This window comes from Vicia villosa, unplaced genomic scaffold, assembly GCF_029867415.1.
Source record: "Vicia villosa cultivar HV-30 ecotype Madison, WI unplaced genomic scaffold, Vvil1.0 ctg.000141F_1_1_3, whole genome shotgun sequence".
NCBI classification, from domain to species: domain Eukaryota; kingdom Viridiplantae; phylum Streptophyta; class Magnoliopsida; order Fabales; family Fabaceae; genus Vicia; species Vicia villosa.
The window spans coordinates 1-72089 of record NW_026705034.1 but is presented as its reverse complement, the minus strand read 5'-3'; the positions used below and the strand labels follow the sequence as shown (position 1 = coordinate 72089).

At 34.8% G+C, this 72089-nt stretch overlaps 1 pseudogene; it reads left to right on the top strand.

Annotated features, from left to right (window-relative positions):
- The first annotated feature begins 31683 nt into the window (after positions 1 to 31683).
- Positions 31684 to 53883, top strand: LOC131624596 (ABC transporter B family member 14-like; annotated as a pseudogene).
- The last annotated feature ends 18206 nt before the right edge of the window (positions 53884 to 72089 follow it).

Sequence of the window (72089 nt, the reverse complement as noted above, 5' to 3'; positions counted from 1 at the left end):
GCATAACGACAATCACTAATCCCTCACATCGAAGCACCATAACTCAAAAATTCATCAAACATATCACTTAATTCAAATATTGTGCAATGCCACAAATAATGAAATGCAACTTAATAAGACTCATGCATGTTGTAGCAAAACATCATTGATGACTTAATCATCGTCATCTCAAATGATCCCCACCAATAGGATCGATTCCTGCTTAGAACCGGAGCACATCATAATTTTTGCACTTAATCCAAACTATGGGATTAAGGCCATCACTGGACCAAATTTCATAAAAAACTTCATTTGATTCATCTTCCTGCAAAACTTTACTAGACTACTTGTCCTACAAATGCTAGGAATGCATGATGCGTAACAACATATAATAACACGGCCACTTCTAGTCAAAATGCATCATCATTCATCATATTAATTATACCTCATAATATGCTTCATAATGCGCACATTATAATCATCAAGATCATCATAAAACACACATCAATTCACAACAAAGCATAGTTAACTCAATTCACGATAGAAACCATACTTTTAGTGTATAATCACCAAGTATCATCATCTCATCACCATATAACTCCTAGAAATCCAAGTCCTATGGTTCATTTTATTTTACAAAGTTATAAATTATTACTCTAGCTTCGCAATGCTTCGAACTACACATTAATCGAAATTCTAAAACTCAAGTTATGAATTTTACTAATTTTTCTGATTTAGACAACATTCGCCTGACGGGGGATATATTCGCCCGGTGACTGAAGCCAGTAGCCTCTGCCTTCACTCACCTCCTCTTTCTCTCGACGCGTCTTGGGCGAGCTCATTTCGCCCGACGAATCTGTGCGAACAAGGTTTCCCTGTTGCGATTTCTTGTGATTCTAACATATTATAGGTCCTAAAACATCTTTTAAACACCAGATTTCATCATCGAATAACATCCCTATGTATTCTACATTATGGTTACTATTCTATCGCAATTCAACACTTCTAATTCATCACTATTCATCTATTCCTCATAAACCAAAACCTCAAAAACAATCCTACAATTATCCAACACTTAAGCCAATTATAGTAATCTAGACAGACTCCCCTTACCTTAAAATTATTGCTCGCTGTTGATTCTTCTTTGGATTCTCTTTCTCTTCCTGTGTGCCCTAGCCTTGTTCTTCTCCCAGCCTCTTCTCCAAATGCGATTTCATACAATGAACCGTTCTAAGTCCCAACTTATCCTTTTATCAATTTTAACCCTTGGTCCCTAATATGGCTTTCCTCTTTTTCCCCTCACTTAGCCCCTTGAATCAACCATTTTTCCCTCCCTAACACTCATATTACTTTATTTTACTAATTGAAGTAATCCCAACTAATTATTCTAATTTTTCTAAAATACTCTTAATCCTCAACAATTCTCATAACACACACGAACATCGCATAAATCACCAAAACTTCACATATCATCATCAAAACATCAAATACTCACTAACATATTCACGCTAAAGTAATTTAAATAACTAATTATATAATTACTCTATATTTTCGAGGTATTACAACTTTCACTTGTATCTACAATGGTAGGTTCAGAGTTAAATTGTGAACTCCAATCATTATTTCAGACCCTTCAACAAAATGCTACACTAATTCTTTTCCCTTTCAGTGACAATCTTCCTCAACATGATCCATATGCATTAACAACAAATTCTCAACACAAGGTGATAACTCAATAACCGTTGATCACAACAGGAATCACTAACTATTATCTATCGCTTTAAGAGAACCCTCATTCTCCATGACATGTTCCATTTCCTCCACCACACCCTTAGGTTCCTCCATCGTATATTTTGCTTCCTCTATCAATGCACTTCTTTTAACACTATAAAGCCTCTTGTTTTGTTCTCCAAGAATGAGAGATCCTTGATGAATGTTGAATAGGTGGGTGGTAGACATCTTTCTAGGCCTGCTCTGTAACATCCCAAAATTTATTATTTAATTAATTTAATTAAGTTTTAAATTAATTAATTTGAATTAGCATTTTATTGGAATTATGTGGGAAGAAATAATAAAATGTAGTGTTGGGCCATTGGTGGAGTCAGTAATGTGGGGGTGTTAGTGTGAAGAAGCCCATTACTAAATTATGTTATGTTTTGATAAAACAAGAAAATAAGAGAAAATTGAGAAAGAGAGGAGAAAGACCTAAGAGGGAGAGAAGAAGAACTCATATACAAAAGCCATTTTCGTATTCATGGTGCAGCCTTCACAAAATGGGTCATAACTCTCGGCTCGTAACTCCAAATCAGGTAATTCTCGAAGATTCGGATTCTACACGAAATTTCCTTCGATTTGATATATTAATTCGTGTCAGGGAGGTTCTCGATGAGGGATATAAGCGAGTTTGAAGATGGGAGATTCTTGCTGAATTTGAGGGAAAAGGGCTTACGGGTTTGATGAAGAAGAAGGGAAAAAGTCCAGATTCTTGGCTAAGGTAAGGGGGGACTCTTCCGATTAACATCTATTATCGGGTTATGGATAATAGGACTGATATAGATATATTATTTCATGTCAATTGAGTCGTATGATAGAGTTGGGATTTTGGGGATGTTTGTTGATAATTATCTATTTTGATGAATTCCATGAATTTGGTGTTGTATGATTGTTTGATGATGCATAATATATGTTATATGTGTGTATGATATATGTTGTGTGGCTGTTTTGTGGTGTTTGATCAACTTGAATCGATTTGGTCGAGGTTGAGGAATTTGGGATTCAGGTTCGTATACTGTCAATTGCGATTGAGATCTCTGATTTTTGCCAGTTCGCGCCGCGAAGGTAGGTTGGCGCCGCGAAGGCGTAGTTCTTTTCTCGTTTCGCGCCGCGTGCAAATGTTTGCGCCGCGAAGGCGTCGTTTCCTGGCAGCGCGTCGCGAACACTGTGTGGCGCCGCGTGCTGCTAGTAATTTTTGAAAAATTTAAAGATGCATAACTTTCGAACCGTTGGCCTGTTTTAAGTGCCGTTTCGACCAGGATGAAGCTTATGAAATATTCTTTGTGTTATAATAATAAAATGAGCAGCATATTGAATTTATTTTATCAACATTTGCTTGTTTTGATGTATGATGTGTTGTGGATATATATGATAAGATGTAACGATACAAGCTGTGTTTAAAACATGATTCATGTGATGATTTGTTTGTTGGTATGATGAATCTTATGAGATAGTTTTGTAATGATGTGAGTATGATGTGAATAGCTTGTTTGTTGGATGGATGACGTATTGTTGACATATATGATGAAATGTGACAATATAAGATGTTGTTTTGAAAAACATTATGATGTGATGATTGGTTGAGAATTATATGATGATGATTGCTTTGTTTTAGAATGATGTGGATACATGTATGTTCTTTAATGATAATGATGATGATTGATTGTATGTGAATGATGCTAATGTATATAAACATACTTTGATGATGATGATGATGATGTTGATGATGAAATGAGTATTTGATGATGTTACTCATTAGACTTGACGATGGTATAAGTATGTTCATGTATGTTTGCATTCATTCATGTTCATTGATGATACTGTATCCATAAGGGTGTGTTGGATCAGTGAAGGGCATGATTCCCATTGTGTGGAATCTGTGCTGGCAGGGCCGTATCTTGATGATGTTGGATCGGTCATGGGTTATTCCCATTTGATGATGTTGGTACCACATGCATAGTGTCAGTTGCATTCATATGCATGACTTTTATAACATGATTGGATGTATTCCAGTGTTATAAATATTGATGATGTGTTGGTTGATTGTTTTATTGATGATGAAACTTGTCTGGATGTCTGTTTATGAAACAATTGGGTGAATGATGTAACTATGATGTGTTATTATTTATGATTCAATAACATTTGTTAATTTGAATAAGACTCACCCTTACTGTTGACATTTTCAGATTGACGAATAGCGGCTTGTGGCTTTGGTGAGGATAGCTCATAGGCCAGTTTGTTTAAGTATAGCGTCGGTGTCATGCTCTGATATTGTAACACTGGGGGAAACGTTGTTTTTGAGTTTATGATAATAACTCATTTTTGTCTAATTTATTTGAGGATTAATAAATCGATTATGTGATGTAATTTGATGATGTTATTCCGCTGTGTCAACATGATATATTATGAATTATGAGTTATAATGAAATGTCTCTTGGTGAATGCATGACATATGACCGATGTTGTTTATTTTATTTATGAATTGTGACGCCCTTGTGCATGTTACTCTGATTTAATTATTAATTTCCGTGGGGGTTTAGAAGGGTGTTACATGCTCGCCATAAACTGATGAACCAATTTCTTTAATAAGTCTTAATAGCTGGTAACTAAGAGTCGTAATAGGCTCATGTACCACATTTGTATTACATCCTTGAAGGGGCCAAAGAGAAGTTTGCATTTTAGGAAATAGAAGGCCCCAATAATTGTTATATATGTTTTGATAGAGGCGACATGTTCTTGGAGGTCGCTACGTCCATCAAACTTAGCCAATGACGACGACTTGAAGTTTTCTGGAATTGGCGCCCCAATATCTCATTAGAGAGAGGTTGGGTGTCTAGAATTTCAGTTTACTTATGAGGGCCAATCTCATACAGACACTGCTTGATGTGAAGGACATTGTCCTTCAAAGACTAATTCTAGAGACGTAAGTCTTCCATGGCAACGTGCATTCTGTAAACTCGGTTTTTGCGAACTAACTCCTTGCTCTTTTTTCTTTTTTGATTTTTTTTATTTTATCCAACATTTAGGAAAGGCATAAAAGAACAGGAAAGACCTTTTGACAGATTTTGGGTTCGGGGGGTTGGTTATACAAAGGGAAGGTTTTAAGCACCCTTTGTATCCATGGTTATCCATGGGCTCTTAATTGCATAACTCACTTTTTTAAATGCTTTATTGATTTGAAAATAGAAGAAGTGAAGATGGACAATATGTCACATAGGTCTCTGAAGAGTTTCACCGGGAATAATGCCCTTCAAATACCAGATGAAAGTTTTGAAAATAGATGAGAAGTTTTGAAAATACGTTGTTTGAAAATGAAAGCGTTTGAGAGAGCAATTAGGAGTTATCTACTCTCAATTTATAAGACCTTTCCTATGCATTTAATACTTTTCTTAAATGATGGTATGATTAAAAAAAAGTAATAAGAGGGAGAACCATAGAGGTGCAAGTGTGCAAAGTGCTTTTTTTTTTTAAGTTTTATCTTGATTATTAATGTTTTAGCTTAAAGGTAAAAATATGGTCCAAGTGGACAAAAGGAAGATGACGGAAACATAAACAATGTGTCCAAATGGACAAAGAAAAAATAACGGAAGCATAAATAATATGTCCAAATGGACAAAGAAAAATAGCGGAAACATAAATAATATGTCCAATTGGACAAAGAGAAAATAGCGGAAACATAAATAATATGTCCAGATGGACAAAGAAAAAATAGCGGAAACATAAATAATATGTCCAAATGGACAAAGAAAAAATAGCGGAAACATAAATAATATGTCCAAATGGACAAAGAAAAAATAGCGGAAACATAAATAATATGTCCAAATGGACAAAGAAAAAATAGCGGAAACATAAATAATATGTCCAAATGGACAAAGGAAAAATAGCAGAAATATAAATAATATGTCCAAATGGACAAAGAAAAAATAGCAGAAATATAAATAATATGTCCAAATGGACAAAGGAAAAATAGCAGAAATATAAATAATATGTCCAAATGGACAAAGAAAAAATAGCAGAAATATAAATAATATGTCCAAATGGACAAAGAAAAAATGACAGAAATATAAATAATATGTCCAAATGGACAAAGAAAAAATGACAGAAACATAAATAATATGTCCAAATGGACAAAGAAAAAATAACAGAAACATAAATAATATGAGTGATAAAATAAAGTATAAAGCAAGAAATATAAAGAACAATATAATAAAATGCGGAATTTAAAGTTAATTGTTAGTATGTTAGCACGCGAATCATCTTGAAGCTAGTCAAGTATATCCACGATGTTAGTAAAGATCGATGGTGAGTGAATGATGATCTCAGATTTAAAGTTAATGAAAATTTATCAGAAGCTTGATAGAATCATAGCGACTACACGATAAATTTCCAAAAGTCTTAAATCAACTGCATACAATCCCTGCCATATTTGATCTTTTATTCCAATTCGGGACAAAGAAAAAGATAAGAAATAATATCAAATAATATACAAAAATAAATATAAAACAAATTAAACTTAATTCATTCTTTTTGTGATTTTCTGGAATTGATTTTAAGTTAATTAACAAGCTAATTAAACAAATAATTATACAAATAATTAAACTTAACAAGAAAAATATTATTTTATATGTCAAAAATTAGATTATAAAAAATATAAACCTAAATCTAAAAGGAAAATATTTTTGGAGTTTTTTGATTGGTTGAAAATAATTAAAAAAAACAATATTTACATAATTACTAATTAATTAAGCAAAATAAATTAATTATGAAAATAAATAAAATATTTTTATGTTAAAAATTAAATAAACATTTTATCAACTTAAAACTAAAATTAAAACATTTTTTGAGAAATTGAAAATATGCATAAATATGGAGTTTTTAATTCATGAACTCCTAACACTACTACATATTAAAAATTACATTGTACTTACTCTATGATGTCCCAAGAGTGGAATAGAGTGATTGAAATTGATTGAAAGTGGCTATTTGAATGAGCCTTGATTTTTACAAGTTTCTTGAAACTTTTGCAAATATATAAACTTAAGCTATGACTTTGTGGTGATTGTTGTTGTTCTTTGTGTTCCTCCCCCTTTTTTTCCTCTCCTTGAATGAAGAAATTGAAGTTCTATTTATAGGCAAATGATTTGATATGGAAGCCTTGCAAGTTGGAATTGTCATGATTAATTTTGTGGAAAAAGAATGGAATATTCTTTCAATGAGTGCATTTCTTTAACCATGGTTAAAACACTCAAGTGTTATTCTCTTCAATCTTGAAATAATATCTTTAAGCATCTTGAATTGGTCTTGATTGGCAACCATAAGCATCTTTGATAATATCTTTGAATTATCTCACTTTAATTAAACTTTAAATGAATAAAATTTAATTAAAATGAAATAAAAATTTCATGAATCATGGATAGGTCGTGGATGCCCTTTAGACATATGGGAATCAAGATTGAATCACAAAAGAATTGGCCTTTTTGAAAAAAAATCAAATTTTGGTCATTACTTGTTTTATGCATTTTCCCAAAAAAGGTCAACTTCATCAAGGCATATATCCCTCAATTTTGATCCTATGAAAGTGTTCTTGTACTTTTTGGAAAGCCCAAGATGTCCTCTACAAGCCACTTTTGAAGTGTTTTTGCATTTGGAGAAGTTAACTTGATGATATGGGCTTTGACAAAAAACTGCTTTTTGTTGACTTTGAAAATGACCTGTAATGTTTTGGCTTATATCTCTTAGGCGGAAGCATTTCTTGACCTTGGTCCCAACATCAAAGTTGTAGAGAATTGAATTTCCTTGAGAATGAGCTTTGGTTGGAATTTTTCTGATAAATTATGAGAGAGTTATGGTCGGTCAAAGTTCAGTTGACTTTTAGGTAAAAAACTCTAATTTTGCAATTTTGAGTTTTGTCGATTTCTGAACTTTTCTTGATGAATTATGATCAACCATTGATCACATGATGAATCTTTTGACAAAATATGGATGTTGACAAAAAATTGCATTTTTGACTGTCTGTTGACTTTTTGGTCAAACTGGTCGTCTATTGACTGTTTGAGCTGTTGACTGTGCGTCCGAGCGAATCGAAGTTTGAAAATTTGTCTGGTGGTACTTTGAGACATATGTAGATCCATGAAATCCATTTGAGGTCTCAAAAACTCGTTCTCCTGAAAAAAACAAAAAACCTAGTTAGGGACTGTTTGTGTAGGAGACAGTTAGGCGTACCTGATTTTTGTGCAGTGTTGAGTCTCTGTTGATCACATGATTATCAGAAGACTTCTAGAACAAAATCTTGGAAATTTGAAGTGCGAAAAATTGATTTGACTGATGGTACAAACACGGAGAATTGCGCTGATAGCGGGTTTGACTGGTAACTAGCTGTCTGGGTATTAACGTAACAGTTAAAGTGAAAACTTAACAGTTAAAGTTAATTTTTTCTTTTTGTTTTTTTGTTGTGTTAATGGTGAGAAATTATTTACATGATTTGTTAGAAAAACACAAATATAATAAATAACTAAAATACACTGTACGCGAACAAAATTACCGTCAATAATAAGATTGAAAGGGATTTAATGCATAGAAAAATAAATATTTAACTAGCAATAAACACACATAATATTATCTTACTAGTTAAACGACGGTATAATAGATAGTGTAATACTTAATACTGACAGTACAAATATTACCTAAACAAAACGTAGCGAATAGTACGATAAACATAAAGAATGGTACATTCTAAAAAACAGAAGATACGACAAACTTTACATATGACGATTAATAATCCATGCTATGAACAACAGAAAATAGATGATCCGAAGTGTAAGCATCGCAGGTCCGCATTTTTCAGGACTATGCAGACAGAAGAAGGGCATGATCACCGTAAAAATAGTGATGACTATAAGAAAAAATGTATCCATCCACTTTGCCATTTTTGCCGGGGAAGAAGAGAAAATAATTATGAGATAGAAGTTTGAGAAATTTGGGAGATGAGTTAAATTTGATGTGAGAATTTATGGAAAAAATGAGGAGTATTTATAGAGTGAAAAGAGAGAGATAGAGACGTTGGGAATAGAGTGGTACCGTTTGAATAGTAGTAGGATTTGAAAAAAAGTATGGTAGGTTTTTGAAAAGAAAAGGGGTATAGAATAAAGCTAGGATTTGATTTGAAAGAAAGAGATTTGAAAAGAAAGGAAGATATTTGAAAAGAAAGAAAGAGATTTTGAAAAAAATAATATAGTATAAAAATAAAAATTAGTGGGAAATAAAACCAATAATAATTTAATTGTTCCCAGTATAATCTGAAACCCGGACTCCGTGCCAGCAAATTTTAATTCTGCACAAACTGCGTTAGCATTATTTATCTGAAAATAAATCTCAAGTAAATAGTGTATGAAGTCATAAACAGTATTTGGTGTTTATGTGAGAATAAATTTAACAGCGAACCAAAATACTATATAAAAAATTTTAAAAATTGAGTATTTATTATAAAATCATGATATTTATGAAATAAAAATCCAAGATTGTATAAAACTCCAAATTTTTAGACAGAAGTCTGTTGACTTCTCTTTGAAAAAAAAAAGAACGCGGGCAAATTTTGGGGTATAACAATAATGATCATAACACTTAGAAAATGATGGGATCTTAGAGGTCAAAAATTGGGGTGCAACAGATGCCCCTATTTAAGTTTCTTCTATCCGGAGATGTGAAGATTGGAAATCTTCGTTTCGACGTGATCGAAGAGACTTAAATATATATAAAAACACAATTTTTGAACCTGAGATGCAATGTAATGCTTATGATTATGAATGCATATGATTTCCACGAGATGGAAACAGAACACCACAGGAGAGAAGTAAACAGACTCCGTTGGGGAAAAGGTATAAGTCATCCAGGAATAAAATCGGACTTCACAAAAGAAAGAAACAGTCGACAGAAGCTTTCAGGAATAAAACGTGAAAGGAACTCTGGACAGGAAGGAAATCAATAGAGACGTTCAGAAAGAAAAATCTTTGGAACCCACATCAGAAATAATTCAAGAGTAAAACATGAATGAATTTAGAAAGGAGTATAAATTAACAGAGGCATTCAAGAGTAAAACATGATTGAACATCATCATAGGCAATCAAGACTAAAACATGATTGAATAGTATCAAAAGCAATCAAGAGTAAACCATGATTGGATAACATCATAGGCAATCAAGACTAAAACATGATTGAATAGTATCAAAAGCAATCAAGAGTAAACCATGATTGGATAACATCATAGGCAATCAAGACTAAAACATGATTGAACATCATCAAAGACAATCAAGAGTAAAACATGATTGGACAATATCAAAGGCCATCAAGAGTAAAACATGATTGAGACACCAACCGAGAGTAAAGCACGGTCAAACAATATCAAGAGTAAAACATGATTGAATATAAATAAAGATCAATCATGAGTAAAGCGTGATTGAATAATATTAAAGGTCAATGCCAAGTAAGTTGGACTTTGATCTCAAGGTAAGATGTTGATAACAACAAGACTTGGAAAAATATAAATGAGCATGAATTTGTTTTTATGCATGATGTTAAATTTTTCTATGCATGATGAATGCTCAATGAAATGTAGTTATTTATGACAACTGAGATTGACTCTTTTGTGAGGCAAGATTGGAGCTTTGATTCCTCAACACGGAAATTCTACCAACTCTGCTTCGGAAGATGCTTGAATAAACTTCTTGTCACACTGATAACTGTTTTAAACAAATGATCCTTTGAGAAGAACTGATAAACTATGCTTGAGGATTGCTGAAGAAGATTGCCCCTGATTGAATAATTGTTGCAAGTTAACTGATCATGACTTCAATTGAACTATGTTAGGGATGAACTAATCACATATTCAATTCTTGAAATGAATGTTGGGAAGACTTGCCATAGTATACATCTTGAAGAGGATATTCTGATCAACAAATCTTGATTAAACATATGAACAACAGGATCTTAAAGTAACGTGCCCCTGATAGGATCACTGACCAAGTTTCTCGACTGTTTGAACTTCCTAGAAGATGAGTGCTTACTTGCAAATAAAATGTTCATTCAAGAATGGTAATTTTAATGCAATGCTCAAAATATATTTTTGAAATCAAAGTCACTTTGTAAAGAAAATGGAATCACTGTTCAAAACATAAAGGTTAAAACAATCAACGTGAAAGATAAAGCAAAGATATGGTATCAACATAAATGATTGGTAAATCTCTTGGGAGTCAGCTTACGCAACCTTGTTGTAGTATGCTTTCAAAATAAACCTTGCTTCAATTAGGGCTTTTGAAGGTTGTAACGTGGTCAGGTTCACGGTTTAAAAAATAAAAGGTATAAGGCTCAAAATTTTTGTAACCCACCCCATCTTCGTGATGATCTTCAGTCCTAAACCCAGTTAATTCAAAATATGCATTCAGGTTCCAAGAGACTTCTGGAATTTTTTACCTGTTGTAATGATGAAAGTTCACAAGCCAAGAAAACTTAGAGATGACAGTCACTTTTTCCTTATGATAGTCACAACATTTTGTGGTTCAAGAATTTATTGACTTATCTCTTCTTTTTTCCTTCTTTTGATATCCCTAACTTTTGCCTGAACTGTTTATTTTGAACTTACAGTCAGCGGGATGCCTTAATTTTTGCCTAAGTCATTTTTTGATGTTGACTTAGCAGGCTTTTCTTTTATTTTATTTTTTTGATACCTTTTTTTTGAAAGATAGTGACTACCTTGCTTAATGATTATAACGAACCATCATCGAATTTTGCTTGGCGTTTCCAACATTTCTTTGATGTATGCGGAGGAAAGCTTGTGATTAAAACACTTGTTGAAAGGTGTATTGAATGATTCTCTTAAAATAGAATGCACAACCAAATTAACTGGGAACTACCCTGCCCCGGGTTAAAATGTGGGTTATTTCGTATAGAAAGAAACACCAACTTCTAGGCTCAAAGGGGTTGACGAGGGATTAACTTCCTTATTTCTCCAGTGTTTGGGAATTGAAACAATGCCTGTACATCGTCAGCAAAGTTTTATTTGAAAGCATACAGTTCAACAACCTGGGTACTTCGTTGTCATCATCCTCCCTCCAATCTTTGCATAAAACACAAGTTTGATAGAGAAAGCAAAATAGAATTTTTTTTTTTGTAAAAGAAGCATAAACATAGACATAGTAGATGAAAATGAATTCAAACATACGATGCTCATTTCATTAAAACTAACATTCAGGAATAAACAAAGTTTAAAAGCAAACAAATACCACTGAGGAAATGCAAACAGTAAGGAAACATGGCCTAGTGACTAATCAATGACGAGGATGAGCTGTCCTGCCTTGATACACTGGCTTTAGGGAGGTAATTGTCTCTGACCCATTTTCAGCCACTGTGATTCGGCAAAGGATTAGTGACAACATTGGGACCAACATTCTTAAAAGATAACAACTTTGATCTAACCAACTCTTGAACTCTGGCCTTCAAAGGGAAACATCTTTCTAAATCATGACCCGCTGCCCCTTGATGGAAAGAATAATGAAGATCAGATCTGAAACCATCAGGGAGAGGGTTTCGAGGAGGAAGAATCATCTTGACGGTAGACAGATAACTTTGAAGATGGAGACAAACAAGGATAAGTTTCATGGATAACCTGGATGTATGTATGCAAATGATGCAATTGTTGTTTATATTATTTTTTTTGAGTTTCAAAGAACTTAAGATATTAATTTGCAAACATTCAAGCATTGGATTAAAGCATTGATCAAGTTATCGTCAAAATCAATCATCCATTTTGGTGGATTAGAGTTTTCACCCCATCAACACCCAAGATCCATTGAGTTTGATGAAACTTACGATGTTTACAAAAAAGACCTCTGAGTTCATTGGAAATCAAAGGAAAAGATTTTTATGAATGTATGAATGCATGAATGCCACATATACAGAAATGGTAACACAAACATGGTGCACATAAGGTAGGTTCCAAATTTCAACGTCACGAGCATGAGGTCAAAGAACCAAACATGGGATAGTACTAAGGGTTAATCACCTGCAAACCATGTTCTATTGATACGTCAGAGTCCACATTCTTCTTTCGGATATTACCGGCTTGCACAACTGAACTTGTGAGCCAATAATATTCTCAAGAAAAACTCGTCTGAGTGTGGCTCTCCGCATGACAACTAATCCAAGTCTTCACCTGAATAGTTTCTGCGCCACAACCTAATAAGGCCAGGATGGGTAATGGGTTCTACAGCCAACTCAGCTTCTACAGTTCAATGAAAGCAATAATGTCTTCGCAACTGAACTTGCTAAACATATACTACCAACAAGGAACCTCCACTGAGCGGAAGGATTCTCATGCCAGCTTTTTAAGGACTGATTTCCTTGTATGCCATACATGACTATACCCTCCACCTAATTCTTATGTGTACTTAATCCGGGTTAGGGTTTGTCCATAATGTATATCAAGTGACGGAACCACACATATAGCATGAAATAACAAGTATGTACAAAATAACCAAGTATAAGCAAATATTAAAGTGATCAAAAACTCTAAGGTAACCCCTCTTTTAAAAAGAAATTTTCAAATTCCCAGCAGAGTCGCCAGTTCTGTAAACTCGGTTTTTTGAGGCGAACTGACTCCTTGCTCTTTTTTCTTTTTTGATTTTTTTTTATTTTATGCAAGAGTCGCCACCGACTTTTATTTTATCCAACATTTAGGAAAGGCATAAAAGAACAGGAAAGACCTTTTGACAGATTTTGGGTTCGGGGGGTTGGTTATACAAAGGGAAGGTTTTAAGCACCCTTTGTATCCATGGTTATCCATGGGCTCTTAATTGCATAGCTCACTTTTTTAAATGCTTTATTGATTTGAAAATAGAAGAAGTGAAGATGGACAATATGTCACATAGGTCTCTGAAGAGTTTCACCGGGAATAATGCCCTTCAAATACCAGATGAAAGTTTTGAAAATAGATGAGAAGTTTTGAAAATACGTTGTTTGAAAATGAAAGCGTTTGAGCAAGCAATTAGGAGTTATCTACTCTCAATTTATAAGACCTTTCCTATGCATTTAATACTTTTCTTAAATGATGGTATGATTAAAAAAAGTAATAAGAGGGAGAACCATAGAGGTGCAAGTGTGCAAAGTGCTTTTTTTTTAAGTTTTATCTTGATTATTAATGTTTTAGCTTAAAGTTAAAAATATGGTCCAAGTGGACAAAAGGAAGATGACGGAAACATAAACAATGCGTCCAAATGGACAAAGAAAAAATAACGGAAGCATAAATAATATGTCCAAATGGACAAAGAAAAATAGCGGAAACATAAATAATATGTCCAATTGGACAAAGAGAAAATAGCGGAAACATAAATAATATGTCCAAATGGACAAAAAAAAATAGCGGAAACATAAATAATATGTCCAAATGGACAAAGAAAAAATAGCGGAAACATAAATAATATGTCCAAATGGACAAAGAAAAAATAGCGGAAACATAAATAATATGTCCAAATGGACAAAGTAAAAATAGCGGAAACATAAATAATATGTCCAAATGGACAAAGAAAAAATAGCAGAAATATAAATAATATGTCCAAATGAACAAAGAAAAAATAGCGGAAACATAAATAATATGTCCAAATGGACAAAGGAAAAATAGCAGAAATATAAATAATATGTCCAAATGGACAAAGAAAAAATAGCAGAAATATAAATAATATGTCCAAATGGACAAAGAAAAAATGACAGAAATATAAATAATATGTCCAAATGGACAAAGAAAAAATGACAGAAACATAAATAATATGTCCAAATGGACAAAGAAAAAATAACAGAAACATAAATAATATGTCCAAATGGACAAAGAAAAAATAACAGAAACATAAATAATATGTCCAAATGGACAAAGAAAAAATAACAGAAACATAAATAATATGAATGATAAAATAAAGTATAAAGCAAGAAATATAAAGAACAATATAATAAAATGCGGAATTTAAAGTTAATCGTTAGTATGTTAGCACGCGAATCATCTTGAAGCTAGTCAAGTATATCCACGATGTTAGTAAAGATCGATGGTGAGTGAATGATGATCTCAGATTTAAAGTTAATGAAAATTTATCAGAAGCTTGATAGAATCATAGCGACTACACGATAAATTTCCAAAAGTCTTAAATCAACTGCATACAATCCCTGCCATATTTGATCTTTTATTCCAATTCGGGACAAAGAAAAAGATAAGAAATAATATCAAATAATATACAAAAATAAATATAAAACAAATTAAACTTAATTCATTCTTTTTGTGATTTTCTGGAATTGATTTTAAGTTAATTAACAAGCTAATTAAACAAATAATTAAACTTAACAAGAAAAATATTATTTTATATGTCAAAAATTAGATTATAAAAAATATAAACCTAAATCTAAAGGGAAAATATTTTTGGAGTTTTTTGATTGGTTGAAAATAATTAAAAAAAACAATATTTACATAATTACTAATTAATTAAGCAAAATAAATAAATTATGAAAATAAATAAAATATTTTTATGTTAAAAATTAAATAAACATTTTATCAACTTAAAACTAAAATTAAAACATTTTTTGAGAAATTGAAAATATGCATAAATATGGAGTTTTTAATTCATGAACTCCTAACACTACTACATATTAAAAATTACATTGTACTTACTCTATGATGTCCCAAGAGTGGAATAGAGTGATTGAAATTGATTGAAAGTGGCTATTTGAATGAGCCTTGATTTTTACAAGTTTCTTGAAACTTTTGCAAATATATAAACTTAAGCTATGACTTTGTGGTGATTGTTGTTGTTCTTTGTGTTCCTCCCCCTTTTTTTCCTCTCCTTGAATGAAGAAAATGAAGTTCTATTTATAGGCAAATGATTTGATATGGAAGCCTTGCAAGTTGGAATTGTCATGATTAATTTTGTGGAAAATGAATGGAATATTCTTTCAATGAGTGCATTTCTTTAACCATGGTTAAAACACTCAAGTGTTATTCTCTTCAATCTTGCAATAATATCTTTAAGCATCTTGAATTGGTCTTGATTGGCAACCATAAGCATCTTTGATAATATCTTTGAATTATCTCACTTTAATTAAACTTTAAATGAATAAAATTTAATTAAAATGAAATAAAAATTTCATGAATCATGGATAGGTCGTGGATGCCCTTTAGACATATGGGAATCAAGATTGAATCACAAAAGAATTGGCCTTTTTGAAAAAAAATCAAATTTTGGTCATTACTTGTTTTATGCATTTTCCCAAAAAAGGTCAACTTCATCAAGGCATATATCCCTCAATTTTGATCCTATGAAAGTGTTCTTGTACTTTTTGGAAAGCCCAAGATGTCCTCTACAAGCCACTTTTGAAGTGTTTTTGCATTTGGAGAAGTTAACTTGATGATATGGGCTTTGACAAAAAACTGCTTTTTGTTGACTTTGAAAATGACCTGTAATGTTTTGGCTTATATCTCTTAGGCGGAAGCATTTCTTGACCTTGGTCCCAACATCAAAGTTGTAGAGAATTGAATTTCCTTGAGAATGAGCTTTGGATGGAATTTTTCTGATAAATTATGAGAGAGTTATGGTCGGTCAAAGTTCAGTTGACTTTTAGGTAAAAAACTCTAATTTTGCAATTTTGAGTTTTGTCGATTTCTGAACTTTTCTTGATGAATTATGATCAACCATTGATCACATGATGAATCTTTTGACAAAATATGGATGTTGACAAAAAATTGCATTTTTGACTGTCTGTTGACTTTTTGGTCAAACTGGTCGTCTATTGACTGTTTGAGCTGTTGACTGTGCGTCCGAGCGAATCGAAGTTTGAAAATTTGTCTGGTGGTACTTTGAGACATATGTAGATCCATGAAATCCATTTGAGGTCTCAAAAACTCGTTCTCCTGAAAAAAAACAAAAAACCTAGTTAGGGACTGTTTGTGTAGGAGACAGTTAGGCGTACCTGATTTTTGTGCAGTGTTGAGTCTCTGTTGATCACATGATTATCAGAAGACTTCTAGAACAAAATCTTGGAAATTTGAAGTGCGAAAAATTGATTTGACTGATGGTACAAACACGGAGAATTGCGCTGATAGCGGGTTTGACTGGTAACTAGCTGTCTGGGTATTAACGTAACAGTTAAAGTGAAAACTTAACAGTTAAAGTTAATTTTTTCTTTTTGTTTTTTTGTTGTGTTAATGGTGAGAAATTATTTACATGATTTGTTAGAAAAACACAAATATAATAAATAACTAAAATACACTGTACGCGAACAAAATTACCGTCAATAATAAGATTGAAAGGGATTTAATGCATAGAAAAATAAATATTTAACTAGCAATAAACACACATAATATTATCTTACTAGTTAAACGACGGTATAATAGATAGTGTAATACTTAATACTGACAGTACAAATATTACCTAAACAAAACGTAGCGAACAGTACGGTAAACATAAAGAATGGTACATTCTAAAAAACAGAAGATACGACAAACTTTACATATGACGATTAATAATCCATGCTATGAACAACAGAAAATAGATGATCGGAAGTGTAACCATCGCAGGTCCGCATTTTTCAGGACTATGCAGACAGAAGAAGGACATGATCACCGTAAAAATAGTGATGACTATAAGAAAAAATGTATCCATCCACTTTGCCATTTTTGCCAGGGAAGAAGAGAAAATAATTATGAGATAGAAGTTTGAGAAATTTGGGAGATGAGTGAAATTTGATGTGAGAATTTATGGAAAAAATGAGGAGTATTTATAGAGTGAAAAGTGAGAGATAGAGACGTTGGGAATGGAGTGGTACCGTTTGAATAGTAGTAGGATTTGAAAAAAAGTATGGTAGGTTTTTGAAAAGAAAAGGGGTATAGAATAAAGCTAGGATTTGATTTGAAAGAAATAGATTTGAAAAGAAAGGAAGATATTTGAAAAGAAAGAAAGAGATTTTGAAAAAAATAATATAGTATAAAAATAAAAATTAGTGGGAAATAAAACCAATAATAATTTAATTGTTACCAGTATAATCTGAAACCCGGACTCCGTGCCTGCAAATTTTAATTCTGCACAAACTGCGTTAGCATTATTTATCTGAAAATAAATCTCAAATAAACAGTGTATGAAGTGATAAACAGTATTTGGCGTTTATGTGAGAATAAATTTAACAGCGAACCAAAATACTATATAAAAAATTCTAAAAATTGAGTATTTATAAAATCAGGATATTTATGAAATAAAAATCCAAGATTGTATAAAACTCCAAATTTTTAGACAGAAGTCTGTTGACTTCTCTTTGAAAAAAAAAGAACGCGGGCAAATTTTGGGGTATAACAATAATGATCATAACACTTAGAAAATGATGGGATCTTAGAGGTCAAAAATTGGGGTGCAACACATTCCTGCCCTGGCATCCTGATTGCTACCAATATCACTATTGGTCGGAATTGCTACTTTCTTGCTCACCATGTTAGATAGAGGAGTAGGAGATGTGGGTAGCAATCTAGCTGTCCAATGTGATGGTGGCTTAGGTCAGTTTTACTAGGGCCCCATGGTAGGCGATAGTTGTACTTGCTAAAAGTATAATGAGTGACAACCCCTAAGTGTGTAGGGATGTCTGAGAGTTTTAGGGCAATCGCAATGTTAGAGCAAGCTCACACAGAGATTGCGATAAGCTCTGTATATTGGCAATTGCTTGAGTAAATTGAATATCTCATCAACTCGAGGATTAAGGTATTTATAGAAATTCATTAGGCATAGATCTCAAGACCCCAGAAAGCAGTCACATTATTCTTCTCCCATGAGCGTGGGAAATAGAGTCGTTATTCCCCATTTTTTATGAGTGGCGAATGTATCTTTTTATGAGTGGCGAGTGTATCATACAATGTGTACGTACTATGTTAAATGGGCGCACATTGATACAAAAAGGCGATGAATATTATCTTTTTACCCCTGATGCATCTTGCATTGCCTCCGTCGAAACTTTCACAAACATACTCTTACGTATATACCTACATCAATATAATATCAGCTTAATTTGATTACTAGTTCAAAACAACAAGATAAATGTAATATAAAAGAAAACAAAAAAACAAAAGAAAATATAAATAATATTCTTATAAAAGAGCTAACAAATATATTTTCTTAATAATTTTAATTAAAGGATAATTATATAATTAATTATGTTATCAGTAAAATATTATTATAACCAGTGTTTTAAAAACCGGACCGGTCATCGAACCGGTGAGGGTACTGGGTCACTGGTTTATCGGTCGAACCACTGGGTCACTGGTCGAACCGCACAACTAAACCGGATTAAACCGGATAACTCGGTTGAATAGACCTGTCATTATATAGGTATAAAACCGGTTGAACCGGATGATTCAGTCTCTAAAAAAATATAACTAGCTTTTAAATTTTTTAAAAATATCATATCATAAATTCACAATTTCATAACTTAAATTCAAATTTTAAAGAAAGGTATCACACATAACAAAATAGTAAAAAATTACAAAGTCTAATTGCAAACAAAGTCTAATTACAATATAATCTAAACAAAGTCTAATTACAACATAATCTAATTGAATAGTTTATAACAAAATAACTCCAATATGTACCAAATTTAATTCAAAATAGGATCCTCCTAAAAAGAAAATCAAATAAAATTCAATATGTTTATGCTATTTAAGAAAATTTATTAGCAAAGTTAACAAATAGACAATAAAGTTTTTAATTTGTCACTAACAAAAAAAATTATGTGAGAATGCTATTTAAGTAATACACTACTAAATATATTAAAAAAAATTAAAAAAAAGTTTAAAAGAAATGTTAAAAAAAAATTTAAAAAAAGAGTTTAAAATAAAGTTTAAAAAAAAAAAAACAAAAAAAATAAGCAATTAAACCGCCGGTTTTCCGGTTTTCCCGGTTTTCCCGGTTTTTCCGGTTTTTACCGGTTTTCACCGGTTCCCACCGGTTTGATGGCATATCCGATCTGACTATTGAACCAGACCGGTTACCTGGCCGGTTCCCGGTTCGACCGGTCCGGTCCGGTTTTTAAAACACTGATTATAACAAATAATTTCTCAAGGAAAATAAAAAGTATGAATGTATATTTCTTTTATGCAGGGGCGACGCTAGGGCCCGACCAGGGTGGGCACTTGCCCAGGCTCGGGCCCAATAGTTTTTTGAGGCCCACCTGTTAAAAAAACAAAAAACAAAAAAGAAAAGGGTTACGGTAGAAAGAAAAACGAAGGAGCAGTGAAAAACACCCACACCATTGAAACCAAAAACGGCGCGACACTTACTCCCTCCGACTTTGTCTCTTACTCTCTCCATTTCATACCTCCACGAAGTCCGCCAACCACCATCACAATCGTCCGAACAGACGACACCACCACCACCACCACGAGTCTTCTGTCTTCGATTCCGGTATTCCCGATTAACTGTTGTTGCTTCTTCTTTTTGTGATTTATGCTTCTAATTTGAATTTACTTCTTATTTTCCCTAAATTTGAATAGATTTGAATAGTAGATTGAGAAGTTCAATTGAAAAGTTGAGATGTTGAATTAAAAAGTTGAATGAGTTGTTAATGTTAATTTTGAGAATGAGAAATTGAGAAGTTCAATTCAAATCAATTTGTTAATGTTGAGAAGTCCAAATTGGTTGAGACAGAGGGAAATAAATCAAATCATTGGTTGAAAAATCAATTAGTTTTGTTACTGTCATCAAAAAAAAGGAAAATAAAATGTTACTGTTAATTGAGTTATTATGGTTGGTGAGTTTGAATTGGTTATAAATTAGTGGTTTATGTTTTAGAATTGGTTATAAATTAGTGGTTTATGTTTTAGAATTGATTATAAATGTTATTGATATTATGGATGAAGCTATCACAAAGAGCCAATTTATTCTTCAGAAACTTTGACATCAAGAGTCCTACTGATAAGCTTCTAATATACTTGACTTTTTACATTAATGTTGCTCTCAAGAGACTTGAAGGTTGTAGAACTTTGGCTGAAGGAACCAAAGCGGTTATTAACTTGGGTCTTGAAAATGTTCCTATACCTGGAGAGTCTGGTTTTCATTTTCAAGGTCTTTTTGTGATTCCTCTGTCAAATAAAGAAGCAGGTTAATATTTCTTTACCTTGCTACTTTCATGGTTAGATATACATATCCATATGCTTACTTTATTTAATCATCTAATGTTGTGATGATGTTATGCTATATTGGATTATCCATAGTTTACTAAGGATACGAGGCATAGCAACTGAGAATGAAGTTAGATAGGCATTTCATAAGCTTGAGATAAAAGGCATGAAATGGTGTTAATACAAAATGTTGTTGGGTTGGCATTAATGGTCATGAGACACCTAAATAAGTATTCAAGTTTGGAAACTTTTCTTCCGAAAGAGAGAGGCTCTTCTTAAATAATTTTCAACTTCTAATTGGGCTACACAATCAGGATGTTGTAAATTTTGCATGTTTATACAATGGTGTTTGTGTTTGTGGATTTGGTTTGTATTTGAATAATGGTTAGAAAAAAATGGTTATTTTGTATATGTGAATTGAAAAGTTGAATTGGTTTTGTTGTGTTTGTTAATGAGAAAGTATTAAGTTATGGTAGTAATGACTTTTTGTTAATGATTTTATTGTAATGATATATCGGTATTTAAATTTTTTCCCCAGGCTGTATAAATTTTCTGGCTTCGCCACTGCTTTTATGTAATAAAAACAAAGGATATTTCATTAATTATTATAAGGAGTATTTATTTACTTTAATTTATTACAGTAGGTGAGTGTTTGTTATAGCACCGCCTTATTCAATCCGCGCGAATCATGAAGTAACCGTTGCGCCCTAATCCGCCAAACATTATAAATACAACAAATAAACAACGTTGTTTCAATCTCTCAATATTTGTCTTTCTCAATCTTTCTATGTTCTCTTCTGGTTTCTCAATCTTTTTGTGTTATTCTCAATCAATCTTTCTGTGTTCTCTTCTTCTCTGATGGATTCAGCAGGTTCTCAGAATTCATTTACCTCACCCCCTCTGCCACCAAAACCTAATAAGAAACGAAAGATACCATTTTTGGATGAAATTCCTCAAATGATCTCGTTATCACCTCATCATACTCCCTCACCAATCAGAAGACGCTTACAGTTAATCGATGAAATTATTGAGCTTGGTGAGATGCGATTAGAACTGTTTCGTCTCATTAACAACACCCAAGAAGCCATGGATGCTGAGAGGAAGAGGAAAGTCGCAATCTTGATGTCATTTAGATAACTTGATTATGCATTTCTGTATTCTTGATCATCTGTTAGGTAAGGTTAGGTATGTTCTTTTTATTTTGAATCCATCTGTTAGGTACCACACCCTTGCTATCCGTCTTCAGGTAATCATATATTTGTGTTTACCCATTATTTTGAAACGATAACTTACTTGTTCGTCGGAGTCTTTGCAAGTACCACACCTATTATTATAGCATGTATGGTTTACATGTAATGTAACACTTGACTTGTTTTTGTACGAGTTTGTTTGCGTGTTAGTATTAACTAGTGCAAGAAGCATCTAGAGTGATTATGAAAGGATTGACTTATTTTTTTTGTTTCACTGTTTCTTTTGGTCATATTAGATATGTTGAAGTTGCAAATGAAGCTGTTGACGCTGTAGGGCATGCCGTTGGTACATCTTTCTGAGGCTGTGTTCAAACTTGGGAAGGCTCTCAACCCCAAGAGTATGATAAACCCCAACATCACTGGTTAAAGCTTCTACCCAAGCAAGTTCAGCTCAATTGAAGGCTAAGAGATAAGTAGTCACACTAACAAGACAATACACATCTCTTTACATACATTAGTTGTATTAGTTTATCGGATAATGGAGGAGGGATAATACTCACATTATATAATTGTTTGAAACTGTCGTATTAATCATGAATGATGTGAATCTAAACTCTAAAGTAACAGTCTGATTTAGTTCAATCTTCTAATTTCTGTTTAAGTCGCTAATAAAAATCAATTAACTATGCTTGTTTGCATTTTCCAGGAGTAACTAGAAATAGAATAAGACTCACCACATGTCATCTACTTGTTTGAATTTTCACTGTTTTTGACTATTGCTAGCATTTTGCAGGGATAGGTTGTTTTTGACTTACCCTTTGTTTTCTTCATTGCAATGATTATACCAACTTGTTCTTCGTATAATTTCAATATATCTTCCATATTAAATTTGGTTGCCTTACTTTAAAGTAACTTGTGATCAGCTCCATGACATTTACAATATGATGCATGGGCACTTTTGATTTGGGTGGCTAGTCATGCTCAACAACCTGCTAAATTGTTCAAGACCGAAAATTCCCCTTAGTCTACCCTATTAGAAGCACAATCTGGTCTTCAACTCCAACAGTGAGTGGATGAGTGTCATTGACATAGGGGCCTGCTGGAACATTAGAAATGGGCAGAGGGTGGAAAACTTCGGGTCAAGCTAAGTTTGAAGTGGGGAGTCATGCATCAAATTTAAGTTATACATAACAAACAAACAAATATTGTGTATTGTCCAAGTATATGGGAACTTTTAAGGAATTTTATGTATAAATTGTGTTTGAGCATTCTCATTTTATAAATTAATTTTTGGGATGCCATTCAAACTCTTTTTTTTATTTAAAGATGAGCACTAACTGTAATTCATAACTAAAAAAGAAAAGTCAAGAATATTTTCTTACCAAGATATCCAGCTTACCAAATTGATTTTGTAATGAATTCTACAAAGGATCCAATACTTGTAGCTGAAGACCACTTTTCTCATCTCTTGCTGCCAACACAACTTATCTTTACACTTATAAAAATAAATTTTAGAGAATAGTATTAAGTATTAAGTTTTCAGAGATTATTTGAAAAACTCTAATACAACTTAAATATGATTATGCACACTGTAAGAAAAAGTTACATAGTTTACCCATAATAATTAACTTTCAGGTATGATTTTAAGACAAAGCAATAAAATGAAATTTTAATAATGAATTGTTAAAAACAGTTAATAAAAAATATATGAGCCCGTTTGTTTCAGTTTTTTTAAATATAATTATTTTAATAATATATATTTTTGTTTAAAAAAAATTTATCTTTTTTTTTTATAAAATCTTTATTAAAAAAAAAATTTAGTTCGAATAATTGTTCTCAAAAAGTTATTTTAAGTATTTTATCATTTTATTAAAAAAATTTAATTTTAAAATTTTAAAAAATTATTTAATTTTGAAGTTATTTCAAATAATTTTTTATAAAAACCAGTTTAAAGATACAGAGACCTTGCTTGTGAAGTAAATCATCGCACCTACGGTGCATCCAATTAGGAGATTTGCAATCTCAAAAACTTGTATCTCTAAAATAATTTTAATGGACATGTAGGTTCCCATTATCTCGTTTGTTGCATGTTGTTTTTGTAGATTAATTGTTCTCATTTTTGAAGATTCGTCTTCACTACCTTAACAAAGACCATACTTTGGCTATGGTACATATTGTTTGTGCAGATATGGAAAAAATTATACAAGAAGCACAAAGCTATGATAGAAACTTCATCCACCTTGTACTTCTTCTTCATAGCTTCACAAACAAGATGTTTTTCTTATTCTGCTGACAAATAAGTTTGCGTTTTCACATGTTGGTAACTTTCATGGTTAATGAAGAAACAACATCGGCAACAAACTTCATCTAGTTTGAGATACAATGAGAAGAAATTTAAGAAGTATGAAGCTGATGTGTAAGCTTCTTCCTCCTTATATTTCTTTTTCATTGCCTCACAAACTAGATGAACTTTAGAATTGATTCTTGTTCCATGATTAGTTTCAATAAAAGGTGCGTCCTGGAGATTTATATTTTTCATTGCTCACTAATTTATAATATCTGGTTTTGTAGATTGTTTGAGTTTATTATATTCTATGTAGATTGCTTGTTTCTATAAAACGTGTGTCCTAAAAGGTATGTTGTTGCATGTATTTGTTGCATTGTTGTATGTTATTGTTGTTGACAAATGTTCTGATCAAAACAAGAATAAGACATTGCTAAGTCACAAGAAAGAGGCTTCTTGTGACTTACAAATGTTTTGTTCTTTATACAGGTTGGCAGTAGATGAAGTATAGTTTATTATATGTTATGTAGATTGTTTGTTGCACTAACATTTCACTGAAAATACATTCATTTAAATTGTCATAAAAACTAATAATCTGAGAAATTAAGTTATATTTGAAAACCAACTTATATAAATCAATGTTTTCGAATTGTTTGCATCTCATCATTTATTTCACGTTCTTTAGCATTTAGAATGTGGTTCAATGACACGATTCCTTCAATACATCGCTATCTTCTCTTATAATTTAATTTGAATAAAATCTAATTATTGAATGGGTATACCTCATTGTCTTCGCTTATCATCGTGATTGTTATGATGATAAGTAATCATAACAATCACGATGGTAAGCAACGATAATGAGGTAGACCCAGTCCATAAACGAATGTTGTTCAAATTAAAGGAATCAATGCAATGAATGAATCATACTACTCAACCACATTTTATATGTTGAAGATCAAGAAATGAATGGTGAGAGGCATGCAATTCGAAAAATAATTGTTTGTTTAAGCTAGTTTTCAAGAATAGTTTAATTTTTAAATTATATACTTCTTCTTCTTCCGTGTTTGTGATTGTATGTTTGTGGCTTAAGGGTTTATCTTAACCCTTCTGATTTGAATTGTTCAATACTATTGTATTGTTATGTCTTGAATCCTTATTGATGCATTGTTACTGTTTGATAATCTGCGATTGTGCTATTTAGGATTTTTTTTAATAATAGAGTTATGATATAATTATTTGTGGTTGATATGTGTTTTTGAGCTATATCTGAAAAAGCCACGAAAAATATCAAATGTTGTGGAGGAATTTGAACATGTTGTGGAGGAATTTGAGTGTTGGCTTATATAATTGAGTTATAATTGTATAATATGTTAATTTGAGTAATTCAGAGAGGAATTTTCAGTGTTGGCTTATATTGACAAAATTTTGGGTTTGAAGAGGAACCTTGTTGAGTATGAGATAAAATCAATGTTATTGTTTGTTTGAGTATGAGTTGTGAATATTATTTCTATGATTCATGAATTCATGTATATCAGAGATAGGTAGATGAGGTCACGGTTCAAAGAGGAACCAATGACGGTCTCAGGTTCAAAGAGGAACCATGTTTAAAGAGGAACTTGAGACACGGATAATTCATTAACATAACTCTGACATCCAAAAACTTGGTACCACTTGGATTTGGAGGAGAAACTACATAGCATTTCACATTTGTATGGTAATTATTTGTGAATGTGAATTATTATGTGTGATTGATGTTAATGTTATGTTAAAACCATCCTTGTTGTTTAATATAGTTATAACATATGTGAAGTTATTCTCACCCCTGTTTGTTTTCTTTGTCGTGTTTTGTACTCATTTGGAGTACAAATAATTAGGTAGATGAGTAGCTGCTCTTGAGTTGGAGGATGAAGTTAAGGCTTCTTCATATATTTATTGCTTTTTTGCGTTATTTAATTTTCGTTGATGCTTTAATTTGTAACACTGGGATTAGGGAAGTTATATCGTTGGTTTGAGTTGATGTTTGGATAATTTTAATTAAACAAGTACTTTATTATATTGAGATAATTTTAAAGTATGTTTTGAAGTTGAGTTCCGATGCAGTTTTATGTTTTAACTTGAAAGATTATTGCTTGTCGAGCATGTGTAACACCTAATTTGGAGAAATAATAATTTATTTCCTTTAAAAATATTTTCGGGATTTTAGGGTGTTACATAGTTGGTATCAGAGCAGGTCTGTCCATTCGGCCTAGGTTGTAAACGAGATTTTCCCCTTGTATGCGACATGTTTAAGGGTCTGGAAATGAGGAGAAGCTTGAATGTTGCAGGACTACAATGATAGAAGTTTGAATCAATGGATGAGAGAAGCTTGAATGTTGTAGAGCTCAAATAATTTATTTTAAGAAATTTTTAGAAAATGAAGAAGGTGGAAGAGGAAAGGTGTGGCGTGGGATATGAAACAAAAGCGTCCGGGATGTATCTCCGAACCACCCAATAAATTTTGAACTAATGGTGTTTACGGAAATGCATTTTGGGTACATTTTACGTATACGGGGACACATATCTGGATTAAATTCTAGCATAATAGGGGCACCTCTTCAATTTAGTTTGAGAAATTATTTTAAATGGTGTTTCAGGAGATGCATCTCCGGACTCTAGGGGCATTTTTTTTAATTTTCACGGTTGTGGAGGATCACACATAAGGGTGGAAAGAGAAATCCACTTTTTGTTTTAGTTTTGAGTTGAGCCACTACCTACAAGATTGATTCAATATACACATTTTCAAAATTTTACCTCAATATCTTACTAACTTAAGCATCAAATTGCTATACTTTTCTATAGATACCATCTCTTTTCATCTAAGAATCGTACCAATTGCATAGGAAACATTATCTACATCAGTTTAATGTCGATTTAGTTTTGATTACTAATTCAAAATAAGAAATTTAAATACAATAAAAAAAAAGTAAGTAAGAAATTTAATGTCGATTTAGTTTTGATTAGTAATTCAAAATAAGAAATTTAAATACAATAAAAAAAAGAGAAAGTTTTCAATAATAATAATAATAATAAGAATAAATGGGAAAAAGTAAGTAGTAGCAATATTATAAAAAGTATTTAAATTGACTTTAATATTAAATTAGCGTTTATTTAGCACCGCCTTAAATGTTAATGAATCAGCGCGAAGCATTAAGTACCCTAATCCGCGAAACCAAATAAATAGAACAAAGAAACAACGTTGTTTGTTTCACAATCTCTGAATCTTTCTCTTCCGGTTTCTGAATCTCAATCTTTCTCTTCCGGTTTCTGAATCTTAATCTTTGTCTGTGTTATCATTTGGTTTCCGGTTTGTGAATCTTAATCTTTGTCTGTGTTATCATTTGGTTTCTCAATCTTGTGATGGGTTCGGCAGATTTTACCTCACCCCCACCTGCACCGAAACCAAATAAGAAAAGGAACATACAGTTTTTAGATGATGACACGATCACACACTCACCTCCTATCGAGCTTGTTGAGAGACGCTTGCAATTCACTGATGATGATCATACTATCGAGAGACGCTTGCAATTCACTGATGATGATCATACTCCCTCGCCAATCAGAAGACGCTTACAGTTAATCGATGAAATTATTGAGCTTGGTGAGATGCGATTAGAACTGTTTCGTCTCATTAACAACACCCAAGAAGCCATGGATGCTGAGAGAAAGAGGAAAGTCGCAATCTTGATGTCATATAGATAACTTGATTATGCATTTCTGTATTCTTCTTGATCATCTGTTAGGTAAGGTCAGGTTAGGTATGTTCTTTTATTTTGAATTCATCTCTTAGGTACCACAACACCATTGCAGGTACCTCCTCACCCATTACAGGTAATGTTCTTCTATTGTCGCTTTTCATTTGGTTTTTACAATATATGCAAACTGATTCTTTTATTATAAATACTAAATACTACATAAATATTAATTATGCCAGAATGCTACTTTCCAAATACAGTATGTGGTTGACTTTCCAAATGCAGTTTGTTTTGAGCTGTTTCTGGCACTTTCTTTTTTATATACTAAGTTGCTTTAGGGATAAGGGTGCTTGACCAAGTGCACATTAACTCATTGCTATCTCTATCTTGTTCTTGTTTAGGAAAATCTTGTCCTTAAGGCTAACCTTTTCCATGTACTACTAATGGATAGCCGATTGATCATGTTCTATCATGTGTCAAATTTGTCAAATCTCTGTCTGTTGACGCTGTAAGGCATGCAATTGGGTACATCTTCCGAGGCTGTATTCAAACTTAGGAGAGCTAGCTCTCAACCCATATGATCAACCCAACATCACTGCTGAAAGCTTCTACCCAACCAAGTTCAGCTCAACTGAAGGCTAGCAGATAAGTAGTCACACTCACAAACAGAATAAATAAGCATCTCTTTGCATACACTAAGACTAGTTGTATTAGCTTATCAGATAATGGGGAGGTATAATGCTCACATTGTATAATTGCTGGAAACTGTCTTATTAATCATAAATCATGTGAATCTAATTTCTAATGTAACAATCTGATTTAGTTCAATCTCCTAATTTATGTTCTATCATGTGTCAAATTTGTATACTGTAAGTTTCTGTCTAATTAATTGTATGAAAATTTCTCTCTCTTTCAACACCTGGTTTAGTTTATACAGCTACAAGCAGCAGATATGGGTGATGCTGATGCACAATATGCATTGGGTTGTCATTTAAGAGTAGAGGTGAGGCTACTCTACACCTTATATTTTGAATATTTTGAGTCAGTGACTTGAATCATTAATTTCAGTCAATTACTTGAATAATTCTTTTTGCCTCCTCACACATGACACAACGTCTATCCATTACTATTGTGATTTATTTATTGTAGATTTAGGTTGTATTTTATAGTGTTGTGGTTGACAAATGAGGTATATGACCTTGGGGAGGACAATAATGGGCTGATGTGCATACAAAACGGTTTTTTGGGATATTTTGTGTTCTTAACGGTGAATTAGTAGTGTTTCTTTGTTTTTTTCTTGCTTGATTACATTTGTACAATTATACGTTTGACTTCTAAGATGAACTTGAGTAGAGTACTTCTGACTATGTAATCTTCTACATTTCTAGAGTTTATTCTTTTCTCTTCATGTTTTATAAGTGGATACTTTTTGAAAAACAAAGGTCCTGTATTTTTGTTAGATATTTTTAAATGAGATCTTTTTAAATACATATGTTTTTCGGAGACAGAATGATGATGTCCATTCGGATCAACAAGCTTTCTATTATTTGGAGAAAGCTGTGGACCAGGTATGTTACTCTATGAAAGTTGGATCTTGCCATGATTTCAGAATGTATGACAAAACCCTTATTGGTGTGTGTTATGTTCTAGTTGCATCCAGATGCTCTTTACCTTTTGGGTGTTGTATATTTGACTGGCGACTGTGTTAAGAAAGATATTGCTTCGGCATTGTGGTGTTTCCATAGGGCATCAGAGAAGGTAATATATCAATTAATCAAAGTTAAACAAATCATTTTCTAAACAATGCATGTAGTGTTAGATTTTCGACATTTTTTCAATGTTCATTTTTTTTTTCATGTGTGGTGAGTTTAACTAACTAAAACAATATTCGCTGTTAAGAAGTGATTTCCCCCATATACCTCCACTCCTCCTTTCCTCCCTCTTTATAACCCACTCCACCCTTTCTCTCTCATGTAACTAACTATCCCCTCTAATTTGCTACTTTTGATTACTCCAAATGGGCCTAAGCCAATTGGGCTTACACATACAAATTTGGTCCCTAACACATTATATATCATTTCGTTATGCTATTATGAAATCTAGTTTGCACTTCCTCTTTAAGTGCATACGTTGTTTAATCACCTGACAAAGTTTTGGCACGGGCTGGAGTATAATAGGGTTTCATATTCGCTGATGCCTGGAAGTTAAAATATTGTCAAAGTTGCATGTCATTTGAATTAAGTGTGGTGTTTTGTCTGAAGTTTAGATTTGATGTTTGGTGCGACTCTCAACAAAGTATTTGAATTGGGATAACTTTGGTTGGGGTCCAGAAGAGAGTGGCCCAAGTAACACCTCTTATTTTGAGATAAAGAGGAAAGTCGCAATCTTGATGTCATTTAGATAACTTGATTATGCATTTCTGTATTCTTGATCATCTGTTAGGTAAGGTTAGGTTTGGTATGTTCTTTTATTTTGAATCCATCTCTTAGATACCACATCCTTGCTATCTGTCTTCAGGTAATCATGTATTTGTGTTTACCATTTTGTGTCTGATTCTTTTATTTTCCAACATTATTTTGAAACGATAACTTACTTGTTCGTCGGAGTCTTTGCAGGTACCACACCTATTATTATTATAGCATGTATGAATTACATTACATGTAATGTAACACTTGACTTGTTTTTGTACGAGTTTGTTTGCGTGTTAGTATTAAGTATTAACTAGTGCAAGAAGCAACTAGAGTGATTATGAAATGATTGACTTATTTTTTTGTTTCACTGTTTCTTTTGGTCATATTAGATATGTTGAAGTTGCAAATGAAGCTGTTGACGCTGTAGGGCATGCAGTTGGTACATCTTCTGAGGCTGTGTTCAAACATAGGAAGGCTCTCAACCCCAAGAGTATGATCAATCCAACATCACTGGTTAAAGCTTCTACCCAAGCAAGTTCAGCTCAATTGAACGCTAAGAGATAAGTAGTCACATTAACAAAGCATCTCTTTTACATACATTAGTTGTATTAGTTTATCGGGTAATGGGGAGGAAATACTCACATTTTATTATTGTTTGAAAATGTCGTATTAATCCTGAATGATGTGAATCTAAACTCTAAAGTAACAGTCTGATTTAGTTCAATCTTCTAATTTCTGTTTACGTCATTAACAGAAAGCAATTAACTATCCTTGTTTGAATTTTCATTGTTTTTGACTATTGCTAGCATTTTGCAGAGATAGGTTGTTTTTGACTTACCCTTAGTTTTCTTCATTGCAATGATTAAACGAACTTGTTCTTTGTATAATTTCAATATATCTTCCATATTAAATTTGGTTGCCTTACTTTAAGGTAATTTCTGATCAGCTCCATGATATTTACAATGTGATGCAGGGACACTTTTGATTTGGGTGGCTAGTCATGCTCAACAACCTGCTAAATTATTCTAGAACCAAAAATTCCCCCGTTTACTCTATTGGAAGCATAATCTGGTCTTCAACTCCAACTGTGAGTGGATGAGTGTCATTGACATAGGGGCCTGCTGGAACATTAGAAATGGGAAGAGGGTGGAAAATTTCGGGTCAAGCTGAGTTTGAAGTAGGGAGTCATGCCTCAAATTTAATTTATAGCTTCCCTAGTGAATCTGCTAATTGATGCTGAAGTAGGCTGGTTTGGCCAACCTGACAACTGTGTCGGTTCGTTAACTTTGCGCATCATCAACGATACTGCCATGGTCAAAATCATAATTGCTGGCCGCATCTTCATGATTGTGCAGTGTGTTTCCTTCATACTTATAGTGACAATTATTAGCATGTTAGTCAACTGGAGAGTGGGTTTGGTGGCATTGGCTGGGATGCTCTGCCACTTCATAGGTGGTCTCATTCAAGCCAAGTCTGCCAAAGGATTTTCAGGCGACTACTCTGCTATAGCTTCTGCCCAAACAAACTGAAGGCTAAGAGATAAGTAGTCAAACTAACTAGAGAATGAGCATCTGCTTACACACACATACACACACTAGTTGTTGTACTAGTTTATCAGATAATTCATTTTTTTTCTCTAATTGATCTTTCAGACAATATCTTAGAATTTTTTCAGACAATATGTTACTTGAATTAGCCTTTAGAATACATATATCCTAGTTATTCATGCCTAGCCTAGACTAACCTAAATGAGAAAATAATGTTGGAGAAAGTTAAGATAACATGAATAAATGATGTTTTAGGTAAATAATGAAACCAAAATTAATCAAATAAGTAAGGGTATATTTTGTAAAATAATATTAATGGACACTTCTTTTTTCTCATCAAAATGGTTTATACTTAAGGACAGAAGCATTAGGAACATGCTGATCTCAATATTTTGTATTTGCATGGCCTCAATGGTAGGAGGACCTTTGCTTGAAACCTCAATTTCTATACGACCAATCTTATCTTATGTTTGCTAAACTAATAGTTAATAGTTTGGTGTTAGATTTTGACTTGTTTTTGTACTAGTTTGCTGACCTCATATCTGTGATTGTGCAGTGTGTTTCCTCCATACTTATAGCAACAATTATTAGCATGTTTTTCAACTGGAGAGTGGGTTTGGTGGAATTGGCTGGGATGCTCTGCCACTTCATAGGTGGTCTCATTCAAGCCAAGTCTGCCAAAGGATTTTCAGGCGACTACTCTGTTATAGCATCATTCAGACCTTGTCGCTTTTGCATCTGAGTCGACAAACAACATAAGGACTATAGCATTATTTTGTCATTGTTCTTGACAATTTCAATTTACTTGAAATTGAATCAGATATATCTGACGACACACTATCCAAGAAGATTGAAGGAACTGTCAAATTGAAACGGTAAATTTCAAGTACCTTCTTCTTGGACTGCTCGTACTACTCAGGATTGTATTCAATCTCAAAAGGATAATTATCACAAATTCAATAATACTGCTCAAGGTCGCATTAGAATCTGGTTTGGAATCAAACAAATCATGAACTCTATAGAGAACTTGCTTCTTCAAACACGAGATGCTGCTGCACAACTCAACACTGGAATACGTATGCATGTTGCACAAATACCTTATGAACTGTTACATGCTTGGACAAGATCGACTTCCTTCAAAACAATCTCTTAGGAGCTCACTCAGTTTGGGTGGATGATAATGAGATATCTCTTCTTTCAAGGGCAGGGGTCAAAGTGTCTCACTGTCCAGCTGCTGCTATGAGAATGCTTGGATTTGCACCTGTAAGGGAGATGCCCGGTGCTGGCATATGCGTCTCCTTGGGAACGGATGGGGCTCCATCTAACAATCGCATGAGCATTGTTGATGAAATGTACCTAGCATCTCTAATTAACAAAGGACGGGAAGTTTTCGCCAATGGAACTACCAATCCAACAACACTGTCTGCCGAAACTATTCTTAAAATGGTCACAGTTAATGGTGCTAAGTCAGTAGAATGGGATCATGATGATTCACATAGGACAGGAATTGACATTACGTTTGGTGAGTCAGGTTTGAATATTAGTAGACAGACAGCATACTAATACTGAAGATGAGGTGATTTTTCCAGTTTTGGATAAATCCCAGCCATTGAAAGTTATTCTCAAATCTACAAATCGGTCATTTTCTACTACAATCACTTCTTTGTGTAAAGCCATGGCGAGTTTCGATTCTGATTCTATAACTTATCTGCCACAACAAGAAACTGCTGAAATTTATGAAACTCTCATGGGTCCTCTTAGCTTCAGTGTTGATCCACCTGCTATTGCTGAAAAGTATAAGCTTATACTTCCACCATATCCTGGAACATCCACGTTTGTCCGAATCGGAAAGCCTCCCCAAATTGATTCAGCTCTACAATGGAACTATATCTCTCCTGAATTTCTTGAACACCAGGTGGAGGCAAACCCCTTTAATCAGTTTAGTAAATGGTTTGATGATGCACTGGCGGTGAGTTTGAAGGAACCAAATGCTATGGCCTTGTCAAGTGGACTTTATATAGCTGTTATGGTTGCAATTGATCCAATTATCCAAGATTGTTGCACTCTCTTGCTTCTGTTTAGATATCATTTTGTTATACATAACTAACAAATATTGTGTATTGTCCAAATATATGGGAGCTGTTCAGGAATTTTATGTATAACTGTGTTTGAGCATTCCCATTTTATAAATTAATTTATTATCATCTTTCAGTTTGATGGGAACATTCACATACTTAATATTTATTTTATTTCATAGTTAAGTTATGTTTGTTTCAATTCGAATGCATATAAATAGGAGGCATCAAATTAGTATTGGAACTACTACCTTGGAAGTATTGACTACATATCTAAGGACCTCCAAGAACTCATGGTTGCTTGCTTCAAAATAGTTTATCTCCCTTGAACCATTGTCCTATTGGGATATTACAAGAATGAGTGTATTTGTATTTCTCTCTTGAAGGAGAAGAAATTCTTTGCAATCGTAGTTAGCTTATAGATTCTTCTTGAATTATAGAATTTCCTTTGATAGTCCTTTGCATGAAGTTGACTCACATCATTGTTAACTTTCTCCATAATCTTCTTTTTCTCGAAATATTTCTTTACGATCTTTAGAAGGCTTTTACAACAAACTTTTCAAACACAAAACTACATCCAATGTACAACACGACTTCCTTATCTATGTTACGTTTACATGAACTTTGATAAGAAAATAAATATGAGTTTATGAAAAATTGGACTTAGATATATAAACAAGATTATATAACCTAAACATATATTCTAAAAAATGTGTGAAGTTACATACATCAAGAAACATAACCTAGAGCATGAGAAATAGAGAAAGAAAAATTCAAAAACTGTAGTGAAAGGAAGATGAAGAAATGAGAAAAATAATGGTGTTTCAAAAGAGTGAGATGAAGGAATGAGGAGATGACATTTGTGAATTGTTCTCGTCGCTGCTACAATGCCTTTTATGAAATCATATTCATGAAACTAAATGTTTTATTTTAAAAATTAACAATTATTTTTATAAAAACATTGTTCTTGTTATGTAACACCACTTTTTTATATGAAGCGTTGTATATTTCTTAAAATATTTTCTAAAATTTTTATTTACTTAATATTGATAAAGCTTTCGGAAAAAATTGTATCCTTTTTCTTTACTTTTTTTAACGACGTCTTTTAATAAAAACACTATTAAAAAGGTGTTATTAAAATCTAAATTTGGCATAGTGGGACAAACAACGTGATGTTTATAGTGAAATGAAGTCCAAGTAAAAAAAAAACCAAAATTAGACTTGGCAACCCCATATTTTTTAAATTCAATTTTATCATTCTTGAAAAATGTTGAGATATAAAGAATTTTTAGAAGAAATTTCCGGTATGCACTATCAAATTTCTGGTACAACATACCGGAATTTCTAGTTATAAGGAAATTTCCGGTACATCATACCAAAAATTGTAGTTATTTTAAAATTTACGGTATACCGGAAATTTCAAATTTTCGGAGAGTACCGAAAATGTCATTATAACTAAAATTTTCAGTATGTTTTAATTTTTGTTGTTTTTAACAGTTGAGATTTTGCCGACACTTTTGGAGGGTCTTGATTGCACCGATACATTTGTGTGGTCTAGAATGTTTCATAATGTGTATAAATAGGGGTGTTAGGGTTATTGGATAACATATCTCAACAAAATGTCTCTTCCTCAATATTTTATTAAAGTATCTGTGTATTTCAATGGCCGCAAGTGTTGTACCCCAATTTTTGACCACTGAGATTCCACCGTATTTCAAAATATTAGGATCATCATCATAACCATCATGCATATATCATTTGCTAACCAAAAATACAAAAAAAAATGATGTTTGTTGCTTGTGTCCTAAGACAAGAGACTGATCAAGAGGAGACTGAGCAAATTAGGGTTTTGAGGCCCACAAGGAAGTTCAACATTCTTCTATGTTTCAAAGGATTCTCCCATCAATATCAAGGCCCAAGGATGGCTCAATTCAAGATCAATCACTTTCAAGATCACCTGAGACCCCAAAAGAGTTTGAGGAAACTTTTAACAAGTGAATTGAAGTATGTAGCAAGGGCTTTCAAAAGAGACCATTAGCATGAAATTCCATGGCTTGATCTATGAGATATAATTTTGTGCAGAAGGCTCCATAACACTTGAAAAAACTCCATGAACATGAAGAAGTTATGAACTAAAACTACTTCAAATGCAAAGATTCATTTCTTGCAGCTCTTCTAACTTGTTCAAGGCAACAAAATCATAAGAATACACTTGCTTTTGAGTTATAATCTAAGTGTTTAAGGCATTATCCAAGTGATCATTCCATTAATGGCATAACGATCACACTTCCATTTTGAAAAAGAAGCTTTAATTACAACAACTCTTCTCTTGAGCCACTACAATGTCTCTTCTGCAGCAAAAGCATTTCAAACACCACAAGAAATCTCCTAATGTTCAGAATAAAGTCACACAAGCATGCTTGAGCCTTGTACCACACCATGGGAACCATAAATGAAATTCTGGTATGATAGAACCCGGATGTCATCTATGATGTTGTGACATCTGGTCTGTTATAAAACTGCACAAGTAGGATAATATGATCTTCAGTTTTAATACTAGCATGATAGAAGACCATAAGGATACTAGGACCATCTAAACATAATGATAGCACAGAGATTACAATCAGGTTTTGATCTGGGTTGATTTGCTGAAAGCACATGCTTTGAAAGAATTCCCTGATGTCATAACCAATGTTATAACATCTTATAACAGATCAATAAACCAGTGCATAAAATAGATAACACAAAGAATTCTTAACCCAGTTTGGTTCAACCAACCTACTCTGGGGGCTACCAAGCCAGGGATAAATCCACTATGATAGTATCAATTCAAATCTAAACTCTCTCATTTACAACTTCTCACTTAATCACTACCCAAGTTAGATTTCTATCTAAGACTCGCCTAGATATGAGGCCCCCCTCAAATCCCTTCAATCACGACCAATGATAACAAACAGACGACAATAAGTACAGAGTGAAGTCAAACTTCAAACACACCTTGATCTTGCTTATTGGCTTCAATCAAGAGACACATATCACTCAACTCTTACCTACAGATTTAGAGTGAGAACAATACTTCTCTTCCCTACAGGTTTAGAGAAGAATATGGCATCCATCCCACAGTTCGGGTGATCTACCTTAACAAACCCTAATGTTTACATCTTTTCAATACTCGACTTGCTTAACAAACTAGGTTACAAAGCTTCCTATTTATAACCTATTCCCAACTGGACTTGGGCCTTCAATCACAGCTTTATTTGCTGTTACAAATCAGCACAAAACGTCTCCTAAAAGTTAGGTCTTCAATCATAAGTTTCCTAAATTATCTCCATAATTAGAAACTGCATAATCTTCAATATTCTGACTTGATTCTCTTGACCTTTAAACCTACGCCACTTAGGATTGCATAATATTCCATAGAATATTCTGCATCTGTTGAGTACATACTGAATCTTCATATTCCAACTCAGAAGGCGCGATGTCATGAGTTTCTGCATATGACATCTCATAAGACATGTTGTCACATAACATGTCTCAACATTCCATATGACATCTTCTTGCTGTACCCTGTTTTGTAAAAATCTCAGCAAACACTATTCTTCACTTCAATTCTTTGCTTCTGAAAGTAGGACTAACAGTATTCTATTATGCAGATCCCGGGCCTTAGGCCTAAAGAACATAAATCAGGGTTAATCAAGTTAACCTAATTTTCACAAATCAGGGTGCTAAAAATCAGGCCATGGCTTGATCTCTTACTTATATACAATCAACACATAATAGTTAGTTTCCTAAAATATAGCCTGAGATAAAGTAGGAAATATAACAGACATCACTTGATGTTGAGGTAACGTTGTCACAACATTCATCTTGACACCACTAAAATCTGTATTAGCTAAAATCACATCTCCTGCAGAAAACCACACATGCATGTCATGATATCAGTCAAGACATCTAAACTCTGAATTATGTTTTACCACAAAATGCAGCCAATCAAACATCTACAACCCCCCCTTTGGAATTTTTTTGGCTAAAACAACTTGTCAGCACATCAGAGATCACAAGCAGCAGACAAGTACAACTAACCATGCAGGAGATCTAATACATACACATTACCAACTTTAGAAACTTCAGAATTACTTGGAACATCTAATTCTTGATCACATCAGGAAGTTCTTGTTCACACACATGGTTCTGGGATATTCATCATTCTTGATCACATTAGGAAGTTCTTGTTCACACACACACACACACACACACACACACACACACACACTTAGTTATGAGATATTCATCATCACTCTCCCCCTTTTTAGCCAGAAAGTTGCCAAAGCAACAAAGATATTCAGATTATGATTAGAGACCATAAGCTAGACAAAAAATAGAAATCCATCATCACCATCATTGTCTTCATCAGAGCCATCTTCAGGACTGGCATCTGCTTCTACTGATTCAGTAGCCTGTTCATCACCTTTCTCAGGGCTATCATCCTTTTCATTCACATTAGTGGCACCAGACTCAACACCTTCATTTAACATGTCCATGCAGAGACATGTTCTGTATAATGTCCTGACATTTAGACATACACTGTCTGCTGACTTTTCTTAACTTTTCAGCATAAAAATTTTTCACTTCCAAGTGTCCAACACTTCTTTTCAGACTATACTTCATATGTGATATAATATTTAGAATCACATTCACACAGAGTCCATCTGCCTTGGCTCTGATATTACAATAGCTCTGCTCCTTTAAAGTTTTTGTCTCCAGGACATTCAAGACTATAGCAGTAGATTCTCCTTCACATAAGCTAAAGAACATTTTCCCCCCCCTTAGTAGCAGCTTGACATGGAAACATATTAGGATTAATGATCAACACATATAGCAGCTTCTCCTCATATATACAGTTGTCGGAGGAACAACCGAGTCTGATTTATATGTCTTCACATCTTCTTCTACATTTTTCAGAACAATAACAAAACCCTCCTTAAAACTAATTTACATATCACACGTGTGCCAATCTCCCCCTTAAAACCTGCTATAGAGAATTATAAGCTTATCCCTCTCAATAGTCAATCAGTAGTTAGTACCCACACACACTTTTCTTCCTGTTCAACAGTCCTTCTCATCAGATCCCCCAATCTGAACTTCTTCAATGCTTCTAGTAATTTCTGGTGAAATTGCTATCTTCACTCATGACAGAAGTCATGCATTTACCACATACCACTATGTATACAGTCAAAAGCTTCACACCCTGCTTTATCATATTTAGACTTGTCACTTCTAAATACACTGTAGAACACCAGGTATCAACTTTATAATCCAAGTTTCTTTCATTTACAACCACCAATAACCATGATGTTTCAACATCATCTAAAACATCAACTTCTTCATACAGAAACCAATCAATCTGGTTCTTAATACAACATCTGTCGTACTTAAGATTTGCATGGAAGTCCTTGACACATGAAGAACTTCAGAGATCACACCTTCAACAGCTAATTCAGGCCGTCACACACCAGAACACCACTGAAAGAGATAAGCTCTCAAGCAACTCCACACACCCACATAGAGGGAATTTTGGATTCTCAACACTTTCTAAATTATCTTGTTCAAACTGTAGTCCTTCATTAACACATCAGACATATACATAGCTCTTGTCAAGGTATTCATCATGGTCTGATAAGATTACCTTCTCACACAAGGTAGGAAATTTTGTCTGACATTCTTCTTCTGCATATATGTGGCACTTAGTTGATTCCTCTTTATTCATCCACACCACTTATTACTTCAAGTTAGGTAAGTGGCATGACAGTATAATCCACAACAAACTTCCTTGTCTGCAGTAGTATACTTTTTCATCAGCTTTCTCCCCCTTAACATTAGCTGATGCACATGAGGAAGAAAATACAAGACACTCCTGTTAGACGCTGGCCTTAGGATCTAGAGGGGGGGTGAATAGAACGTTCACAGTTTTACGGATTTAAACGACTTTTCAGCGGAAGTGAATTCTGAATCGACTCGCGTCTATTCCGAACCACTATCGAAACGATTATATATGTGTTTAAAAACCAGTCAAAGACTTGAAGTGAATGATAAGAGTATATGTCGCAGAATCAAGACGTTTCTCTTATGAAAATCAGATTAACTTTTTGTATGATGGACAATGTTTGCAATGCAGTAAGAGTGATAGAAACAAATATACAAACACTTGGTGATAATGATCAAATTGAAGGTAATTCAATGTGTGATGGATTGTGATGTTTATGAACGAACTTAATTCACAATCTTAACACTCGAATCGTTGATCAATTTGCTATTATAACCAATTAAGAACAGAATGTAAATGAAAAAGTAAAAGCGACAAGAACACGATATTTGTTTAGGCAGTTCGTCGATCGTCCTCGCTACGACTACGTCTGCCCCCAATTCCAAATTGAAATTGGGTAATCTTTCATTAATGTTGAAAGTAGTATATACAAAGAAGATAACAAAGCGATAAACGATAAACCAATTATGTCGATCCTTTGAATCTTCTTCCCCCTTAATCTTGAGCCAGATCAAGGTTATCCAAGAGCTTCACTTTGATTCCCTTCTGTAGTGTCTTGATTCCTTGAACTCCCCGTTCCTCAATCGTTACACTCAGCCGAATCCTCAATGAACGCCTCTTGATAAAAACCCCCAAGAACCACCCGTCGTGGAGGACAAAACCCGCAGATTTTATTCACCAACAAACCCCACAAACCTTCACCCACTAGGAATCTTCAATTCCGTTCCATGGACGTTATCGAACTCATCACTAACCCGCAACGCAAGAATGATTATGTGTAATTGTGTTGGAGATGATGAAGAACGAAGATGAGAAGCGTTTGTGTATCTTTCAGTCGTTGGTGTTGTCTTGAATAATTACCCTTGCACAATATATATGATTGCATAACAGTTAGAACCAAGAAAAACTGATTTTTGAACTTTCTTGATCAGTTAGGTCGACCACTTGTAGTGCTTAGGTCGACCTAACAGAGCTTGCAGAATTTTGCTCCCAGTTAGGTCGACCTGTTGAAGGAGTAGGTCGACCAGAATCCTCTTCTGATGCATTCTGGGGACATTTTCACAGATTAGGTCGACCTAGTTGATGTGTAGGTCGACCTAACAGGCTGGTATGTAAAATTCATCAATTTAGGTCGACCTAAATGATGTGTGGGTCGACCTAGCAGGAGTATATGAATTTTTCTCCATTTTAGGTCGACCTGGGTTGATGGTAGGTCGACCTAACTGCTGCTTTTCTGCATTCTTCTTGTTTTGCTTGTGTTGAGTCAACCTTTAAACATATAAACATAAAGGGTTGACCTATGAGTGATCAATGCTTGCTTTTCTTTAAGTTTTCTGCTTCTGTCTTGTTGTTTGAATGCTTATTTGAGTTTGCCATGAATCAAAAACATCTTTGAGTGTAATCTTGTATTCACATACTCCCCCTTTTTGATGATGGCAAACCATTCGTCTAAGCTTTGGTAGTAAATGATAAAGACTCAACAGAGCTCCCCCGTACATCCAGCATCTATCTCTCAACAGGGCAATCTCTCAACAAAGCTCCCCCGTACATCCAGCATCTATCTCCCCCTTTGTCAACATCAAAAAGAGAAAACAAGAGAATAGAAGAGTAACAAGAGAACCATAGATAACAATGCCAGCATGTACGGTATAGTAGATAAAAGGTAGTTAATGATAGCATGAGACACATATGTGAGCAAGAGCAGTTTTTATGCATGAAGTCACTATAAGCATGTTAATTGATAGCATATTATAGTATCAATTTTATTTTTGGAAGTGAACAACAATTACGTTACCGCTTTTTCAATATGACGCCTGGCTTGATGATGAACTACCTTTATGCTAAGAAAAATGTTAGCAAGAAAGATATATATACATAAAGTAAAGAAATAATATTAAGAGAAAACAAACGTAATTAGCCCAAATTAGAGATATCGAGTATCCCTAATTCCCTACGAATGTTGAAGTATTGCTCCGTTGCTAGAGGTTTGGTGAAGATGTCAGCTAGTTGCTTCTTGCTTTCTACATGTTCAAAAGTAACGTCTCCTTTCTCTACATGATCTCGTAGAAAGTGATGCCTTATTTCAATATGTTTGGTACGTGAGTGTAAGACAGGATTTTTACTCAAGTTTATGGCGCTTGTGTTGTCGCACATGATAGGTATGCGATCAAGCTTAATACCAAAGTCAAGAAGTTGTTGCTTGAGCCATAATATTTGTGCACAGCAGCTTCCAGCAGCTACATATTCTGCCTCAGCAGTGGATAATGCAACCGATACTTGTTTCTTACTATGCCAACTTATCAATGAGTTTGAGAATAGATGACACGTTCCACTAGTGCTTTTTCTATCGGATTTGCAGCCGGCAAAATCTGAATCGGAGAATCCTACCAAATGACACTCATTTCCTTTTGGATACCATAGGCCATATGTAGTAGTTCCACGTAAGTATCGCAGAATTCTTTTGACAGCTTTCAAGTGAGATTCTTTTGGACAAGATTGATATCTTGCACACATACACACACTAAACATAATGTCTGGTCTTGAGGCAGTAAGATACAATAGTGAACCTATCATTCCTCGGTATAATTTCACATCAACCTCTTTACCTTTCTCATCTTTGTCTAGATTTGTATTTGTTGCCATAGGTGTGTCAATTTCCTTTGCTTCACTCATTCCAAATCTTTTGAGCAGCTCCGTACAATATTTAGTTTGATTCACAAACGTTCCATGACTGAGTTGCTTGATTTGTAGGCCAAGAAAGAAATTTAGCTCACCCATGAGACTCATCTCAAATTCACTCTGCATAAGCTTAGAAAAGTCTTTGACAAGTTTTGCATTAGTCGACCCAAATATAATATCATCTACATAAATTTGGACTAAGAGAATATCCTCATCTTTTCTTTTAATAAAGAGAGTAGTGTCAACTTTACCTCTAGAGTACCCTTGACTAAGGAGAAATTTGCTCAAACGTTCGTACCAAGCCCGAGGGGCTTGTTTAAGACCATATAGAGCACGTTTCAGCTTATAGACATGAGTTGGATACATGTAATTCTCAAAGCCGGGTGGCTGAGCAACATAGACTTCTTCATTAATATAGCCATTTAGAAAGGCACTCTTAACATCCATTTGGAATAGTTTGAAGTCTTTAGAACAAGCATAAGCAAGTAAGAGACGAATAGCTTCGAGACGTGCTACAGGAGCGTATGTCTCTTCATAATCAATACCTTCCTCTTGATTATAACCTTGGGCAACTAATCTAGCTTTGTTTCTAGTAATAACACCGTTTTCATCAAGTTTGTTACGAAAAACCCATCTAGTGCCTATTACTTGATGATCTCCCGGATGAGGGACTAAGTCCCAAACATCATTCCGTTTAAATTGGTTTAATTCTTCTTGCATAGCCATTAGCCAATGCTCATCAAGTAATGCATCCTTAGCGTTTTTCGGCTCAACTTGTGAAACAAAAGCAAAATGATGACAGAAGTTACTTATCTTTGAGCGTGTTGTAACGCCCCTTGAGATGTCTCCTATTATATTGTCAATTGGATGGTCTTTCACATTTGTCCAGGCCTTGGGAAGTTCTTCATTGTTTGAGATGCTTTCTCTTTCATTTTCATTGTGAGACTCATCTTTCTCTCTCTCAGCATCTTTCTTTACAATACTTTCATTCACATCTTCCTTATCCTTGACAATGTCTTCAGTGGATGGACCTGCACCATTAAATGAAAGACCTTTCTCGACATATTTTGCATAAGATTCATCAAAAGAAACGTGTACTGACTCTTCTACTATAAGTAATCTCTTATTATATATCCGATATGCTTTGCTGGATTGTGAGTAACCTAGGAATATGCCCTCATCAGCTTTAGCATCGAATTTGCCAAGATTATCCTTACCATTGTTCAAAACAAAACACTTGCAACCGAATACATGGAGATGAGATACATTTGGTTTTCTACCTTTTAGTAATTCATATGGAGTTTTGTTCAGTATAGGACGTATTATTATCCTATTCAAAACATAACATGTTGTACTAATCGCGTCAGCCCAGAAATACTTTGGTAAATTACTCTCATTTAGCATTGTTCTTGCCAGCTCCTCTAGAACCCGATTTTTACGTTCAACTACTCCGTTTTGTTGAGGTGTTCTAGGAGCTGAAAAGTTATGCTCAATTCCATGTTTATCACAGTATTTTTCAAAAAGAATGTTTTCAAACTCTCCACCGTGATCACTTCGAATTGCAACTATTTTGTTGTTCATTTTGTTTTGACATAATCTTGCAAATTGTGTGAAAGCTGGAAAAGTTTGATCCTTACTAGGTAGAAAGATTGTCCAACAAAATCTCGAGTAATCATCGACAATGACAAAACCATAGGTGTTTCCACCTATGCTTTTAGTCCTTGAAGGGCCAAAGAGATCCATGTGAAGTAGTTCAAGAGGGCGTGATGTTGAAACCACGTTCTTAGATTTAAAAGAGATTTTTGTTTGCTTTCCCTTTTGACAAGCATCACATAGATGATCTTTTGAAAACTTCATTTTGGGTAAGCCGATTACTAAATCTTTTGAGACAACTTTATTTAGTAAGTCAAAATTTATGTGGGCGAGACGTCTATGCCAAAGCCATGAGTCATCGCCTAGAGCAACTAGACACTTGGTACTAGACTTAGATACCTCATCCAAGTTTAGCATGTAGATGTTGTTTACTCTTAAGCCCTTAAACATAATGTCTCTTTTCTTAGTATGTTCTATTGTGCATCCAGAATTTGTAAACATTACTTTAAAATCTTTGTCGCACAATTGACTTATACTTAAAAGATTATGTTTAAGACCTTCTACTAGCAGCACATCAGTTATAGTAGTGGTAGAAGGGTTACCTACACTTCCTTTACCAAGTATGGCTCCCCGATTGTTATCTCCGTAGGTGACATACCCCTTTTTCTTTGCTTGAAACTCAACGAAAAGAGATAGGTCTCCAGTCATGTGTCTTGAACATCCACTATCAAGGAACCACAACCTTTCGGCAATGTCAAGACACTTTTCCTGCAAGATTAATTTAAAGAGGGAGGTCCCCAATTTTCATTGGGTCCTTGGTAGTGAGTACACAATTTGTTGCACTTAGGCAACCATTGAAATACTCCTTTAGGAACTAAAATTCTCCTAAATTTGCATTTTTCAATGGTATGTCCCTTTTTGCAACAATAATGACAGGTAATATGATGAGAATATGGAGTTTTGCTAGTTGATACTTTTGGTACAAAAGTGTATTTACTATATAAAGGAGTATACGATCTTTTGAACTTGTTTGGATCAACCGCAAAAGTCACTTTTGGTTGTAGAGCCTTGTCTAACTTGGCTTTTAGATCTCTCACTTCTTTTTGCCAAATGTGACATGTCTCACAACCAAACCATGATGTAGGATCTATTTCAACTTTGTCCTTTTGAATGTCTAGCATAGATTGTTTTAAAGCTTCCATATCCTTTTCGGTTTTCTCAACTTTTGATTCAAGATATGAAAATATTTTCTTATTTGAGGCCAAAAGTTTGAAAGCTTTAATTGCATCTCTATGTAATTCTTCAAAAGCAAGTTTTAGTTGAGAATGAGATACCTTATCTACGAGTTCAGGTTTAAGATGACTTACAGCTTTCTTTTTCTTGTTTTGATGAGCCATGAAACATAGGTTTGCTGATTCTTCTTCATCGCTTGATGAGCTTTCACTAGATGAATCACTTTCCCATGCTATGTAAGCTCTTTTAGATTTGTTATGACCTTTGCTTTGGTTCTTCTCCTTTTCTTTCTTAAGATATGGACAATCCGGTTTGTAGTGACCGGCTTTCCCACAATTGAAGCAAAGACCTTTGATCTTTCCTTTGTTGTCGTCATCTTGTTTGAGCATGTTTGATTGCTTTCTATAGTTGATCAAGCCTTTGTCGGAATGTTTTGCTCCATTTTTCTTTAGATATTTGTTGTATCTTCGCACAAACAGTCCCATTTCCTCATCATCGGAGTCTTCGTCATCACTTGTGTCACTATCCTTTGGCTCTCGTTTTGAGGTCTTGGAGCTCGAAGCTTTTAGAGCTATTGACTTCTTCTCTACCTCTTTCTCCATGTTCTTTTCTTTCTTTGTCCTCTTCTCATGCATGTCAAGGCATTTAAGATGCTGTTCATGTTCCTCTAGTTTACCAAAAAGAGTGGTAATGTCTAAAGTGTTGAGATCATTTGCTTCCTTAATTGCTGTAACTTTAGGTTGCCATTCCCTGTTCAAGCATCTTAAGATTTTGTTAGTAGCAACTGCATTGGAAACAGGTCTATCAAGAGAATTTAATCGATTTTTCAGATGAACGAATCTCTTCTGCATGTTTTCGATGGATTCACCATCTTCCATGTGGAAGAGTTCGAACTCTTGAGTTAACGTATTGATCCTAGCTAGTTTGACATCATCCGTTCCCTCGTGGGCAACTTGCAATGTGTCCCACATAGCTTTAGCTGATCTACAATGGGAAACGCGATAGTATTCATCAACTCCTAGAGCTGAGATTAGAATGTTTCTCGCTTTCCAATCGTATGCATATCTCTTTTCATCTTCAGCATTCCAAGTATCTTCTGGTTTTGGAACAACTGCACCAGCTGCATTTGTCATGGTGATCTGAAATGGACCATTGACAATAGCTGTCCAGATGTTCCTATCAATTGCATTGATATGGACACACATACAATCCTTCCAATAGCCGTAGTTTTCGCCGTTGAAAACTGGAGCTCTATTATGAGCCCCTTTAGGTCCGGAAGCCATCTTTCCAATAAGTGTTTCACGTAGCACGGAATAAACCAGAGCTCTTGATGCCACTTGTTAGACGCTGGCCTTAGGATCTAGAGGGGGGGTGAATAGATCGTTCACAGTTTTACGGATTTAAACGACTTTTCAGCGGAAGTGAATTCTGAATCGACTCGCGTCTATTCCGAACCACTATCGAAACGATTATATATGTGTTTAAAAACCAGTCAAAGACTTGAAGTGAATGATAAGAGTATATGTCGCAGAATCAAGACGTTTCTCTTATGAAAATCAGATTAACTTTTTGTATGATGGACAATGTTTGCAATGCAGTAAGAGTGATAGAAACAAATATACAAACACTTGGTGATAATGATCAAATTGAAGGTAATTCAATGTGTGATGGATTGTGATGTTTATGAACGAACTTAATTCACAATCTTAACACTCGAATCGTTGATCAATTTGCTATTATAACCAATTAAGAACAGAATGTAAATGAAAAAGTAAAAGCGACAAGAACACGATATTTGTTTAGGCAGTTCGTCGATCGTCCTCGCTACGACTACGTCTGCCCCCAATTCCAAATTGAAATTGGGTAATCTTTCATTAATGTTGAAAGTAGTATATACAAAGAAGATAACAAAGCGATAAACGATAAACCAATTATGTCGATCCTTTGAATCTTCTTCCCCCTTAATCTTGAGCCAGATCAAGGTTATCCAAGAGCTTCACTTTGATTCCCTTCTGTAGTGTCTTGATTCCTTGAACTCCCCGTTCCTCAATCGTTACACTCAGCCGAATCCTCAATGAACGCCTCTTGATAAAAACCCCCAAGAACCACCCGTCGTGGAGGACAAAACCCGCAGATTTTATTCACCAACAAACCCCACAAACCTTCACCCACTAGGAATCTTCAATTCCGTTCCATGGACGTTATCGAACTCATCACTAACCCGCAACGCAAGAATGATTATGTGTAATTGTGTTGGAGATGATGAAGAACGAAGATGAGAAGCGTTTGTGTATCTTTCAGTCGTTGGTGTTGTCTTGAATAATTACCCTTGCACAATATATATGATTGCATAACAGTTAGAACCAAGAAAAACTGATTTTTGAACTTTCTTGATCAGTTAGGTCGACCACTTGTAGTGCTTAGGTCGACCTAACAGAGCTTGCAGAATTTTGCTCCCAGTTAGGTCGACCTGTTGAAGGAGTAGGTCGACCAGAATCCTCTTCTGATGCATTCTGGGGACATTTTCACAGATTAGGTCGACCTAGTTGATGTGTAGGTCGACCTAACAGGCTGGTATGTAAAATTCATCAATTTAGGTCGACCTAAATGATGTGTGGGTCGACCTAGCAGGAGTATATGAATTTTTCTCCATTTTAGGTCGACCTGGGTTGATGGTAGGTCGACCTAACTGCTGCTTTTCTGCATTCTTCTTGTTTTGCTTGTGTTGAGTCAACCTTTAAACATATAAACATAAAGGGTTGACCTATGAGTGATCAATGCTTGCTTTTCTTTAAGTTTTCTGCTTCCGTCTTGTTGTTTGAATGCTTATTTGAGTTTGCCATGAATCAAAAACATCTTTGAGTGTAATCTTGTATTCACAACTCCCCCCTCAAACTGAGAATTGACACAACTTACACAACTTCCTCTCCTAGAACATAAGAGGTGACTCAAATTATAGACATACTCGCTTGAACCATCCATTTACAGACATAGAGAGCCAGACCTCTATATTGGATGACTCAGAACATAAGACAATCAATGTTCATGACTCTAAACAGGACTCAATTACTTGGACTATCCATATAGACAACATACTTCTATATTGGATGACTTAGGACATAAGACACACTTTGTGTTCATGACTCGAAAACAAGACTCTACAAAGTAAGACTAACTGACTTAGACCTATTCAATATCTTTGCAAAAATAACTACAAAGAAGGACCTCAGACTTAACAATGTCTGAACACTACCCTTATTCCCTATGTTTGTCACAAGTTGACAAACATAACCTATATAGACTCTGAAGTTACCCATATCCGAAACAAGGACATGAGAGACTCAAACAGGACTCAAGAGTAAAAGAAAAAGAAAAGAAAGACTCTAGAAACCTGAGCAACTTAAATAACATACTGTAGCAACCTGCCCTAAAATTTAAAGGTTTTTGAGTCGCCACCTATCCTACCAGGGCGAATAGGAAACCCTATGCAGTTAAGAGATTCGGGGTAAGTTATTATATTCGGGTCAAGGGAAGGTGTTAGGCATCCTTAAACCTTTCCTAAGGTTTTGAATTGAGAGGCGGAGGTTTATGGCTAAAACTATTAAGTCAATAGCTAAAGAAATGAAAAGGGCAAAAATGAGATTTGAACGAGTTGAGGTTCTGGGGAAGGAGACTCGCCTTGTTGCCAAGTGCCTACGTATCTCCTTAGGGAGAATCAGAGTCAACGTAGTTCGGGGCAGGGTTGTACGCCTTAGATTTTAGTATGGGGTTGTTTGAAGGTATTTTGAGTTACCTTATCGTAGTTTTGAAATGCAAAGTTCGCAAGGTATTTTGAATTACCTTATTGTAGTTTTGAAAATCGCAGTATTGAAGAGACGAGTTTTTGAGTGTTTTAAGTGGCGTACAACCCTGGTTTAATATGTTACTGTTAGTTGCGATGATCAATAGGTTTGATCACCATAGTTAATGGATTGAATGAAGGATTGCTAACCATTCTGATCGATAGATTCGATTATCACGGATAGCAAATGAGTGTGTTTTAAATAATTTAAATTATTAAATTTATCGTTACCCCTCATAATCAATAGATTTGATTATTACATGATAACGAATTGAATATGATAATCATCGTAACCAATAGATTTGGTTAAAACCATTTAGCAAAATAAATGTATTTTATTATTTTATTTATCGCCAATGCGATTATTAGATATAATCGGATCGAAGAGAAAATTGATAAATTAATCAAGAATCAATTGAATAAGAATTAATGTTTTTTTGCCAAATGGTAGTGGGATTGGGCAAACCCTAATGCATTGGTAACCTTTCTAGGGTTTTTGTGATTTTTATAATTAAAATTGATTAAAATAAATTAAATTGAATAATCGAAATAATCGGGAAAATAACTCTGACTAATCATAGCCCTAATCCTAATTTATTCTAATCCTAATTAAACAAATTAATTGAATTAACCATATTTAATTATCATTTAATCTAAATAACTAAATAAAAACAATATAGAAAAACCTGGCACAAATCCTGTGTGGGTGATCCTTGAAGCCCCATGGTATGCATGCATCTTGGTGTCTTGGATCTGGCCTCAATGGGAATCCAATGGCTGGTAAATGGTGGTGCACCTTGGGCATAGTGAAGACAAGCGCATTGGGTTTATCTACCAACAAATAGCCAAAAAAATAAATGTATGACACATGGTTCGAACCCTAGTCTGCTCAGTCACACTCTTCATGGTCTCGCCGTTTGCGCTGCAATCTTGATTTGTTAGTATAATGAACAAGAACATTAAATATGAAACGTGAAGCTAACTGGACTTTTAAACATAGTCAACACATGGCCCCCACGCTCCCTGCCGGACCAATGAGATGCTGAGAGAGAGTACTTAGACTTGTTGACTCGCGAATCAGATGAAGAGAGAGGCTGTCCACTTTGACCAGACTTGTGAATTGTTCTCGTCGCTGCTACAATGCCTTTTATGAGATCATATTCATGAAACGCAATGTTTTATTTGAAAAATGAACAATTATTTTTATAAAAACATTGTTCTTGTTATGTACATGTAAAAATATTTCTTTTATTTTTTAACCACGTCTTTTAATAAAAACACTATTAAAAAGGTGTTCTGGTATGCACTGTCAAATTTCTAGTACAATATATCGGAATTTCTAATTATAAAAAAATTTCCAGTACATCATACCAAAAATTATATTTATTTTAAAATTATAGTTATTTTAAAATTTCCGGTACATCATACCAAAAATTGTAGTTATTTTAAAAGTTCAAATTTCCGGAGAGTATCGAAAATGTCATTATAACTAAAATTTTCGGTATGTTTCAATTTTTGATTTTTTTAACAGTTGAGATTTTGCCGACACTTTTGGAGGGTCTTGATTGCACCAATACATTTGTGTGGTATAGAATGTACCATAGTGTGTATAAATAGAGGTGTTAGGGTTATTGGATAACATATCTCAACAAAATGTCTCTTCCTCAGTATTTGATTAAAGTATCTGTGTATTTCAATGGTCGCAAGTGTTGTACCCCAAATTTTGACCACTGAGATCCCACCATATTTCAAAATATTAGGATCATCATCAACATAATCATCATGCATATATCATTTGCTAACCAAAAATACAAAAAAAATGTCGTTTGTTGCTTGTGTCCTAAGACAAGAGACTGATCAAGAGGAGACTGAGCAAATTAGGGTTTTGAGGCCCACAAGGAAGTTCAACATTCTTTTATGTTTCAAAGGGTTATCCCATCAATATCAAGGCCCAAGGATGGCCCAATTCAAGATCAATCACATTCAAGATCACCTGAGACCCCAAATTAGGGTTGACTTTTATTCAGGACATGACTCCAAGACTCAAATCATGATTCAAGGGCATCCAAATCAACATTATAATCCATTCACATCATTCATTTGAAGAGGAGACCTTGATTCTTGTGGAATCCACAAAACTGCAGTTCATTTGGAAAAGTCAATTGTATGGGTCAACCTTTGACTTTTGAGAGAAATGGTCAACTATAAACTTTTGAGGATTCAAATCATCAGCATATGACTATTGAAAACCTTTGATCAAGAGAAATCAAGAAAATTCGTCATGAATAAAAAAGTCAACAAAAGTCAAAATTAGGGTTTAGACCTTGTTGCTATTGCATTTGAATCAACAACCAACATAAGAACTTTAGCATCATTTTGTCATGAAGAACAAATACTGAAGAAAGTCATAACATATCTGGACATTCCAAAGAAAAGTACAAGAAAATATCAGATATGGGATCATCCAAGTTGTGGAACATTGCACACGCCGTTGCTTTGTGGTACGCTATAATTCTTAAAAGACATGAAACCTCTTTTGAAAATGGAATAAGAGCATACCAAATATCTTCTCACAGTTCCTTCTATCACATGATTATACACACTGATCCCTTCCCAACTGTCATCACTGCCATCAATATGCTAATTCCAGCATTCAAAACCCTTGACCGCATAACTGAAATTGAACCAGATATACTGGACGACTCACAATCCGAGAAGATAAAATGAACTGTCAAATTTGATAATGTAAATTTCAAGTACCCTTTAAGACCTGCAGTCACTATTCTTGACAATTTCAGTTTACAAATTGAAGATGGATCTAAGGTGGCTTTTGTAGGTCCGAGTGGCGCTGGAAAGTCGCCTGTTTGAGCCCTTTTACTAAGTTTTTATGATACAGTAGAGGAGAAAGCGAGTTGTTCTCCATCTGTTTTAATGCCTATTAAGCTCACCAAATTTTTGACATCCTGATTTTTTGGTGCCTTTCAGTAGCAAAAGACTTGAGGTTCTACATGGTTTGGTGGAATCAGATGCAGCTACTGATGTGGAAAAGCTGTTATGGTTGTAATTGATCCAATTATGCAAGATTGTTGCTCTCTTGCTTCTGTTTAGATATCGTTTTGTTTTGCTAAATATTGTGGAGGAATGCAATTGTACAAATATATGCAAGTGGTTCAGGAATTTTATGTATAACTGTGCTTGAGCATTCTCATTATAAATAAATTTTTGGGATGCGATTCAAACTCTTTTTTTTACAAACTACGTTAACAAATTGATATTGAAACGTGTTTGTTATACCCTTTTTATTAAGTGAAACAAAGAAATTAGTAGTACCTTTTTGTTGCTTTTTACACTTATCTTTACACTTATACAAATAAATGTTACATAATAGTATTATGTATTAAGTTTTCACATATGTAAAACTCTCAATTATGCAGACTGTAAGAAAAAGTAGCATAGTTTGCACATAATAATAAAATTTTACTTTTAGGTATGGTTTTAAGACCAGGCAATAAGATAAAATTTTAATTTTGAACTATCAAAAATAGTTAATAAAGGTATAATGTTTCTAAACAATCAATAGTATATAACATATAATAAATAGTGGTGGTTTCATTTTTATATAAATAAAGAAAGAATTTTATGAATTGAAAACTAGATTTTTAAAAAATCTCTCCGACTGCAAAAATTGTTGTTTTAAATGTTAAAAAAAATGAAATGTTAGGTAGTTTTGTAGATACACCTACGTAATAACTCTAGTTTTTTGAAATGTTAGGTAGTTTCGTAGACGTATCTACGAAAGTCTTCCGTATTTGCACATTGATTTTTTCCTTTTCTTTTTAAAAGTTAATTTTATCTAACCCGGCTTTATTTGTAATGCAATGCAGACATTTTGGTCAACCATCCATATCGCATTTTATCTGGGAGGATTGCACAACATGCCTCCGTGAGACGTGCACAGATGCAGGTAGTCTCACAGGTGACGGATGGAGCCTCTGTTCCACTAGATGCACCTGATACCCCCATTCCAGTAGAGGTACTTGGATCATCCATTCAAGCAGAGGGGCCTTCCACATCTACTACTTCATCCCGGAGGCCCCATGGTGATGGCGAGGATTCCTCTCAAACGCCCTCCTCCCGCAGACGTCGCCAGGACACTTATTCTACTCCCGTGCCACCTTCGAAGAGGGATGTTGGATCTCCCGTGCCATCTCCTAATGGTGTTCACCCATTGCACGAGGAGGCTAACTTAGCTGAGGAAAGATGGGTGACTGAGATTTTCCATATCTCTTGGTCTCAAAGGGTTGATACAGTGAGAGGGTTTTGACACTTGAAAGATTGTGATTGTGTATTTGAAGGATTTGGATTCTTACAGGAGTTAGGATAAAGGTGACTAAAGACTTGTCCTATGCTTTTAAGAAGCCTGACGGGTTCTTGTATACAAGATCAAGAGGAAGCTAAAGGGAAATGCTTATAAGAAGCATGTGGGTCCTTGTATTGTGAGCCCAAAAGAAGGCTAATCGAGGGTCATCGAGGGTCCTTGTTATAGCACAAGAGAAAGCTTTTTTGGCTTGCTTGATTTGGCTCTAAGCAAAAGGGGTAAGAGGTTTCACCGGGAAATAATCCTCTTCAGGTGGGTGTGCCCTATTGTTGATCTATGGGTTTCAAGATGTTTCACCGGGAATAATTCATCTTCTGGAAAGAATCTATGTTGTTCTAATTAGGATAGGCTTCATCGGGAAGTAATCCTCAATCCTGGTCATAATCCTATAAAATATATACATGTTTATTTGTCTTAGGGTTTTTCTCTGAGGGAGATCTAAGCGGTATATATATACAGTGTATATTTGATAAGGTATTTAAAGCAATAAATGAAAGCTATAAAAACTCACAGTATGAAGATGAGGCCCAAAACTGATGTATGTATAGAGCCTTGTTAACAGTTGAATGTTTTTTTATGGAAACAATGAAGTATTTTATTGAAAAGAAAATAAAAGAAAAGATGTTGGGTCTAATAACTCAAGGAGAAGCCCGAAATAAATATTTTTTTTGGAATCAAATAAGAAATTTTATTTCCAAAAACAATGAGGTACAAATGCCGATCAACTGATTCAGGTTTAATCAAACCATAACAATGAGCTAATTACTCTCTACAAGAGTAAAATCACTAGTGTGTTTGCTAAGATTTCTATTCCTAGAACATCTAGCTATTACAATATTTTTAACAGACTCACACGAATTTGCATCTTCATCACCATTTTCAAAGATAATGAAATTTATTTTTTGCTAAATGCCATAGAGAATCTCGGAAGCTGATGCTTTTAGAAATTGCCTCCGCCAACCCTTTTTCATTGATTCCTCACTGATCCATTTCTTTTCCTGTTCCCACACAGTCGGAATCCTGCAGTAACCTATCCATTGAAGCATTTCTATCGTGATTTAATCCAATCACATTCAAAATAAAGGTGCTCCAAGGTCTCATGCTCCTTACAAAAAGAACAAATCAAATCAATTGTTATACCAAATTTCTGAAGTCTTATCTTGGTGCTAACTCTCCCCATAAGAACCAGCCACAAGTGGAATTGTGCCCTTGGTCTAGCCAAGTTTTTGAAGAAAATTTTCCTCCAAGTTACATGTGTCTTCTCTCCTCTAAGGATGTGGTACATCTTTGTTGTGCTATAGTTTCCATTCTGCAGTACCTCTTGCCAGTATTGTGTGTTGGTGATGTCAGTTCTGCAAGCAGCCAGTTTCTTGAGCAATCCAGAGCAATCAGGTCTAGGTTGCCAATCCAGAAAAGGTTTATTTACTGTATGAACAAAAGGTGTTTGGTCTTATACTATAATAGAGGCCCAAGAATATGAGATGAGAAAGAAGGGATGAGACTTATACTCAAGGAGAAGCCCAGAGGATTTGAACAAAAATAGATGAGAAGGTGATTTGAAAACAGTTGAAGGTTGAAAACAATTTAAGATTAGATTGAAAACAAAGTTGAAGTTTGATTGAAAACAATTTGAGAGTTTGATTGAAAACAATTTGAAGTTTGAAAAAGAAAAATTGAAGTTTGGGGCTTATAACTCAAAAGAGAGGCCCAAAGGTCTAAGAGCAGTTTCACCGGGAATAATGCTCCTCTTAGTACCAGGGTTTTATTTTGAAAAACAGATGAAAATACAAGAAAAGAAGGCTCGGGGCTTATAAGTCAGAAGAGATGCCCAAAGGTCTAAGAGCAGTTTCACCGGGAATAATGCTCCTCTTAGTACCAGAGATTTAAAATGGGATGAGAAAGTTTGTATAGAAAACAAGGTTTTTAAAACAGACAAGTATGTACAAAGGAATGTGACTTATACTCAGGGAGTTGCCCAGAAGTTTTGTTATTGTTTATGGGAAACTGATGAAAGATGATTTATTTGGAAAAAAGAAAGAAAAAGGGTTGGGTCTTACACTCTTTAAGAGGCCCAAAAGTTGTTAGTAGTTTCAAAACATGAAGAGTTTTGTTGATTGAAAACCCTTAGCGTATGATTGATTGATACTAACAAACAGTTTGATTTTAAAATTGGCTAAATTACTCCCAAAGTCCTTTAAGTTATTTAATTGTAACAGTTTAGTCCTTCATGTTATTTTCGCTACAACTAGGTCCTTTATTTTATCAAATGTGCACACTGTTATCCTTTATTAACAGAGAAAATATGCTAATTGTGGATGCAATTATATTGAGTGGTATAAAAATGATGAAATGCAACCAAAAATACAACAACCAACATTTCTAAATGTTTAAAATGAGAGAAAAAGGAGGCAGAAATCCCCCAAAAGGACGAAGTTGTTACAAAAAAAACTTGAAGGACCAAACTATTACAATTAAATAACTTAAAGGATCCTGGGAGTAATTTAGCCTTTAAAATTTAAAGACATTTAAATCAAGATGAACATGGTATGTACACCAAACATTGTTTAAAACAAAAATATTTGATCACACAGAGGTTTGAAAATGATTAGATGAGAAAAGAAATAAAAAATTATGATTTTTTCAAGTATTAAAATACTTAAAAATATGCCTTTTTCAACTGATTAAAAATACATCAAATAATTATTTATTTTTGTGATTTTTTTGGATTTTTTTGATAGTTTAAATAATTTAGTGAAGTTGTGAAGAAAATGAAAGAAAATAATGGTAAAAAATAAAGGTTTGGACTTGCCAAGGTTTGAACCCACGCCCTTTAAGCCACCAACACAAAACATTACCAACTGAGCCACGCGCGTGGCTTGTCAATCAAATGACTTCAATTAATTATATTTTTCAAACATTTCAGAGATTCAAAAAACAGCGCCATGGTCGTCTTCAACCTCAAGCTCTCAAAAATTTGAATTTTCTATCTCTCTCAATTCTCAACCTAATGCTATGATCCAAACATGAAACTAGCTTGATTTTGGACGAGGAATCCAATGGTGTGATCTTAGAGTTCATTTATTTTAAGTATATCTCAATAATTTTGATATGAACACTAATAACCCTAATTCTTAAAAATAAAATTAAATGATGATCATGATGAATAACTGAATGCTAATAGAGGGATTTTGATCCTCTGATGATGCTGAACAAGATGATATCGAGTTATATAAAAAAGGATGCAAGAATCATAGAGTTTGAGTTCCTTACCTCTGAAACTGAGATCGAAGGTTGGGATGGAGAGCTCCTAGCAATGTTTTGATCATTGGAATAACTTCCTGGGACCTCAAGGATGCTAAAGGAAAGCTTGCTTTACTTTGAATGACTCTGAATTACTCTACTCGATTCCTCTTGCAAGAGCTTGAAGTGAAGATGGGAGATGATGATTCAGTTGTTACTAAAGTGTTGTAAGCAGCTGGATAGCTTCCTTAGACCCCAAGGAAGATATTGATGTGCTTAGATTGTCTTGGCATCTTCTAAAACTTTCAACCCGACCCCAACTGCTCAAGCTTCAAGTTGAAAGTGGACAGTGATCCTGGTGCTACAAATCATGGACAAGTGTTTGGATAGATCATATATGATGTGTTTGAGGTGTGTGAATGCTCATTTTCAAGGGAAGGGTTCTGATTTGAAGAATTCTCTTCTTCATTCCATGGAACTTTTGAAAAATCAGCAAAAGGAGAGAGTTTGAGGAAATAAAGAATTGAAGTTGCTTTAGAGTGAATTTGAATGAGAAATAACTCTCTATTTATAGTCAATTGGACTGAGATAGTAATAGAGTGAAGCTTAGGAGTGAAGAAAAATGGGAAATATCTTTGGAAATGCAATGATGAATTTTTGATTCCACTTGATCAAGACCTAGACCTTGATTCTATCAGATATTATAACTCATTTATGATGTGTAGGAGCATCCAATTGGCCTTGGAAGGATTCTTTTGATGATTCACCAATTGGCCATAAATTCCATTTTGTAATCATTACATAATCACATGGGATTTGAAAATTCTCATACCTTGCAAATTTGATGCAATGATGCAATTGATTCCTCTTGATCTATTCTGATATTATTTGAATGAGATGCACCAATTTATGGAGGTACTTGCACAAAATTGGTAAAATGCAAAGTTGGTCATGCCTAAAATCCAACTTTAAGGGCCTTACTTCCACCATGCATAACTCCTTGATCAAATTTAATTAAGAGATGATATAATACTCTTCGGAAAGCTTAGATGATGTACTTCAATTCACTTGTTATGTGTTTCCTCAAAATTATTTGGGAACTTGGTGAAAATTGGCGATGAAGTTGAGAAAAAACTAGGGTTAAATAGAGAAATTTTCTAAGTGTTTTTGGAAGGAACTTTATGAGCTCATATTTCTCAAATTGTTGATTTTTTAAGGAAATGTTGTTTGTGATAAAGTTGTTCATTGGATCAAGATCTACAACTTTCATGTTGAAAGTTGTTTTTTTTCCAGTTTGTACTTGAAAACTGAAGTTACTTGCCCATGAAGTTATGACAAAAACACTTAAAAACACTTAGAATTTTTCTAAGTGTTTGAAATTTCCCACTTTGACTTTACTTGACTTCTTGATTCTTGGTTTATTTTCTTGAATTTATTTGATCAAATGACTTAAATAATCATATGTTGATGATTTTGATCTTAAAAGTCCATAGTTGACCAAATTTCTAAAAAGTCAAAGGTGATCTCAAATTGTTGGCTTTTCCAAATGAACTGTATTCTAGGAGATTTCAAATGAATCAATCTCTCCTTATTAAATGAATGATATGAGTGGATTATATTGAAGAATTAGAGGTCCTTTAGCTATGATTTGAGCCATGGGATATTGTCCTGGTCAACTCCCCAGACGAACTAAGTCAAAAACCCTAATTATGGGCCAGATGAAATTAGGGGTTGTTGAACTTGAATTGAAGTACATATTGCATTGTATATTTATGTAGGAATCATTTGAATATGCTTTATCTCTTTGGATCATGCTTTGAAGCTTTATGAGTCTTCCCAAGTGAAAGCCTTGATTTCAGTCGCTGATAGGCTCAAAATCCTAATCTGGTGACCTTGATGGATTTGACGTTTGATGCCTTGATATTGGAGATCATGTGAAGAAGAATAAAGCATATTGACCTTGATGAATGTGTTGAGGATCATTTCAATCATTGATTTTCCCTTTGCCTGAGCTTCTTGGCTTGAAACTCTAGTCTGAGTACTTGGTGAACAAGTGACTGCTCTGGGTATCTATTTTGAGTTTGGCGGATTAGTTGAGATGTTATATGATGTGACATCTTAGAGGGGTGAAAAATTAGGGTATGCCAAATAGCTAGTAATTCAGAGTCGTGATAGGCTCATGTACCATCTTATTATTGTATCCCAGAAGGTGCCAGAGAGAATCTTGAATTTTAGGTAATAGAAGGCCCCAATAATTGTCATGTATGTGTTGATGGAGGCGACATGTTCTTAGGGGTCGCTACATCCGTCAAACTTAGCCAATGATAGTGACTTGAAGTTCTTTTTCATTGGTGCCCACATATCTCATCAAAGAGAGGTTGGGTGTCTAAAATTTTAGTTTCGTCAGGAGGGCCAGTCTCTTACTGACACTGCTTGATGTGAAGGAATTGTCCTTTAGAGACTAATTCTGGAGTCGTAAGTCGTCCATGGCGGCATGGATTCCTACCATGGCATTCTCATTGCCACTAAAATCACAATTGGTCGGAATTTCTACATTCTTATTCACCGTGTTGGATAAAAGAGTTGGAGATGTGGGTATCAATCTAGTCTGTCTGATGCGATAGTGGCTTAGATCAATTTTAATAAGGCCCCACAGTAGGCGGTAGTTGTACTTGTTAAAAGTACAATGAGCGACAACCGCTAATTGCGCGGAGATGTCTAAGAGTTTTAGGGTGGTCGTGATGTTAGAGCAAGCTCACATAGAATGTGAGAAGCTCTGTATATTGGCCATTGCGTGAGTAAATTGAGTATCTCTTCAACTCGAGGGTTAAAGGATTTATTGGAATTCATTATGCATAGTTCTTAAGACCCAAGAAAGCGGTCACATTATTCTTCTCCCATGAGCACGGGAAATAGAGTTGTTATTCACCATGTGGTTCTGGAGAACGAGACTTCTAGGGGTGTTCAAATCCAAACCAATCCAAATAAAAACCGCAAACCGATCCAAAAAAACCGAAAACCGCAAAAAACCAAAGTTTATTGGATGTGTTTGGATGCCATTTTGTGAGAACCGCACGGTTCGGATCGGATTTCGGATTGATTTTTCAAAATCGATCCAAACCAAACCGAACCGCATGTATATGTATTTTGTACTTATTTATTTTTTATTAGTATGATATGTTACATAAATTTATTACAATATGATAATTAATTTGTTTATCTTATCTATTAGCTTAGTTTAATCTATTTATTTTTATTATTTCACTTATTTCAACTATAATCGATCATTTTCATTTTAAAATATTAACTTTTAATATACTATATGATATATATTATATCAAATCTATGATTTATTAGTATTTTTATAATATTAATAAAAATATAATTTGTAATTTGGATATTCAAAAACCGATCCAAATTAAACCGCATTAAATTGGATCGGATCAGATTGGATTTTTTTTAACTTATCATCCAAAACCGAACCAAACCGCAAGTAAATTTATTTTTGGATCGGATGAGTTTTTGCCTTAAAACCGATCCAAACCAAACCGCGAACACCCCTTAGAGCAAGATCACATAGATTGTGAGAAGCTCTGTATATTGGCCATTGCGTGAGTAAATTGAGTATCTCTTCAACTCGAGGGTTAAAGGATTTATTGGAATTCATTAGGCATAGTTCTTAAGACCCAAGAAAGCGGTCACATTATTCTTCTCCCATGAGCACGGGAAATAGAGTTGTTATTCACCATGTGGTTCTGGAGAACGAGACTTCATTCTTCGACTGTCGTCTATATCATTATACGATAAAAACATGTCATTCCCCACATTTTCATAAAAGGGCGAGTGTATCACCGCACACATTATGATAAATGAAAGCATGTTGATAAAACAAACAATTAGCAACTCTGCTCTAGGACGACGAATATTATATGTTTGCCATATGTGCATCTTCGTAATTGAGAGTCGTGATAGATTCATGTATCACCTTAGTATTGTCTTCCATAAATCTTTCACAAACATACGGTTACATACCTACATCAATTTATTGTCAATTTAGTTTTAATTATTAATAAAAAGAAAACAAAAAACAAAAAATATATAAATAATATTCTTGTAAGAAAGTTAACAAATATACTTGCATAAGGATGATTGCATAATTAATTATGTAATCAATAAAAGATTATTATAGTAAATATTTTCTTAAGGAAAATAAAAAAATGTGAATATATATTTCTTTTATGTAAAAAAAAAAAAAAATTCAAGAGATTAATATTTATAAATAATTAAAATAAAAGTTAAATTTTAATAAATATTTAACGGTCACGATTTACTTTACTGACAGTGTAAAACTATTTTACACTGTCAGTGCTTACCAATTAAATTCATATTTCAAATTCAATAATAATTAAAAATATATGAATTTAATGAGAATACACCGACGGTATAAAATAGTTTTACACTGGTAAATTATAACCGTCGAATTTTAAGTTATGTTTGACTTTTATTTTAATTATATATAAAATAGTAATTATGAATGGTTATGATAGAATGACAATGTAAACTTTTTAATGCACACTATAACATTACTTTACTGACAGTGTAAAACTATTTTACACTATCAGTGCTTACCAATTAAATTCATATTTCAAATTCAATAATAATTAAAAATATATGTAAATTATAACCGTCGAATTTTAAGTTATGTTTGACTTTTATTTTAATTATATATAAAATAGTAATTATGAATGGTTATGATAGAATGACAATATAAACTTTTTAATGCACATTTGATCTTTTTGATGAACTCTACATCGTTGGATCTTGAAAGTCTATTCATTATTACAGTACACCATCAACACCTAACATTTTTTACCTATCTTCATCTTCTTCCCCTACTTCATCTTCTTCTACATCACCATCTGTTAAATGTATTGGACTCTTCATTATGTGGCCCATTCATATCTGCTAGCTTAGGCCTATTCATATGTTAGGCCCATACTGTATAAATACGTTTGTACTTACAGTAACAGATATACAATTCTATTTTCACTTTCTTCATCTTTCAAATTCATGTTCCCGCCAACAATGGCTTCATCTTCTTCATCGTTCACACTCTGTAATATGGTATCAGTGTAACCCTAACTTTTTCCGCATTTCCATCTTTCTTTCGTTCCACACGATGTCTTCTTCTTCAGATGAAGAACGACCCGCTAACACGAACGTAAACCCATCCAAATCTCAAGATCCAAGCCTCAATCCTCGGAATCCCTATTACCTCCATCCAGGTGAAAACCCAGGTGCTACGATTGTTGCTCCACCTCTTGATGATCACAATTACCACAACTGGAGCAAATCAATGCGCAGAGCTCTGACCTCCAAGAACAAGATCAATTTTATCAATGGTGTTCTTCAAAAACCGGCATCCACACATCCTGATTTCGAGCTTTGGGATCGTGCTAACAGTATGGTTCTTTCTTGGATCAATCGCACTTTATCTCCGCATATCGCTCAGAGTACCATCTGCTTCGATTCGGCTTTCGATCTTTGGGAAGATCTCAAAGAACGGTTTACAAAAGGTAATCACTTTCGATTTTCTGATCTTTTACGCGATCTTCACTCTATTCAACAAGGGGATCGATCGTTATCTACATATTTTACCGACCTTAAGATTCTTTGGGATGAACTTGAGGATTTACGCCCAACTCCATCCTGTTCTTGCCCAACTCCGTGTACCTGCGATCTTGCTAAAGCAGTGCGCCATTACAAGCATATGGAATACGTGACCTGTTTCCTTAAAGGCCTCAATGATTCTCACCATAGTATTCGTACCCAGATCTTGCAGTTAGACCCCCTTCCCAACATCAGCAAAATATACTCATTGATTGCACAACAACAACCTTCTACTGCTACTACCCCAACCATTCTATATGCCAATTCCACTACCAAACCCAAAGGCAAAACCTCTTCCAAATCCCCCATGCTGTGCACCAATTGCAGTAAAACAAATCACACCATCGAAAACTGTTACTTCAAACACGGCTTTCCTCCCGGATATCGTTCTAAGACTTCCAAAGCTGCTGCAGAATCCAAGATATCCACTGCTGCAGAAAAGGAACCATCTCTATCGAAGGAGGATCTCCAACATCTCATCCACCTTCTACAACAATCCATGAAAGATTCTCAAACTTCCAAAAGCAACACACTTGACATTGCAGTAATCTCAGGTATTGTTTCTTCAGGTAATGCCCTACATAATAGATCCTATTGGATTTTGGATTCAGGCGCATCTCATCATGTTTGCCCCTTCATACATAATTTCTATACATTAGAATCCATTCCCCCTGTTAAAATACATATGCCTAATGGTTCATCTGTGATTGCTAAATTTGCTGGCTCTATAGTTTTCTCTGATTATTTTCAATTAAACAATGTCTTTTACTTACCTGAATTTCACTTCAGTTTGATCTCTTTATCCAAACTATGCATCACCTCACCCTATACGATCACTTTCTCACACACTTCCTGTTCCATACAGGATGTGTCTACCAAGCAAACGATTAGACGGGTGACACAACACAATAGTCTCTATATTTTGGACAAATTACCTTTACAAAATGCTAGCTGTAATTCTGTTCACAATGGCAAAATTCTGAATTGTACACCCCAATTATGGCATCATAGGCTAGGCCATCCTTCTTTTGATATATTGCAAACTATGTGTAAACAATTTCCAATCATTAAAAGTTCTAAGCATCATGATTGTCATACTTGTCATTTATCTAAACAAACTCGCTTACCTTTTCCTACAAGTCATTCTGCTACAACCCAATGTTTTGAACTAATTCATATGGACATTTGGGGGCCTATCTCCCATTCATCCATGGATGGTTATCAATACTTTCTCACTGTAGTTGATGATTTTTCAAGATACACTTGGACACTTTTAATGCACAATAAATCTGAAACAAGACTGCATATAAGAAACTTCATAACATACTGTCAGAACCAATTCTCTTGTAGCATCAAAACAATCAGAACTGATAATGGTTCTGAATTCATCATGCCTTCATTTTATGCATCACTAGGTATAATACATCAAAGAAGCTGTGTGGAAACTCCACAACAGAATTCCATAGTTGAAAGGAAACATAGGCATCTTTTAAATGTCACTAGATCCCTACTCTTTCATGCTACTCTTCCAAAATGTTTTTGGTCATATGCTCTATGTCATGCTACATTTCTAATTAATAGAACTTGCAGCCCTGTTTTACACAACAAGACACCATTCCAATTATTATTCAAAACTGATCCTATTTACAATGATCTAAGAACTTTTGGATGCCTTGTATATGCATCCTCCATTAGTAGAAATAGAGATAAATTGGATCCTAGAGCCCTTAAATGTATATTTCTAGGATTTCCTATTGGTGTCAAGGGCCACCTTTTATTCAACTTACAAAATAGATCCACTTTCATTTCCAGAGATTGCTCTTTCCATGAAAATATTTTTCCATACCTTCCTCACCCTCCCCCATCTTCTCATGATACTGCACCCCTGGAAACAGACACCTCCACAATTCCATTCCTCTTTGATATAAACACACAGAATACCTCTATTCAGGAACATACCAATCCTACTTCCCCTGATCATAATTCTCCTTCTCAACCAAATTCACCTATTAATCCTCCTGTCCTTATACCTGCACAATCTAACAATTCTGCAAACAACAATACACAAAATCTGTCCCATAACACTATCCCTGCACAACTCGGTCAAACTATCCCTAGAACATCTACCAGACTAAGATCTGCCCCTGCCCATTTAAAAGATTTTGATTGTAATGTTGTCTTTTCCTCTACTTTATATGACATTTCTAATTACATTTCATATGCACATATCTCTCCTGCCTTTTTTACTTACATCTCTGCTATTAGTACAAATACTACACCTAATACTTATCAACAAGCAATGCAAGATCCTGAATGGATCAAAGCCATGAATCCTGAGCTAACAGCTCTCACTGCCAACAATACTTGGCAATTGACATCTCTCCCAAAAGGTAAGAAACCCATTGGATGTAAATGGGTTTACAAGCTCAAATTCAACTCTGATGGAACAATAGAAAGGCACAAGGCCAGGTTAGTGGCTCAAGGCTTTAACCAAATCCAAGGTATAAACTACTTTGAAACTTTTTCACCTGTTGCTAAGCTAACAACTGTAAGACTTATCTTATCCCTTGCATCTTCCTTAAACTTACATTATTCCAACTTGATGTGCATAATGCTTTTATCCATGGTACATTAGATGAAGAAGTTTACATGACTCTTCCTAAGGGCATGCACTCATCTCATCTAAATGTAGTATGCAAACTTCTCAAATCAATTTATGGTCTCAAACAGTCTAGCAGACAATGGTTTGATAAGCTGTCCAATGTTTTAACTATTAATAACTTCAGCAAATGCACATCTGACCATTCTCTTTTCATACACAATTCCAAAGATTTCCATACTTTCTTACTTATTTATGTTGATGACATCCTTATTGCAGGCAATAACATGGATATTATCAATTCCACAAAAGCAATTCTCAAACAGCATTTCCACATCAAAGACCTTGGACACTTGAAATACTTTCTAGGTCTTGAGCTTGCACGCAACAACAAAGGCATCAACATCTGCCAAAGAAAATATACTCTGGATTTGTTAGACAAAGCTGGACTGCTTGGTTGCAAACCAGCCTCGACACCTATGACCAGAGACACAAGGATAACCTCGACTGCTGGCACTATTTTAACAGATCCATCTCCCTACAGACGTTTGATAGGCCAACTCATATATTTACTCAACACACGGCCAGATATATCCTACGCCGTTCAACAACTTAGTCAGCATATGCAATCTCCAACTGATCAACATTACTCAGCAGCCATACGAATTCTCCGATACCTCAAAAGCTCCCCAGCACAAGGCATAACATTCCCCACAGATTCATCACTTCAACTCAAAGCTTTTTCTGACTCTGACTGGGCAACATGTCCGGAAACTCGAAGATCCGTCACAGGATACTGTATATACCTTGGTGACTCCCTCATATCCTGGAAATCAAAGAAACAACCTACCTTGTCTCGAAGCTCGACTGAAGCAGAATATCGATCAATGGCGTCAACAGTCTGCGAACTTCAATGGCTGACTAATGTTCTCACAGAATTACGCGTCCCATTCACCAAACCGGCAACTTTATATTGTGACAACGCTTCAGCAATACACATTGCTAACAACTCTTCCTTCCATGAACGCACAAAGCACCTTGAATTAGATTGCCACTTCGTACGTGAAAAGCTACAACAAAAATTATTTCGTCTCCTACCGGTATCTTCTCATCAACAACTAGCAGATATATTTACTAAACCTTTAGACTTTAGGCCTTTTTCAGAGAACTTGACTAAGCTTGGTTTACATTCTATATATCACCAGCTTAAGGGGGGGTGTTAAATGTATTAGACTCTTCATTATGTGGCCCATTCATATCTGCTAGCTTAGGCCCATTCATATGTTAGGCCCATACTGTATAAATACGTTTGTACTTACAGTAACAGATATACAATTCTATTTTCACTTTCTTCATCTTTCAAATTCATAATCCCGCCAACAATGGCTTCATCTTCTTCATCGTTCACACTCTGTAATACCATCTTCATCAAATTTCCAGAAAAATTAAAATCCGAGAATTTTTCTCCAAGAATTATTCTAGATCCTAAAACTCAATATAGATTACAATTACTTAATCTCCAATTTATTAATCCTATTTTTGATCTTGTTAATCATTATAACACTAATTATAAATTTTTAACTAAGGGTTGTTGCTTATGACATTGAAGATCCTTTTTTTCATCTTCTCATTCGTCGTCTTCTTCGTATAGTTATGGTAGCTGTTGTGAAAAACGATACCAATAACAAGTATAATAGGGAATTAGAGAGGATAAGAAGAACACAAGAATTGGTTATAACTTCTATTCTTTCACTTTCTCTTAAAACAAGATTACAAGTTTACAAGAATAACAAATAACCTCTCTCACCCTAAATTAGGATTTGCAGCTTAGCAATGATGAGAGACTAGTATGCTATTTATAATAAAACCTAACATACTAACTAATGGGCTTTTTTAGCAAGGCCCATTACACAAGCCAACTTAATAAACAAGCTAACTTAACAAATTAGGGTTTAAACACTAAAACCTAATTTAACATGCTAACAACCCTAGCATCTTCGACACAAGCATGTGAACAACCTTCGACTTCATGCTTAACCCTGTCGAACCAAGAAGCTACCCTTCGGCCATACTAGAGTTCGATCCAAAATCTCACAAATCTCCACCTTGGATCTAACTCTACAACATCAAGGGAACAAACTAGCTTTCTTCATGCAGCTTTATCAACTGCATACAGTGGAAAAACTTGCAACTCGGCAATGTCTTGGTGATCATATCAGCAGCATTGTCTTCAGTCGAAACCTTCAGCACTTGGACTTCTCCACGCTCGATTACTCCTCTGACGAAATGCAGCCTCACATCAATGTGCTTAGTTCGCTCATGATAGGCTGAATTCTTCGACAGGTGTATTGCACTTTGACTATCACATTTAACAGTGATACCTCGACCTTGAAGTTTCAGCTCCTTCGCAAAACCTTCAAGCCACAATGCTTCTTTCACAGCTTCAGTTAATGCAATGTACTCCGCTTCAGTGGTTGATAGAGCAACAACCTTCTGAAGTGTTGCTTTCCAACTAATTGCTGTGCCAAACATAGTGAAAACATATCCAGAAATAGATTTCCTGGAATCTATACAACCTGCATAATCAGAGTCGACATATCCTTCGATTACTGCTTTACCATCTTCACCCAAGGCTCCACCATAAATTAGGACTCTATTCAGAGACCCATTTATGTACCTTAAAATCCACTTCAATGCTTGCCAGTGAGCCTTTCCAGGATTCGCCATGTACCTGCTTACAAGACTGACTGCGTAAGCTATGTCGGGTCTAGTACAGACCATAGCATACATCAAAGAACCAACTATATTAGCATATGGGATGCTATTCATATAGGCTCTTTCGACATCAGTACTGGGACACTGATCAATACTCAGCTTGAATTGAGGGTTTGTTGGAGTCACAACTGGCTTCGAATTCGACATACCAAACTTTTCAAGAATCTTCCGTAGATATGCCTCTTGAGATAGGCATAACTTCGACTTTTTTCTATCTCTTCGAATGTCAATTCCAAGAATCCTGGAAGCAGCTCCCAGATCCTTCATATCGAACTCCTTATTGAGTTCAGTCTTCACCCTCATCACATCTTCGACACTGTTGCTTGCTATGAGAATATCATCCACATAAAGCAACAAAATAACAAATGAATTACCAGGTCGAAATCTGAAGTAAACACAGTGGTCGAACTGACTTCTAATGAAACTTATGCGTGCCATGAACTTGTCGAATCTCCTATTCCACTGTCGAGGAGATTGTTTCAGCCCATACAAAGATCTCTTTAACTTGCACACATAATCTTCCTTCCCCTTTTCGACATACCCTTCAGGTTGCCTCATCAGGATCGTTTCATCTAAATCACCATACAAGAACGCAGTCTTCACATCCATCTGTTCCAGTTCAAGATCGAACTGTGCCACCATGGCAAGCAACATTCGAATGGACCTATGCTTCACAACAGGAGAAAACACATCATTGAAGTCGACACCTTCTTTCTGAGTGAAACCCCTTGCAACTAACCTTGCCTTGTATCTTTTCGACGTCACTCCTTCAATTCCTTCCTTAACTTTGAAAATCCATTTACAGCTGACTAACCTTGCCCCAACAGGTTTCTTGATCAGTTCCCAAGTATGATTATCATGAAGAGATTTCATCTCATCATCCATGGCCTTCAGCCATTCAGTCTTATTTCGACTCCTCATAACTTCCTTATAGTCTCTAGGTTCTTCGTCTAGAACCTCACTTGCAGAGATTAAGGCATAAGCTATAAGATCTGCATATCCAAGTCTCTGAGGTGGCTTGATGACTCTTCTCGACCTATCTCTCGACAATAGGTAGTCATCGTCAGTTTCCTCAACTTCAGCATCTTCTGCTTCTTCTTCGACTTCATCTGGGATATGCAATTCAGCATCAACATGCTCCACCTCAACAGGAATCTCTACCTGTTCCAGCTCTTCGTCAGATGTTTCTGTACTTCGACCAACATCATCAGTTTTCTTAAAAGCCATTTCAGCTTCATTGAAAACTACATCTCGACTGGTGATACACCTCCTGTGACCTGACTCTAGGCACCATAGCCTATAAGCTTTGACTCCTTCAGGGTATCCCATGAACATGCATTTCAGAGCTCTAGGTTCGACCTTGTCTTGCCTAATGTGAGCATAGGCTACACAGCCAAATACTCTCAGTTTGTCGAGATCCGGTGGATGTCCCGACCAAACTTCTTCAGGTGTCTTCATATCTAACGCTGTCGAAGGACATCTGTTTATCAGATATGTTGCTGTCGAAACAGCCTCAGCCCAGAACACCTTTGTTAACCCCGCACTAGTCAACATGCATCTGACTCTCTCCAAAATAGTTCGATTAAATCTTTCAGCCAAACCATTTTGCTGTGGAGTACCTGCAGTAGTTCTATGCCTTGCAATACCAGAGGCAGCACAAAAACTGTCGAATGCCTCATTGCAAAATTCAAGGCCATTGTCGGTTCTCAACCTCTTGACCTTTCTGCCAGTCTGATTTTCAACCAGAGTCTTCCAACTTTTGAAATTCTCAAAAGTTTCATCCTTAGTCTTCTGGATGAATACCCATAATTTTCTGGAATAATCATCTACTATGGATAGAAAATACCTTGCTCCTGAATGTGATGGACACCTTGCAGGCCCCCAAAGATCAGCATGGATGTAATCAAGGGATCCATGTGTTCTTTGTTTGCCTTTGTTGAACTTCACTCTGCAAGATTTTCCAAGTACACAGGGTTCACAAAACTTCAGCTTTTCGACTTTGTCTCCACCAAGCAGATTTTGTTTCCCTAATTCGACCAGACCCCTTTCACTGACATGGCCCAATCTCATGTGCCAGATTTCTGTTTTCGACAAAGGTTTCGTGGATGCAACATTTGTCGAACCACTTACAACTTCAGCCTCAAGGGTATACAAGCCTTGTTTCTTCACGCCTCTCAAGACTTCCTTCGAACCCTTCATGACTCTTAGGATACTTTTCTCTCCTTGGAAAAAATATCCTTTCTTGTCGAATTCACCAAGAGAAAGCAGATTTCTCTTCAAATCAGGAACATACCTGACTTCAGTCAACAACCTTATTGACTCATCATGGAGCTTGAATCTCACAGATCCAACACCTGCAATCTTGCAAGCCTTGTTGTTTCCCAGCAATACTGATCCACCATCTTGATCACATAATTCCTCGAACAAGTCTTTGTTTGGAGTCATGTGCCAAGTGCAACCTGAATCCATAATCCACTCCTTCTTAGAGTCACTGCTTGAAACCACAAGAACATCAGATGATTCGAAATCATCTTGAACAATGGCAGCGTTGCCATTATCCTTACCTCCATGATATTTCAAGCGTTCAGGGCACACCTTTCTTGTGTGACCCTCCTTCTTACAATGGTAGCATCGAATGCCAGATGCTTCGCCACTGTAAGTCTTCGACTGGCTTTTGCCTTTCTTCTTGTCGAACTTACCATCCTTTCGTAAGAGTTTTCCTTTAACGGCCAAACCTTCGCCAACAGTTGAAGGTTTATGCTCCTTTCGTTCATTCAAGTCCTTAGAGTACAAGGCTGATTGAACTTCTTCAAACGTCAGGGACTCCCTTCCATACAAGAGTGTTTCTTTGAAGTGAGCATGTGATCGAGGCAAAGAACACAATAGTAACAGCGCTTGATCTTCATCATCGATCTTCACATCAATATTTTCAAGATCAAGAATCAGCTTGTTGAACATATCCAACTGCTCAGCCAATACTTTGTCTTCAATCATCTTGAATGAATACAAAGCTTGCTTCAGGTAGAGTCGATTTACCAGCGATTTGGTCATATACAAACTTTCAAGTTTCACCCATAACCCTGATGCCGTCGTCTCCTTTGATACCTGCCGGAGAACCTTATCACCAAGGCTCAACAAAATTGCGCTGTGTGCTTTCTCGATCATATTCGTCTTCTCCGCTGCCGTCAATTCTGCATTCATGGCTGCCTCTCCCTTCAACGCTTCCAAACAACCCTGCTGAACCAGTAGGGCTTTCATCTTCAAGCGCCACAGACCGAAATCATTCACTCCGGTGAACTTTTCAATCTCATACTTTGTTGAAGGCATCTTCTCCACGCTCACCGCACCAATTTGTTGTGAAAAACGATACCAATAACAAGTATAATAGGGAATTAGAGAGGATAAGAAGAACACAAGAATTGGTTATAACTGCTATTCTTTCACTTTCTCTTAAAACAAGATTACAAGTTTACAAGAATAACAAATAACCTCTCTCACCCTAAATTAGGATTTGCAGCTTAGCAATGATGAGAGACTAGTATGCTATTTATAATAAAACCTAACATACTAACTAATGGGCTTTTTTAGCAAGGCCCATTACACAAGCCAACTTAATAAACAAGCTAACTTAACAAATTAGGGTTTAAACACTAAAACCTAATTTAACATGCTAACAACCCTAGCATCTTCGACACAAGCATGTGAACAACCTTCGACTTCATGCTTAACCCTGTCGAACCAAGAAGCTACCCTTCGGCCATACTAGAGTTCGATCCAAAATCTCACAGTAGCAATAGCAACAAAATTTCTTTTGGGTTTTATTTGGATTTAAGGTAAGTTCTTCAAATGGGTTTCTGGACAAATTTTG